Source organism: Gavia stellata, chromosome 37 (genome assembly GCF_030936135.1).
Source record: "Gavia stellata isolate bGavSte3 chromosome 37, bGavSte3.hap2, whole genome shotgun sequence".
NCBI classification, from domain to species: Eukaryota; Metazoa; Chordata; class Aves; order Gaviiformes; family Gaviidae; genus Gavia; species Gavia stellata.
Genome location: NC_082630.1, coordinates 301,406 through 370,758, shown reverse-complemented (window position 1 = coordinate 370,758; position 69,353 = coordinate 301,406). Strand labels below are relative to the sequence as shown.

The following is a 69,353-nucleotide window of genomic DNA, read 5'->3' as shown; positions in this document are numbered from 1 at the left end:
GAGAACAAATATTCCCCAGGAGACGTTTCTCAGATAAGAGTATTCCAGCAAGCCGCTCCCAAACAAAACCAGCAGCGAGGCACTGGCATTACTGGCAAATATCAAAAACACTGCTGAGAAGCATCACACACACCTTGCAACAATGCTCCAGCTGGGCAAGAAGCAGGAAGGAGAAATAAGCACTGAAGGCATCAGATCTGTCAGAAACCACTTCTCTCAGATCTACCACAGCTCATGGATTTGGACTCTGATGGTCAAACTCCCACACACTTTGGAGTTCGAGGAGAAGTTGAGAAAGCCTGTAAAGAAAAACCAATATTGGGATTTTTCACTCATTCTGCTACTGCATCTTGCTCCAGCAAGCACGCTGAGTGCTGCCAGTCCTGTTCTAGGGTCATACTTTCTCAAAGTCCTCGCTTAGGAATTTTAAGTAGCAGTTCAGCAATGAGTGTTTTGGGAAGTGGGTAACCAGTTACTCTGGAGACCAGCATTGCCACAGTATCTTCATAGACCTGGCCATGCCACCTCTAACTTTCTGTATCTCTCCCTGCCTGCTCAAGTGCTTCTAATCACTATACGCTATCTAGCAACTTCCTCTAAAATGTGCGTACGCACCACTTACTAAAGACTGGCAAACACAGGTAAGTCAGTCCATGTTACGAGGCATGACTTGATGTGTGGCTCAAAGGAATGCCTCTCCTTACTTTTCTCTCTCCCTAGCTTGTTTTTATTTATTTGAGCTGGGATAACAGCCTACCTTAGGGCCTGCGGCAGCCTCACTCGGTGGCAGGATGCAGGGGCTGTTACCAGATGCACTGGTTCTGTTACAGATTTCCTACGTGGTCTCTAGCAAGAGCCCTACAATATAATGCTGCTGAATTTATTATAGAGTAATATAGGTCGGAAGAGATTTCTGGAGGTCATTAAGACCAACTCCATGCTCAAAGCAGATCCAGCTCGATCAGGTTACTCAGGGTCTTGTCCAGTCTATGGCAGTTAAACCTTGGAGGCACCTCGCTTTGTTGGTTTAAAATGGGAGTAAAGCTACTCCTGCCCCTACCTTCTGGCAGCCTGTTGTATACATTGCTTAATGCATGGATCGGCCCTTGCCTTGCACCCAACGCATACGGGGCCATTTGAGGTTAATAATACTGGGAAAGGCCTGAATTGGATGGAATAGAAAAGCTCGACTGCTAATCATCCGCATGGCCTCGAAGTCCTGGGCAGCCATAGGTCTACTGCAGGATGACAGATACAAACACTTCAGCTCTAAAGGGAGCTAAAGAAATAAGCTCTGGCAAGCCTGTCTATGCTTAAGACATTCCTATCTCATATATATGATGCTCAGAGCTGCAGATCTTATTCTGTGGATTTCTAACATTAACAAAATAAGATATCTGGAAAAAAAAAATCACACCAGGGATAGTACTTCCTAAACACTAGATGGTCCAGGTTTAAAAACATCATTTCACCTAGGTGAAATTTCCCCAGGGGAGAAATGGTCCTAAATGCTGGGAGCCTGACTGCAGGAGAAGCTGAGAGATGGCAGTCAGCAAGGGTTGTTGCAGAGTTAAATACTGTGTGGAAGCACTAACGCCCACCCACAGTTTCTCCCCTGAATGCAGACACGTGGGAAGCAATCTGCCTCCCACAATACAGGAGAGAAACCATACCCCTTCCAGAACAGTCCAGGACAGGTTAGAGCAGGATGATGGTCTCTGGACAAGAGCCGGTAGCTGTACTGGCTCCAAAGATACCAGCTCCAAAGCTGTTCTGGCTCCAAAGATGCCAGCTCCAAAGCTGGGCTATGCAGAGATGTACTAACTTCCCACCATCATGCCTTTCATTCATGCACCCACAGCTCACACGTACCTCAGGATCCTCTTCAGATGGGCTGTCAGCCTTGGGCAGGCCTATGTGCTGCTTCCTCACCTTCCTTGGGCCAGGACTTTTCCTACACACACTCCTGCCATGAGCTTCCCATATAGGTCATACTCATCCCATTTCTGTTCTTTGGGACTCCAACAGCCAGGACTTTGCAGACCCTTTATTTATTTTTATATTCTGCAAATAAGGAATACAGTTCACCACATAAAAGCTGGAGTCAGTCAGGTGGGTCAGAAAAGGGACCTCTTCTTCAAGACAAAGGGCAAGGTTAAGTCCTGGGATACAAAAGGGTTTCTGTTCTTATTGCTGGCTGCTAAGGTGACTGTAGCTTGAGCTCTAAATATTCATGCTGGAAGGACTGAGCTGAGGCTAGCTGCTATGGATGGGGCTGTACCCAATCCAGCCAGCTCCTAAGAGCAAGATGTTAGGCCCACAGCAAGTGTGGAAGGTCTAAACAGACCTCCATCTTCCAACTTCCAGAAAGCACAACAGTTTGGGCCAAGCCAGCATCTGAGCTTGAATTCGCCTGTTAGCTCCACGAGTGGAGTGCAATAACAACCTGGTCTGGAGGCTGCAGTGTGTCTGAAGACACACGATCATCACTCCCATGTCACACAAGTGGGGGATAGGAGAGAGAAGGATCCCTTTGTTTTTCATCCTCCGACTTCTCTCACACCACCCAACAGCTTCAACAGCAGTACGGCCACAAAGTCCCCACTACGTACCCTGAGAGCCAGTTCTGCTTGGAGAACCGAGATTCCCTCTCCATAAATTCCTGCATTGTGCACGTCTTTCACCAAAAATTCCATCATCTCCTCTGGAAAAACAAAACAAGCCAACAACTTCCCCAGTCACGAGAAGATGAGCTCAAATATGACTTTGAGTTGCTGCACTGAGCCACTCGGAAACATGGTGCACTCAGCCGGTAAAAGGCAATATCCAGGTGCAACATCATCCACCACCCAAGGTGGAATTTTCCAGCACCAGCTCAAAAGAAAGCTGGAAAGCAAAGAACAGGATGAAGAAGCCAAAATGAGGAAAGGAAGAAAACACGAAATCCGAGGTCAAGATCAAAACCAAACCAAATGGAAATCTCCAGACAGAAACATTAAAGTCAAGAGGGAAAGAAGCATGAACCAAAAGAGATTCAGGAGGAAATTCTTAACTCAGAACAAAACAAAATTAGTTCAGAAACAAAACAAGAGACAAAATGAGACTCAAGCAGTGCTAAAGAATGTTTTGAAAAAGAGGTGTTGTCACCAGAGAAAGAGTCAAAAAATATTTTATTTTACAGAAATATTTATGTTTTATAAAAATTAGTATTGCCTAACCAAAAAGAGACTAAACTCTGATTCCAAAATTACATGTGGCCTCATGCCAGCAGTCAGGTCCCAGAAGTCAGATGGTGATAAATTTCCAAACTGCACAATTTCTAAGCCAATCTAAGGCTGTTTATTTGCTGTCTGGATTTTAAAGCTATGAACGAAGTTTTCCATTGTGTTTGGGTTTGATTACAACATCCTATCTGGAACATTCAGCTCATGTTTTCATGTTTTTCTAAGCAACCACGAGGGTTAGAAACTCACTTTTTTTAAAATGAGAAAATGGAGACTCTTATGCAATACCTTCCTTCCAGCAGCTGGAATTTTAAGGAAAAAAAAATATATACAACATCCTGACACTGCTGACAAAACCATAAGGCTTGGTAACCGCTGCAATATGCAGTAAAAAAAAACCCGCTGTCTATTTCCCCTCCACACATAACTCTTTTATCTGTATAATTCAGTCTCTCTTCCAAAGGTTTACTGCAGCGTTTGCTGAACCAGTGTACTAAAATGAACTATTTGTAACTTCTTTAAAGAATTTCCATTAAAGCATGACTTGGATGGTTCAACAAGCAAATATCACTGATGCTACACCTGTCACAGACAAACAAACAACATCTGTGCTTGGATGTGATCAAGACATTGTTTTACGGAGAAGCAGTGCTCCCAAGACCATCACAAACCCACATGGTGCCTGTAAGTGCCAGATTTTATGTTCACATCTCAAAGTAAACTCCAAGAAGTGAAAAATCACAAGTAGACACGGAGCCCCTTAATGATTTCATCAACAGCTTAGAAGAGTCCGGTGCTGTGTTTGCTCTGGCAAATACATGAACTATCTAAGCCTCATGAAAATGCAAGTGTTGGAGCATGTAAATAAATCATGAAGCAACTTCTCCCACTCTAGAAGAGCCCTGGCTCTTTTTTGCCTGTGGATATTCACACACAGATGTACGCTAGCACATTCTGATCTTTCGATATGTATGCCCCCAGACTCGCCCTAACTTTTGAAAGGTTTCCCCTGACCTGCACCAGGTTTACAGCTGCAGGGGTCCTGCTGCTTTGAAGCACCCTTGCAGATCAGATGGCCTTCCAGGATGCATATCTCCAGCCAGGGTTTTGGTGCTGTGATGCAGTTGCATTGCAGCTCTGTTACAAAAGCAGGATTCCTCGGGGCTAAGAAGCTGTTCTGATGATCACTGAAGATATACATTCTTTAGATATAAGTTTCTAGTGAAAATCTGGATAGCAAAAACGCTTCAGTCAAAACGCAACCTTTTTCAGGTAAAAGTGGAACTCACTTCGCAGCTGCTGCAGCATTGGAGCCAATTCTCATTCATGCTAAAGATCCTTTACGCTGCTCTGGAGAAAGACAGAACACTTCATATGATAGCAGCATTAATTCACACCCCATTTAAAATCCCTGCACGCTTCAGTGAGAATCAGGCTCTGCACCCAGAGCAGGGAGCTCAGCAGGAGGCAGAGAGTGTTTTGCCGATGAGATCTCCCGTCTTCAAGCCAGCTGTTCAGTTCTGCTGGTTTGCTTCTCAGCAAGACGGAGCTCACTGCGTATGTCAGAAGGCGCAAGCAGAGCTTCTGGCTTGCCTGGGCAATTCTGCCTAACCCAGCGCTCCCAAGAACAAAACCAACGCCCTGGGGGCCTCTTGCATGCTACCTCCAGCCGCGCAGTCTCTTGTTGCAAACAGGGACATACATAGCCAATCTGCACTTAGGACCGCTGCAAGTTTCTATTTCTAGCTTGGGGCGATCTTGCTTGATGTAATGCTGCTGCCCAGTGCAGCTGCTCGTGGCCACAGGAGGGATAATGGTGCAGAACAGGCTTGCATCCCCAGGCTAGGATAATGTTTCTGGACGGCTAACTCCAGCCAGGGTCAGGAGGAAGCCACATTGGACTGAAAAGTGCCAGAGATGTGTCCTGAGCTTCCTGGAGTAAAATTGTTCTCCTGGTAACCACCTGGATTTTGAAGGACTTCCTTCTCTTCCCTGGCACTACGTGACTCAGTTTCCAACAGACACTGCACACATCCTTTGTGGATCCATCACGGGAAAGATCCTAGGCCTAAGAAGAGGGGACTTGCCGGGCAGGTCTCTGGAGGTGTGCTTCCACTCTCCTCTCTCTAGGCCGCAGAAGCTTTTGCTGAGGAGGTCCTTCGCTCTGACAGACCAGCTGAGGACATGGATGGAAGTTACACCGCTCTTGATGCTGCTTCTTAAGAACCTCCATGAAAGGACATTCATTTCTTTCCCAAGTAACCTAGTCCACTGGTTTGCTATCCTCACCCTTGGAAACATTTTTTCTGATCCCAAACCCTGATGTCCCTTGCTGTGATCTAAGACTAATACAGCTTGTCTTCAGCCAGCATGAACACAAAGAACACATTACTCTTCCACAGCTGACCCCACATATGTTTGGAGATTGCTATAAGCTCTGAAGTCCTCTCTTCCTTAAACTAAGCAACCTTCCACTTCCCTCCGCCTTCCCTTGAAGATCATGCTTTCTAGACTAACATGAGCTTTTACTTTTACCTACAGCCCCCGTTTCCCCTATCCTGTGACTGCACATCAGGGTTCAGCATAATGAAACCCGCAGAGAACCTACCTCCCAAGACAACCTGCAGGACTCCAAGCAAGAAGCAAGACAAGCAGTGAAAAACAAGCCTAGGTCTCCACCAGACCCTTTTCAGAGCACAATAAATTGCAAGAACTCCCACAACACTAAGCTGTGGCACACCATGCCACTCCAGGAAGCAGGGAGCCTGCTGATTCTGCACCGTCTTCTCCGAGAGAGCACCCTGGCTTTGAACAGGATTGCCTTTTGGCCACAGCTACAGCCAAGCAGAGCCCTCACTCATCATCTCCAGACAACACAGTGAGGAGGGGAAGGAGCCAGTCTTTGGGGCACAGTCGCACAGCTAATGCTCACTGGTCTGAGGCTCTAGAGGTAAGGGCTTTGTTAAATATCAGGCTACTGCCGCTGTTTTTTCGGTACTGCTGGCTTTTAGGTCCCTTGTTGAAGTGGCTCTAAAGCAGGACAAGAGAGACTAGATCTGATGAGATGGGACTGTTATGACCTCTAATGCCTCATGCTCCCCAACCCTCAGTTCCTTTGGGATTTCTGTTTGGTATAGGGAACCGCACAAAAGGGGTGTCTAAACAAAACTGGAGGAGATTGAGCAAATTGAGAGCAGTTGCAAAGATGGGCCCTTCAGTCTCTGCTGGAGCAGGGAGCTGAGACTATTAGTTTGCAGATTCGTCTCTGCCAAGGTGCCACGGGGGTGGCCACAAAGGGAAGAACTGCTCCTTGGCTGATGTCTCACGGGCTCCAGGTGAACCAGGGCTTCCTCAGGCTCTCAGCACAGCTGAGGGGCAGGGAGGAGAGGCGCAGAAGGAAGGCAAGACATCACATCGGCCCCCCAAAAAGGGAGGCAGTCATTTTTCTAAACTCACTGTACATTCAGACTGCTCATCCAGGACTAATTTTTCAGTTATCAGTTTCACATATTCAATGAACTAAACCAATTACCCATCTTTTCCTCCAAGTGTGGAAGACTTGTCTCCTCAGCAAAGCAGAAACGTGGGAGGATGGAGTATGAGTTTGTGAAAGTGCCAGGTAAGAGCAGGGAAGGGAGCCAGGCATTGGAAGGGAGGAGAGTGGATGGAAAGTCCAGATTTACATTGTTCAGGGGAGTTAATGCTTCAACGCTGTAATTAAACAGGAAAAGTGATATCACTGGTGATTACAAACTCAAATTAGTACAAAACTAAACCTACTGCATGTGCCAACACTGTTCCTAAAACATAAGTCACAGGTACAAGCAGAAGTGCCACGTTCTTCTGTAGGACTACTAGCAGCGAGGCTAGTGCTTCAGGCAGACCCGCTCAAGCCCTGCTATTTCATCAGCAAGACTGTCCAAACCACCAGGGAGAGGACAACTGCATTGCTGCCACTGACTTTCCACCTGATCAGTGTGTTTTCTCTCATTAGCAAGCCTCAGTATTCCCAGCCTCAACATTCCCGCTTTCATAAGAAGGGGCAATGAAGGGGCAAAACTCATGCACACGCTAAAAGAATAGTATCTTTTTTAAAAGGCAGAGCAAGCACCACAGAGTCCGGCCCTTACTACGAGAGCTGGGATGCGGTGGAGACTGAGGGACTTCTTTGCCGGGTTGGCCACTATTTCCTCACCCTTGGACTGGTGTGAAGGATGAGAGCTCTCTGGTGGCAAAATGTGAATTTGCAAAGATGGACTTCAGTGGCCCCGCTGCTTTTCCCTGCTCACGTGGAAGGCAGAAGAGCATAACAGAAAAACAGTCCTGTGCTGCCCTCTCCTCGAGCACTGAGGGCAGTCGGGCCTAAACACTGTACAAGATGCTTTTTAGTGCAGGGGTGCCTGGTTCAGACCCTGGCACAACTCCTAGCTCGCAGCCTGCTCCTCACGATTCTGCATCCCTTTCTCCACCCCAGGCAGGCAAGCTGTGCTGGGACACACGTTCACTGCCCAGGAGGTACCTGCATTTGGCTACACGACAAAAGCAACGGCAACCAGCCAGATGAGTGTTTCCGAGGGGCTGCTGTGGCTCCAGTCCAAAGAAAACAGGGGACAGCAGTGCTCCGGGAATCCAAGATGCTAGTGAGAGAATACGAAAGCTGACGGGATGTCTCACGGGAAGCCAACAGCAAAATGAAAGGGAAGTGCATGAAATCGGTCTGCTTGGAGAAACACCAGCAGCTGTGTAACCTGCCAGCCGAGGGGAGGAACACCTCAGTCCTCACCATCTGGGTTTCACAAGACCCCACAAAGACCCAGCCAAAAAACAGGAGAATTTGGGTGAGAAAGAGCTTGGACTGCCACGATTTTCAGAAAACAACAGGCCTCCACATTTCTGTACCTGATTTTTGGCACTGCCTTCTCAGGGAACAGTTAAGCTCAAGTGTCCAGTAGCCCTCAAACAGTTGGGGTCTCAGGGGATCTGGAGGAGCCAAACCACCCCATCTCGTACGGACAGCTCACGTACAAGGCTCGCTCCTTAAGGCCCACCTTGACACCTGGGTCTCAGCTGTGTGCCACTGCTCCTCTCTGCTTGAAGATCGGCAGATCCACAGTCTGGACACATCTGGCATATCTGGTCCCTCCAAGGGACCTGGAAAAGAGAGACAGCAGTGACATGCCACCAATCCTCTCTGGCACATGCTCTGAGCCAGAGAGGAGCACACAGATGAACGATGCCCACGCAGCCTCGGACAGCTGTTCCCACCTCCTGGCCCAGGACAGAAACCTCCTGCCCAACTGCCCCTCCACAAGGTATAGTGAACGCGAGGAGCCTTCCAGGGTTCAAGTGGTGATGAGTCAAAATCAGGAAGGATGAAATCCACAGAAGGTTATTCAAAATAGGGGCACGATGTCAAACTCAAGACGTTCCTGTCTGCACATTGGAGGCTGGCAGATCATCTAGCTGATCTGCCAGCTCACTGCCTTTGTCCATCCTTCCCCAGGCATCTGCTGTCAGGAAGAGGATACTAGGCTAGACAGACCTCTGATCTGACCTAGGACCGCTCTAATGAGAGCGGAGCTGTCACATCTCAGACCCTAGCAGAGCCTGTCCTTGGGCAATTCCCTCTGTAACACTCCCGCCAGTCTGAAAAACAGTACCGTGCTCCAGGAATGACCTGGAGCTGACTGCGTTCGTCAGCTTAAGCCACTCTGCAAGAGGTGGTCACAGCAGCTGGGGAGAAACAGGCACATCAGGCAGGTAGGGAAAGCCACAGAGGGGCTTAAAGCCATGGAACGGGGCGGGGGGTGGGGGGGTGGAGAAAAAAAAAGAAAAATAGTTGGAAACTACAGTTGGTACCTGGCTGAGAAAGTCGGCACTGCTTCCTGCTCTGAGGCTGCCATCTGTATGTGACTGTAAGTTGCTCAAGAGTTGGCTGTAAGGAAAGAAACTGTAAAGTTTGGACACAAGGTAAAGGCAAATGTCAGCAAGGAACAGTTGATAATATTCGGCCTGCTTAATAAAGGTTATCCCAAGCAAAGGGGCGTTTGGGCTCTCATATCTAAGAATCCCAAGAGAAAATGGCTGCAGGTTCCGTCAGGGGAGGTTCAGGCTGGATATTGGGAAAAATGTCTTTCCGGAGAGAGGGGTGAAGCATTGGAAGGGGCTGCCCAGGGAGGTGGTGGAGTCACCATCCCTGGAGGTCTTTAAAAGACCTGTGGATGAGGCGCTTCGGGAGATGGATTAGTGGTGGACTTGGCGGGGTGAGGTTTACAGTTCGACTTGATGATCTTGAAAGTCTTTTCCATCCTAAATGATTCCGTGATGCCAAGACAGACGTGCGGACAAATTCCTCTCCTGCCAGCAGATGGCGCCCTGCCCGCAGCCAGGCAGGACAGCGGCCCTGCGCCCCCTGCTGCGCCCGCCTGCGCTGGGCACCGTCCTCAGCACTGCGGGGCGAGGGAAGCACCGGCCTCGCTTGGCCCCAGGCCTCCCCGGCAGGACGTCTCGGGGCTGCGGGGCCAGCGCCAGCCTGAACCGGGGCGAGGCTGACCTGGAGTCCGGGACTGAGAGACTGGGGAAGCGGGAGAGGAGGGAAAATCAGCCGCCTGCCCGCGGGCGCGGCCCCTGGAGCTGGAGCGAAGGTCCGAAGTACCGAGCACTGCGAGAGCAAAGCATCGTCTGTCGGGAGAAAGGCTTCTGGGACGGGGGAAGCACTGTCCAGGAGTTGTGTTTGGGTTACGTTCAAGTCTGTTTGAACCAGCAGAAGTGTCAGAGCCCTGGGGAAGGATTGCGGGGTCGCCTGCACAAGGAAGAAGTTGCTCTGCCAGGCCAGATTTAGCCCATACAGCACTGACTGACAACCAGTGCTTCCCGGCCTCCTTCAGAAACGCAGCTGCAGTCATGCTCCTCGCCAGCATCCGCGTACGGCTTGTTGGGCGACTACCCATCAAGAGATCTGAGCAGTGCTACTCAGGCAATGCAACGGCTCAGGAAGACACCAGTGGTTGCTGAAGAGTGGAAACGCTCGGGCTCACCAAGCTGGTTCATCCCGCCAAACCAGCTAGCCTTTCTCCAGCCAGCGTGCCAGAGGAGAGCCAGCACACCAAGCACAGGCCACCGTCACAGATCCAGGTGCAGAACAGATCGAACGAGGGCAGTGGGAAAGGGCTGCTCCGCTCACACCACCCTGTTTGCCAGCGGAGACTTCCCCACAGCCACCCCGTTGGACAAGACCGACCACAACAGCTCACCGTGGCCCGGCTATCAGCCACTCTTGATCCCGTTCTTGATCTGCACATAAAGACCACATCCTGCTGCGATTGCACCCACAACACAGATAGGAGAGAGGTCAGGGACACTGCCAGAGTTTCCCATCCATGGTTGTGTGCTGTCTGCCTGCACGGTTGCAGGAAACTCAGCGAGACCCTCCTCTTTTCCAGTTTGTCTCTGCAATATCCCCCTACTCCTCCACCTCATCTCGCACAGTCCAAGTGGCAGAAGCGGTTGGAGTGTTGTCTGTCTATGTGTAGGCAGGTTCACCAGGAAAGCAACACCCTTTTTTAGACTACCTGGTATATTGGAAGGCAAAAAAATAAGCGAGCGCAACCTGGTGTGCTTGCTCTCCCTAGCACCCACCCATAACGCCGCTGGCACAGCCAGCTCTCGTAGCTCTTAGACCCATCCAGTGCCAGGCCGTGGGCAGGAGATTTGTCCTGCTGCCTGCCCCAGTTGTGCTCCACAGGCACTGGCAGTGCTGTGGCTTCTCGCCAGTGTCACAGCGGCCAGGGCTGTGCTTTGGAAAGGAGTGCTTACCTCTCCATACCTGCCTCTGCAACTGAGGCCTCCAGTAACCACCCTAAATTCTCAGAGCACCCCCCTGGTACAACACTGCATTCCCAGAAATCACTTTCAGTGCTACTTCATTATCTTTGGAGAGTTTTGAAGAGGCTTTCTCAACCCTCTAGCAAATCCTTCCCAGCTACCAGGCTGCTGTTGATGAACACCCGTCATGCTGACTAATATGGTCTCATTGCTTCCTTTTTCACTACCCCATGCGTTTCTTATCTTATGGTTAGACAGTAAGCAGATTAGGGTGGGGATTTTCCAGTCTATGCCTGTACAACACCTTGCACAATTGGGGATACGTGTGGTAGGGCTAATTCACATGCCATCTCATCTTACCCTCAGAAGCCCTCCTGCTAACCAGCTCCCCAGTTTTAACCCCCCCAGTAACAAGAGCCAAGATCCCCCCATTCCTGAGAGCTAAACCTAGACAGGTTCAACAAGTGGTCACGGCCCCAACAAACAGACAGGCCTGCAGTTCCCAAGCTAGAAGAAAGAGCCATCCTGCAGAAGCACACACCACCAAGAGGTTTCTTCGTTATTCTGATGCAGCTAAGCACAAACCCTAGCATAAAAAAAACCTGCTACAACAACCTTCCATCTGTATGAGAGGAGTAGGGGTTAATTTAGTCAGGAAATAAAAAATTATTAATGGCATTGCAGATGGATCTCAGCAGCAACCACCTCCACACCTGGAACAAAGCCCACGTACGCCACAAGTGCTTATTCTCTAAGAAATTCACGCAGCCATGCCGCATTCGATGCAGCAGCATTATCATCTTACATGCGCAGAGAAGAGATGGCCTAAAGGTTAGGGCGTTTCCCTGTAAAGGCAGTGAAGGCTTCATCAGACTTACCACAGGTTTCCTGCCCCAGGCTGGGAGAGTCACGCAGCCTCTCTCTCGGCTCAGCCTTTCCCCTCTATGAAAGGGGCTGCGCACACAGTCCGGTCGCACAGCAAAAGCTCAGGAGCGTAACTACACCAAACGCTGCAAAGCGTTCGGCTAGTTCAGCCAGAGATGCTGCTTAAAGCTTTACCCGCTGGTTAAGAGGAGTTCAAGGCTTCAGTGTGCTCAACGTGAGCCCCCCTGCTCACACTGAGGGGGATTTAAGATCCGATTCATGTGCATGCAGAGCGGCCAACACATCGTTCTAAGTTTTGCTTGTTGCCTATTTTCAGGATTTAAGCCAGAGTTGAGGAGCGGCTGGGCCTTAAGCTGATTCTGGGGCAGGATGTGTTTAATTCACGTCACACAAAGTACTTCGGACAGGCGCTTTAGTGGCAACAAAAGCGAAAAAAAAAAGGAAAAAAAATTAAACAAGCCAGGTAGGAGAGTAGCTTGATGACATTCTTGCATATTTAAATTAACATGGGGCTGTTCCATTCCTGAGCTGCCTTCTTGTGTCCTAGTGGTGAAATGCCCCGGAGGTAATGAGTGAAATGCCCCAGAGGTAATGAAGCATCAGGCTACCTTCCCCATCACACTCAATCCGTAATGGTTCTGATGCGGCTGATAAAATTAGCCAGGTTTTACGGCAGTAAGCAGGGTCAGATTTTGGTCCAGTTGTTCACAGCCTGCAGAGGTTTTACTGTATGGAAATTAAAACAACCGCAACCTGCAGCAATTGTGGAAGTTGAGAGCAAATTAGTGGATGCACCAGAATCAAAATTTAAAGGGAAATTTGAGAGCAAATTAAAAAGAATACGAGTTCTGGCATTCATCCTCAGCAATTTAGGGCAGCCTTTTCATTACTGTAAAAATAGCACGTATTTATAAGCAACATCCAGCTCCGATCTCCGCTAAATCTCCAGTTGCGTTCTAGAAAAGGCAGTAACAACATTAACACTTCGCAAATGGGAAACTAAGGCAAAGGGGAAAACTGACTTGCCCAGCCTCACCCCACCGGCCAGGGCAGGGGTTCGGACCAGACTCCGGGCTCTTGGTTCCTTCACGCTACCGGCTGTGCCACACCGCCTCCTCGGAAAAGGAGTGGAGCATCACAGCAGTTTCTGGAAATCACCTTTAGGTTCTCCTCCTCCCCCAAAATTTCCCTTTAAATTTTGATTCTGGTGCATCTACTAAGCAGAATGTTTCAGCAATGCACAGCAACGGGCTTCTCAGTGCTTTGTTTCTGCCAGTGAAATAGCTATGACTGTAAGGTTTACAGAGACTTTCTGTTCCTGTCTAAAATTATCTTTGCTGAGCCTTGCGACGCCAAGAGCACAGAGCCAATATTCCATAAGCCCTGAGAAAAACGGACTACATTTGAGGCACAGTCAGCTAGTGTGGTCGCAGTGGCATCCATCAGCCACGACCAAAGCTCAGGGCCACCAGCACGTCAGGCCTCGCGCGAGGGGACACCGCCTGTCTCTCTGCCGCATGAGACAGCACATAAAGTCAGGGCCTGATCCTGCCGCCCGGGTGCTCTGCGGTTGCGGGGTGGTTGTCCAGCCAAAAAGGAGGTGAGATCAGGGCGAAAGAGTATGAAAAGACAGCAGGTGGATGCAGACAGATGGGGGAAGAGGGGGCTAACAGGGAGACAACAGCAATTAGCATAAGCAGCGGCAGTCTCAGCTCACCAGCTGCTTTGCTGATTGTCGGCCTCCCTGATTTCCCACAGCAAAGAAGCAATTTGCCTAAGAGCACAGTCAGCAGCTAAAACTGCCCCTCAGAACTGAAAGTATCGGGAAAAAAACCCCGATTTCCACGGTCCAAAAGCAAGGCTTGCAGGGCTGTCATGTAGGAGTTTGCCTTAGTAAGGCATGGAGCAGGCGGCTTAAAACAGCCACCAAATACTTCAGAGCGAAAGGCTAAAAAAGGAAGGTTTTAGAGGAGGAAATGAGTCAGTAGCTTGGAGGACGGGAGGGGGAGTTCAAATAGCTGAGGCATATAAAGTAAGCAAGTAGTCACCATCTCAAAGGCTAGAAAGTCAGTGAGGTGGATGTATTGATCTTTGGTTTCTGTTGATGCAGGGTCTCATTCACAAACGGGAGTCCACGGGCAACTTTTTGTATTGACCGTGCTGGGTTTTGAAGCGGTCCTTCACTGGACCAGATGCTTATCGGCTGCAGCTCATGCCTGTGTTTCAGGCTTGACGCAGGCTGGAGCCAAAGCAGTCACCGCCAGCTACAGGATTGCTGCAATTTCCTGGGCTCCCCCCCCACGGCTGGGGGCTGGATTTTCTGGAGGGAAGTTTCAGGTGAATTGCAAATGCCATTTGCCTTGAGAGGGAGGGGGGATTCACCTTTTGAGATGGTTCGTCCAAACATCCAGCTTGAGCTTTCAGCCTAGCTTATTTATAGCACTAACGCTAGGAAAAACGGACAAAGCTTATTCAGTGTCGAAAAGCAGCAAAGCTGGTAAAAAACCTCCATCTCCCCAATGCTGTAGCAATCCACAGCGTCCATTTCTTTCTTCGTATCAGCCTTGTATTGCACTGAAACCCTGGTCCCTGTCCCATCAAAAGGGCAGGACTGATGGAAAAGGAGCTCGTAAAAAGAAGCGCCAAAATTCCCTCCCACCCTCCATAAAACAGGGAGCTTCCCTTCGGTTCAGGCACCTAGACGCCAGCTACTTAGCTGCTGCATGAGGACCCTGCTGCAAGCCCTGTCTGAGGGAAACCGCAGCGCTGTGAACAGTTGGGGTGACGCTTAAGGTCACAGGCACGTGAGGAACGGGTGTCGAGTCGGGGAGCAGCAAAGGGCTGGAAAAACAGACTCCCTTTCCCCTACACAAGCAGCAGCACGGGATTTACATAGAGTAGGGGTTCCTACACTGTGACATACGTACTGCTGATCACCGGCAGGCAGCTCTCTGTGCAGAGCTGGAGCTCCCAGCGCCTGTGCTGAGCAGGCAGAGTCCGTGGAGCCCTACGCTGAGGCAGGCTGGTACCACCATAAGCCACATGCTTGTCAGTGCATCTTGGTGCACAGCTCCTGCCTCCAGCTTCCATAAAGCACCGCAGGCGCTGTGTTTGTACCTCACCGGGCTATGCTGGTTTGTCTTTTGGGGAATGAAACCTTTCAAAAAGCCATCGTGGTTCTCGGTCAGTGCCCTTCCCAGAGCAAGCACATCTTTCCCATGAGACAGAAACAAGTGAGAGAGATCGCCCTTATTCTGCTGGTGAAGGAGCTCCTGTCCTTGCTGAGGTTCCTTTAACTAGTTAGATACCTTCTGTGGTGAGTTGACCCTGGCTGGGTGCCAGGTGCCCACCAAAGCCGCTCTATCACTCTCCTTCCTCAGCTGGACAGGGGAGGGAAAAACAAAGGGCTCATGGGTCGAGATCAGGTCAGGGAGATCCCTCACCAATCACCTTCATGGGCAAAACAGACTCGACTTGGGGAAATTAGTTTAATTTATTACCAATCAAAATCAGAGGAGGATAATGAGAAATAAAACCAAATCTTAAAAACACCTTCCCCCCACCCCTCCCTTCTTCCTGGTCTCAACTTCACTCCCGATTTTCTCTACCTCCTCCCCCCGAGCGGCACAGGGGGACGGGGAATGGGGGTGCGGTCAGTTCATCACACGTCGTTTCTGCCGCTCCTTCCTCCTCTCACCCTTCCCCTGCTCCAGCGTGGGGTCCCTCCCATGGGAGACAGTCCTCCACAAACTGCTCCAGCGTGGGTCCTTCCCACGGGCTGCATCCTTCAGGAACAGACTGCTCCAATGTGGGCCCCCCACAGGGTCGCAAGTCCTGCCAGCAAACCTGCTCCAGCGTGGGCTCCTCTCTCCACGGGTCCTGCCAGGAGCCTGCTCCAGCGTGGGCTTCCCACAGGGTCACAGCCTCCTTTGGGCATCCACCTGCTCCAGCGTGGGGTCCTCCACGGGCTGCGGGTGGATATCTGCTCCACTGTGGACCTCCATGGGCTGCAGGAGCACAGCCTGCCTCACCATGGTCTGCACCACGGGCTGCCAGGGAATCTCTGCTCGGGCGCCTGGAGCACCTCCTCCCCTCCTTCTTCACTGACCTTGGTGTCTGCAGAGTTGTTTCTCTCACATATTCTCACTCCTCTCTTCTCCGGCTGCGGTTGCGCAGTTGTTTTTTCCCCTTCTTAAATCTGTTATCCCAGAGGCACTACCACCGTCGCTGATGGGCTCGGCCTTGGCCAGCGGCGGGTCCGTCTTGGCTGGCGTTGGCTCTGTCAGACATAGGGGAAGCTTCTAGCAGCTTCTCACAGAAGCCACCCCAGTAGTCCTCCTGCTACTAAAACCTTGCCACGCAAACCCAATACACCTTCTAAACCCACTGCAGTCTTTCCAAAAACGCAACAAGACCTCTTGAAACAGATGGAGCCACAGGCCAGTTCTAGCTTATTTTCCCTTATTAAGTATATGACATGAAACAGCCCCAGCCCTGTTCTCATGGCTTTACACCATCCCTTCCCCTCCTCCCCAGGATGTCTTACTTCTGTACCACTCTTTCATAGCGAAACCAATCTATGAAGAGCAAGCTTGGAACAATAACAGACAAATTACCCACATCAATTAAGACTAAAAAGCACAGCTGCCCCAGGTCTCCGTTAGGTGCTACCAGAGATGGAGGTCTGCTACGGCACTGTGCGGGGAGGCCCCCATCGCCAAACAGCGCTGGGTTTCTCTCCCAGCCACGCAGCGTGCACTGCCAGCAGGCTAACAGCCACGGCAGAAAGACAGGGCCAGAACAAGCTGTCCGGAGAAACGTATCTGTAGGACTGAAGCTCTGCTATTACATAGGCATTTTATCTGACTTGTTTTAGAACGATGTGTTTAAAAAAACAAAACCCAAACATGTCCCTACTCAATTTTTGTTACTACTTCCAAAGGCAGTTAAGGCTTGGGTCCAAATTTAAGCATTCCTTGATTAAATACATCCAAAAAGAGCCTAGGGAAGAACTACCCACCCACCCCAATTTGTGTAAGTCGTACTGGTAGGTCTTTTGCTGGTTTCACCACAAATCTGATGAAAATGTTCTTGCAAAAGGGACCCCTGGCCAGCATAAGCCACCCAACACAAGAGCCTAAAGCAATAGGACAGCTTTTTCGATCTATGCATCTTCAATACGGGGTCTTTCAGCACCTTCTATCCAATGTGAGCAGGCATAACAGCATCTGAAAAGGGCATCTACTGGGGTAGGGTTGTGGTGAATAGAGTAATATCCAGTTGGCGGCTGGTCACAAGTGGTGTTCCCCAGGGCTCGGAATTGGGGGTATTGTTTAGTATCTTTATCAATGATCTGGATGAGGGGAGCGAGTGCTCCCTCAGAAAGTTTGCGGATGACACCAAGTTGGGCGGGTGTGTTGATCTGCTGGAGGGTCGGAAGACTCTGCAGAGGGATCTGGACAGGCTGGATCGATGGGCCCAGGCCAATTGTATGAGGTTCAACAAGGCCAAGTGCCGGGTCCTGCACTTGGGTCACAACAACCCCATGCAACGCTACAGGCTTGGGGACGAGTGGCTGGAAAGCTGCCCCACAGAAAAGGACCTGGGGGTGTTGGTCAACAGCCGGCTGAATATGAGCCAGCAGTGTGCCCAGGTGGCCAAGAAGGCCAACGGCATCCTGGCCTGTATCAGAAATGGTGTGGCCAGCAGGAGCAGGGAGGTGATCGTGCCCCTGTACTCGGCACTGGTGAGGCCGCACCTCGAATTCTGTGTTTGGTTTTGGGCCCCTCACTACAAGAAGGACATGGAGGTGCTGGATCATGTCCAGAGAAGGGCGACGGAGCTGGTGAGGGGTCTGGAGCACAAGTCTGATGAGGAGCGGCTGAGGGAGCTGGGGTTGTTCAGTCTGGAGAAGAGGAGGCTGAGGGGAGACCTTATCGCTCTCTACAGCTACCTGAAAGGGGGTTGTGGTGAGGTGGGTGTTGGTCTCTTCTCCCATGTACCTAGCGATAGAATGAGAGGAAACAGCCTCAAATTGCGTCAGGGGAGGTTTAGACTGGGTATTACAAAAAACTGAATGGGTTGTCAGACACTGAAAGGGGCTGCTCAGGGAGGTGGTGGAGTCTCCATCCCTGGAGGTATTTAAAAGACGTGTGGATGAGGCACTTCAGGACATGGTTTAGTGGTGGACTTGGCAGTGCTAGGTTAACAGTTGGACTTGACAATCTTAAAGGTCTTTTCCAACCTAAATGATTCTGTGACTCTATGCTGCAAGGAGGGGAAAAAAAAATAAAAAATCAAAATCTAACACCCTCAATTAGAACAGCAATATGGATGAAAGCTATTAAGGTATGGCTCACACCTTTAGTATTGAAGCTTCATGCTAGCTGTAACCTGGTATGAAGTACTGCTGCCTCATGCCCCAGCCCTGAAAACACGCCATCGAGCCTTGGTTTTGTTTTCTGCTTACAAGCAGGCACAGAGACTCAATATATTAGCTTGATGCTGAGGGCTTTTTGCTCATCAATTCAAGCCGGGAACATCACTGCAGTAACGAAACCTAATTGTCTATACGTTTTTTAACATCAGCATGTGTTTCTGTAACCTGATCACAAAAAGCCCGAGCTTCACTGCCCAGAAACATTAAGGAAGTAGTATTTTCGTAGCATTTCGGAGTGAGCAGCACCGCAATAAACAGGGAACAACAGCTTCTCCGAGCCCCCCGCTCTCAGCGGCAGCGTTTTCTCCGCGGCCAGCTTTGTCCCGAGGACAAACCGTGCATTGTTTCAGCCACCTGAAATAGATGCCGCTCTGATTCACGGCGGGACGCTGCTGCTGGTGGTGCTGGGAAGAAATGCACAGGGTTTCCTGCAGCACCCCGCGAGCGCGGCCGGCGGGAGCCAATCAGGAGTGCCTGACTGAGATCGCACCAAAGTAGGTATTAAAAAAAAACCCTCAAAAAAAAAAAAAGAGAAAGAAAGAAAAGCCCCACACTTCCTCCTCGCCAGCTCCCCTGACCCCCCCCCCCCGCTCTCCTTCAGGCCGCCTCCCCCCTCCGCGGGCTGCCCTCCTGCTCGCCTCAGGGCCGTGACCGCCCCACAGCCCCCGTGGATCCCCCCCCAAACGGCTGCCTCTGCCCCCCCATGACCGCCGTCCCCCCGCCGCCCCCCTGCCCCCTCACGACTGCCTCGGTCCCTCTCGCCCCCCCAACCCTCCTCTCGCGGCCCCGGCAGCCGCCCTTTCCCTCACGGCTCCCTCGGCCGCCCCCTCCCCGCGCACACCTTGGGGCAGGTAATCCCGCCCCGCCTCGCAGAGGGGCCGCCACCATTGGCCGGCCGGCGCGTGACCGCCGTTCAATCACCCGGCGGCTCCCCCCGTGATTGGACAGCCCACCCCCTCGGCCGGGCGGGAGGGGGGGGGGCGCTGTGGGGGCGGGGGTTCCCCTCCCCCCAGGGGCGGGCGGGCACGCGCGTGCGCGCGGAGCCGTGGGGTGGGGGGGAGGAGGAGGCGGGGTCCGGGGCGTTGCCACGCAGGGCTCCCACCATAGCAACCGCTTCCTCCTCCGGGCACGGCGCCGTGACGTCGGCAGCGTTTCCGCCCGGCTCGCGCCCTCGCCGCTTCCCTTCCTGCTGCCGGAGCCCGCGCCGCGCCCAGCATCCGAGGGGAGCAGCTGCTGCCGCACCGCGCTCCGCCGCCCGCCGCGCCCCGCCGACGCCATGGTAGGGAGCCGGGCGCCGCCGGGGCAGCGGGGCGCGGGCCGTTACGCTTCTCCCCCTCCCCCCCCTCCTTCGCCTTCGTCGCCGGGGAAAGAGGGGAGGGGGGCGGTCGGTGCCGCCCGCCCCGCCGCATCCCGGCCTGCGCCGCCGCTCTGCCCGGCGGCGCGACGGTATCGCGCCCCGCTTTCCTTCTCCTTCCCGCCCCCCGGTCCTTTCCCTTCGCCTTTGAACTGGAGGCGGCGGGTCCGTCTTCCTCTCCGCTTCCCCCTCCACCCCGCCATGAGGCGGCGGAAGGTTACTCCCCCCCCCCCCCCCTTGAGGCGATGGAAGTGTCCTCTCCCCTTCGTCCTCCCCCCGTGAGGCGATGGTACGTTCCGCGCCGCACACAGGCGCTAGGGGCGGGCGCGTCCATTTCCCCCGGGTTGGGGGGGGGGGGGCGGTGAGGAGAGCGAGCGAGGCGGGAAGCGCCGGGGGGGGTGGGGGGGATGCGCAGCCCCTCCCCGTGCCGCAGGGCGCGGCTCTGGAGGGGGGAGGGGAGGGGAGGGGAGGGGCGTGGCGGCGGCTGCCCCCACGCGAGGGGCTGCGCGGGGAGTGGGTCGCGGGCGGGGGGGGGACGGGTGTACCCCGCCCCGGGGGGCTGCCCCGCTCGGGAGGAAGCGCGGCCTCAGCCGCATCCGCCCCGACGGGCGGCCCCGGGCGGGAGCCATCTTCCCCAAAGGCGAGGGGTTGCGGGCCTGGCCTAGAAAACGGCGGCGGCGGCTCCTCGGCGGAGCGGGGCGGCCGAGACCAGCACCCGTCCTGCCGGCGGCCGGGGCCCCGCTCCGCCGGCCCCGGGGCCCAGCCTCTCGGGGCACGGCCGGCCTTCATCGGGCCCGGCTGGAGTCAGCAGTCCTGGCAGCAGACAAAAGGCGGGGGGAGCAACAGCGGCGGAAGGAAACCGCGGGCCGTGACAGGCGCGTTTGTGCAGCGACCGCTCGAAGAAGCTGAAATTTTAAGGTGCTTGCCGCAAGGCCTTGGGAGGTTTTTGTCTTGCTTCTCCGCACGGAGAAGATGCCATGCTGGAAACGTTCTATCTAAGATACAGTGCTGGGAACCGAGGAAACGCAGAAATGTATTAAACGTACGCTCTGGCTTGCACAAAAAACGCCATAAACGGGGCGGAATAGACCAAACAGCTATTCTGCTTCATGGTGGTGCGTTTTCCGTTGGCCTGCCTGCGCTAAAACTCTGCGTCCCCGTTTAACTCGAGCTACTGAGACTAACAAATTCACTTGAATTCCTCGCCCGTGCAGTTTTAACTGCTGTCCCATTTTTGCTTGAGTCATGCACGAACACTTGTCCAGCAACAGCGTGTTTTGATGCACTTGCCTAGGTTATTTGCCTTTAGTAGAGGGGTTACATATTGAGGCTTTCCCATGGTATTTACCATTAGTTTCTTGAACGTGTGGTATATCCAGGAAATAAACTTCTAGTCTGTATAGACCTGGCAGGCAGGATGTGCTACTAATCTCCCTGCTTCCTATAACACCCGAGTTGAAGCATCTATGGCTGGTCCTCGGCGTGGAGCAGCGCTAATGGGAGTTGCAGATGAAGCTGCTAAAAGTCTGGCGAGACTTGCAGCTCTGGTTTAAAATAGGCTTGTCTGAACAAGCTAGCTACCACCTCTGCAGTACGCAAACCTAGTTTAGAGTGACTACTCAGTGTGTCAGGCTTCATCTTGCTTCAGAACCAGAGAATTCCCCAGTCAGTCAAAACTACTATTTCTCATAGTCATCTCCTTTTTGGAACAGGGTCTGCGTTGTGGTTTTTTTTTTTTTTTTCCAAGATGCTTTCCAATTGCTGCAAATGAACTTGCTTTTGGGCAAAGAGTGTAGGCCTTCTGGCAAAGTACAGTAATGCCAGCAGGAGGGCATCATTTGTTATCAAAAGAGCACTGGGTTTTCTGCTTTTGTGTCTTTGCCACAAGGTTCAGCTTCTTTGCTACTGGATTAAATGAGTCCATGGTCTTTGGAGGACCGTGCAAATTATTTTTCGTGGTTGTTAGTCAAGAATATTCCCAAATCTGTGTAATTACAAGGTACATATGCCTCATATACAAGATGACGGCCTCCTGACAATTGATAGTGTGGGTGTCTGGCGTGTTCCTACTCGCCTTGTCAGAATATCACTATCAAGAGGCTCCTGCTGGGAGCAAGGGCTGACCTAAGCGATCTCATGCGGGAGAGCCTGCAGACAGCCAGAACTTGCGTGTAAAGCTGTTTCAGAGCCTTTCGCTCGCCTGACTGTTCAGTATTCACAGCAATCTCCAGGAGGGGTGCCTCAGTAATGAGTACTGGGATGCCCAGAGCAGGCCTTCAAAGCCTGTTTTTAAGGGTGAGGCTTAAGCTTTAGGTTGCTGTACGTGCCTGGAGGGCCACAAGAAAATTCTTAGAGACGCTTGGGCTCATAATAGCTGATTTCTGTGCTGAATGTGTTTCTAAGAAGCTTTGCTTTCCTGCAAGAGTCCTGTTGCATACTAGCTTACACCCGCATTACCTTAAAAACATGCGTTTCGACACAGGGATGGGTACTGCTCAGAACTTCTGCCCTGCGACTGCCTGCCACGGTTCCTCTTTTTCAGCAGTGTTGCTGGGATTGCCTTTTGTGGGCATTGCTTGTTCTACCTACCTTGGTAGTGATATCAGGAGTGAACTTCATGGTAGCTCAGAGAAGGTGATGATTTCCTGTTTGGCTGAAAGCTGAGGAAATGACCTCCAGCAATTCAGGATTTTTTTTCTGCTTTTTTTTTTGATTGCTTTCTTACTCATCTCTCCTCATCTAGTTGATAACCTTTCTCATTGCCAGGGGAAAAAAAGCTGAATAGTTTTGATTCGCCCTTCCCCCCCCCAAAAAAAAAGAGACCAAATAATGCAAAATAAAAAACTTCAGCCTAGCTGGCAAGATCTGCCTACAAGCGATATGCAAATAACTCTATACTTCTTGCTGGTTTATGGTGTGCAAATAATGGCCTCTTACACAACAGCTGTAAAAAGGCAGTTAGTTACGTTTCCTATCATGCTTCAGATCTGAATTGAAGCTTTGGGCTTTCAGATGCACGGGCTGCCTGGCGTAAACGGAGGTGTCTGTCTGTCCAGCTGTAGGTAGAAGAGGACATAGGCCTGTCGGGACCTGAAGCCACTGGTGTTCCCACACTGCTGATGGTCTTGGGGTGAAGTGAAACTAGTCGCTCCATGCATTGCCTCCTTTCCCACTCAGTAAAGTGGGGGTGGTAATATCAGATGGGTTTTCTTGAGTGCTCAAATAACAGATTAAAAGCAAGCAGTATTTAAGATCTGTGTATTTTTAACCACCCGCATTTTCAGTCGGCTTGTCGGCCCTAGCTGACACCTTTTCAGAGGCCTGATTTGGCAGAATCTTCTCCCAGTCTGTTGGCTGCAGCCAGGCTATGCGACCCTCCTTTTCTGCTAGGTGCTTTCACGACGAACGTGGCTTAGTTTTTCCCTTCAAGGTCTCGGTGCTGATGATGTCCCAGGGTATTGCGTGGCAATGTAAGGGACAGCTTTGTGAAGGCTGCTGTCCTGGAACAGTCAGGTGGTAATAGGTTTAATTGAAAAAAATATTTGTCACAGAGATGTACTATGACACATTACTGAGTCAGATGGAAATGCCACATGGTTACACAGGCAGTTCTGGCAGTGGCAGGGGATTTTGAAGGTAGATAGGAGGGATGGTATGCCAAGCATAGGCAAACAAGGTGTTTGCTGAAGAAACTGAGAACCAAATATATGGCGGTAACATGACTAGTAAACATGGGAGCACAGTGTTCTCGAGTCTGGCTTTGCAATTAAACAAGGCATACCTTAATAAGCTGTTGGTGTCAAATTCTGGAAAAATTGATGATGCTTTTCCAAGAAGCAGAAGTTTCCACTTGAGTAGCTGTGGATAGTCCATGCTGGTGTATACAATGTGTGTGCACGGTTCCCAAACAAAACAAGTCAGGAACTGGTTCTTGAAATGTCCCTGTAGATAACACGTAATACAGGCACCGCTATGGAGGGCTCTTAGGTTCTGAATGCAGGAAAGAAAACCCACACTGTAAAATTGTCAATGCTTAAAAACAGATTTAGTCCTTCAAACTTGTCTTGAGGCAAACTAAGTCATTAGTTTAAAGTCTTCTTGGCTGTCTTACAGTTGAGGAGGGAACAAAGACTTTTCTTAGGTAAAATATTTTAAGTATTCAAGGAAAATACTGGCGTTCACAGCGCTTCCTAACAAAAGAGAAAGCAAATTTCATTGTGGTGAAGTTGCGTTTCAATGCAGGCTTGCTACAAGTCCAGTTTATCAGGCGTCTGGCATGTGTCTCGCTCCTGAAACGGCTTTCTGTATATGAGGATTTTCTTGAGAAAGCTTTGGATTATTCTTCAGTCTTCCCTCATTTAGATTAAATTTCAGTTGTAGAGTACTTGGCGATGGAGGCAAAATGTTGGAAGGTATTAGTGGAGGCAGCTGGGGACGGCCCTAGCAGTTGGAAGCCTGCTAGACAGAAGGCTCTCTCTTTGGGCTGCCCTGTGTAGGGACGGCATTCTGCTCTCGCAAGACTTCTGCAGCGCTTTGCACTTAAGGGAGGAACGATGGCTTTGTGTAGGGAATAAGAGCCACTGTGTTACTGCAGCGCATGCTGACAAGGCATTTAATGCAAGCATTACCTCATGTGCCTACAGCAGTCTATATGAAAATACAATGGGGATACTGGTGTGAGTCTCCACAACGCATGAGACAACGCTGCCCGCAAGAGATGCCGCCTTTGCAGTAGTTGCACGGAGGTACTGGGGGAGAATTCATTTTTGCCGATCCCCTCTGAGAAACTTACTCTGTCCATTTTTCCCTGAATGTCTCCCCAAATATGCTATACTGGCATCGTTTTCCCATCTGATAATTAGGTGGCTTGCCTCCTTGCTGCTGCCTTGTTTGGGTGAGGTTAACAGGCCCTGCAGTTAAGGTCCTCGACGCCTATAGAAACAGGCTGGCTGCTCGAACGTAGTCTTCTCTCGGCAGTTGTGTCCCGAGAATGGTTTTAAGTTGGTGTTGCATGTGTTACAGGGTCGATCTGTCCCCTGCAACAAAATGTCACCAGCTGATGGTCGTGTATCCCTGTAATGTGTACTGCTCAATGAACAGCCACCCATGTACCAGTCCAGAGTTGGGTAACTGCCTTCATACTGAAAAAGGAACAGAACCAGGCTAGCTGTTGTAGTCCTGCAGCGTTCAAGCCAGAATGCACAAAATAATAATGAATGTGCTGTATTGAATCCTCTGAGCAGAGCGATATTGGGCCAAAGAGAGAAAATCCAGACTAACAAATAAACGTTTATTCTGTCATTACTGGCGGGGTGGAGGCTTCTCACCAGCTATTCTCATGGACAAATCAGCAGAGCCACGGTTAAAATGTCGTTTGAGGACGTGTATTTACGAGTGTGGCATTTCTCCTTGTTCCAGTGCCCTTAACAGTCATCCTGTTGCTGCCCTACACAGAATGGTTGCAACCCCCTTACAAAAAAGCTGCCTAGGGTTTGGGTTTTTTCCTTTTTAAGTATGTTTACGAAGCCAGTCGCGGCTGTTACAAGCCCAGGGTTGAAGAGGGACTCCTACAGTTACAGAAGTAGATCCTCTTTTTGGAAGCAATTAGTTGCACCGGGAGTTTATGGGTTCATTTCAACCCATACTGTGACACAGCTATAGGGTTTTCTCAGATGGAACAAATCTGCATTGTCCCTAGCAATAGAATGGCTGCTAATGTCAGCCTGCATGATGAATCCAGGGGTTGTACAACAGCTGTGAAAAGGAGTAGTGCCAGCTACTAACAGCCTTTTGCTTTGGAAAGTTAAAAAATCCAGTTACTGCTGTTGTCCCTTCAGCTTCTGGTCAGTCCCAGTTACCAGCTGCAGATTAACAGTGAATTTTGAGTTTCCAGGCTGAATACTCTCAACATTTTTGGAATCTGAACTGACTTGCCAGCAGTGCTCCACTTCTTTATAAGGAAACAACTGGTCTCCCAACTTGGAGACATGTTTCTGGCTGTGCAGTAGGACAAGCATATGCTCTGGACTGCACAGTTTGCATCAAGCTGCAGTGCTGCTGCTGCTGCTTGCTCCTGGCTCTCTGCTGAGCATTAACCTCTTCTGCCAAAGTGAACTTCCTGGCAACAGGAATTGGTGCAAAGGAATTAGTTCTTGTAGTCTTGGAGCAAAGATCAAGAACTGACAAAGGTAGAGCTAGGTGACGTGAACCGCATTTATGCTATTACGAGACTCATTCCCATGCTAGTTCAGGCTTTCTAAGCATTTTCTACTTAGAATCTTGAGGTTTTTGTGACTAAAAACTGATTCTTAACACCTGTTGTCAGCTACTGCAGTGCCATTAGTTAGAAGACAAACCTGGGGGGGGGTGTGTATTATCTTGAGTTTACTGTGGATTTGCCCTTTGTGAATGATGCAGTAGTTCTAGTCGCTGCATTGTTTGCTTTATTAGGGCAACCTTGTATTTTTTAGTCTTCCCAGAGGGCTCTTGCCTACACCAGCCACAGGGATGGGAGGAGAAAGACCTTTATTCCTCATTAGTTCTCAATCACGCTCTGACAAAGTGCAGTCTCTCCATATGGAGGAGGTGACATACAAATGAGTCACTTTGAGTCGATGTTTGCACTTTTGCTCAGATTTATCCTGGAATAGGCTTTCTCCGCTTACTTTCCTTGCCTTATTGAAGATATGCAGAAGGGTGGCTGCCTGCCAGGCACCTGAGGCATGGTGACTCCCTGTTCTCCTATCCCAAAGTAAGTGCAAGGGATTCTGGATAGATTACCCCTAATAGACAAGCCGTGCATTGTAAATCTCGAGGCAAGTCCCCTTGTATTTCAGTAAACCCCTAAAGAGCACTGCTGTCCACGCTGGAGAAAAGCTGCTGTCTCAGAGTCACTGCTGTATGAGATTGCCCTGATTCTGCATCAGCGCTTGGGAGGTCTAGATGCCATACTCCATGGTAATAGATTCTGCCAGCTGTGCCACCTCTCTTCACTGGGTTAGCAAAGCTATGCCAGCCACTAGAAGTTACAGAAGGAGAGATGTTGGTAGAGAAAGGAGAATTTGGGCTCATCTGAGGTCCTGCGTGGTAGGCGTTGGTCACGGCTTTAAAAAAATACACGTTAAGTAGTTGTCCAACCAATAACCATGTCTCAAGGACAGCTTGTTTGAAAGATAGCGCTAAGCAGTTCCTCTTCACCACCGATTTCCCTGGTTTTACAGCTGAACTCTGCTGTTTCTTTAGAACATTTCCACTCTGACAAGGTATGATGTCCCCCACAAAACGAATCCATCAAGCGTGTGTTTTGGGGCTGAGCTTAAGAAAAAACAAAAAGAACAACCTTTGGTCGTCTTTTCAGTTGGTATATCTCACATGATGCTTTACCTGACTGTTTAGTACTGCTGACTGTGCTTGTAGCAGTGACGTGTGGCAGTTTACACAGAGGGAGGAGGGCAATTTTCCTTCTGAGATACGAATTGCCGTATCTGAGGATAATGACATTTGCATTTGGAAAACCAAAAACCAGCAGGGGAAGAAGCAATAGAAAGGAATCTCACTGTTTACACTTCATGCAGCACTTTGAACAGATAGATGAGTGTTGGACAGGCTTCACTTTGGTCTTTACTGCTCTGGCCATGATGTCCTTCTAGCAGCGTCCGCTGGCTAGTATGGCTGCCCGTATTTGCAGTATTTGCTACTGCACAGCTGCTTTTAAGCTCTCCAACTTCACTGCACTCTGAGAACAAAGCTCAGATACAAATGCTTCTACCCTGCCACCTCACTTTTTTTTTTGTCTCGTTCCCAAAAAAGCAGCAGACTGAAAATGCAGTTCAGCCTCATGTCGTTCTTGCTAGGTCTTGTCCTCGTTATTCTGTGCAGCTGCCTTTAACATTAGATTGGTAATGCTGCATCTGCACCTCCTATTACAGCTAGCGCAGGGGGATAACACTAAGTAACTAGAATTTCCCATCAGACTTCGAGGAAAAAAAAAGTTGAAAAAGCAGCTTGCTTTAAAAGCTGATGGAGGAACTGCTGGGAAGTAGACACTTTAACTGTTCGACTTGCAAGTTCTCCCTTTAAAACACTGAATTCAGAGCAGCTTTTGAAAGTTGGCTTGTTCAGCTAAAAACTGTACCACTACAGTCCCAGTACCCCGCTACCTCTCTTGATCTCTAAACCAAATCCATGTGACAAGCATGGAATTTGGACATGTTTTACCTCTGTTCCTAACGCTGCTAGCAAGCATGCTAGAAATGGCTAGGAAACTTTGAACAGAAGATCCTCGTGGACTTGATTGTCTCGCCAGCCTGAATGGGTAACAAAATTAAGCTGCTCTAAGGCTGAAGGATCTGCCACAACTGAATCTCAGAGGACAAGGGGTGGACACGCGTGTAAAACTACCCCAAAACAATGTTCTAATATAAGTAGTATTGTGCCTTCTTTGGAATAGTTTTGGTTTGGCAGCTGGCTGTGGGCAGCATCGAGACTCCAGATTCTTTACTTGGCTTGGAAAAAGAGGGCCTGCAGCCTTTTCTGACAAGACTCGCAGGCCACTAGTGACTATTGCCAGTATCGGTTGTCTTCTAGCCTCCGATTTAAGGCAGCGTGGTAACGTAGTTCTGAAAATTTGCAGTGGTAGCCCTAAAGGTCTTTGCTCTTGTCTTTGCAGGCATCTGGAGTACAAGTTGCCGATGAGGTATGCCGTATCTTCTATGACATGAAAGTGCGGAAGTGCTCTACGCCTGAGGAAATTAAGAAGAGGAAGAAGGCTGTCATCTTCTGCCTCAGTCCAGACAAAAAGTGCATTATTGTGGAAGAAGGCAAAGAGATTCTGGTGGGAGACGTCGGTGTGACGGTTACCGACCCTTTCAAGCACTTTGTGCAGATGCTTCCTGAGAAGGATTGCCGTTATGCCTTGTACGATGCAAGCTTCGAGACCAAGGAATCCAAAAAAGAAGAGCTGATGTTTTTCTTGTGGTAAGCCGTCTTCCCAACTCATTCCTAACATGCGGTCCGAGCACTGTGGGTGAGGTCTCTGAGCATTTGTATTGCCCGGGCTGGCAAGGTGGCAGGCTGAAAGTGAGCCGGGCAACCTGATGCCTGTATGCTGAGCCATGAGATGTTTCACTTGTTCATAATCGGTAGGACACTGTTTCTTTCTATGCTGGATAAGAAATGTCACTAATCACACTTTTTTTTTGGTGTGTCCCACTAGGGCACCAGAACAAGCACCTCTTAAAAGTAAGATGATCTACGCAAGCTCCAAGGATGCAATCAAAAAGAAGTTTCAAGGTACGTAATACAGCTAACGCTCCTAGCTGTGCCATGCCCTTAGAATGCTTACACAGCAAGGCTTAACCAGTGGCTAATTGGCTTATTTTTTGAGATACTAGTGAGAGATGAGAACTTCATGGGTAGAATACCCTGTGACAGAGCTAAACTGAGCTCTGGCTAAAACTTACACTGTCTGACTCTGAATTTGAGAGGCACTAGAACTGTGCTCAGGACAAGAGCAGGCTTTGCAGCTTGTGATGCTGTAGTGTACAGAGCAGCGCATCTGCACCGTACAAGCTAGAAACCATTAGATTCATAACACTGAGCTGGATTTTGTGCAGAACTGCCTCTGTGGCAGAGGACTTTCAGCCCTGTATCTGTTGAAATACACAATCTCGTAAACTTACTGTGCTGTGGTAGTAGTAATTAACAATTCACTTGATTTAGAGATGCGGTTGTGATTACTCATCGCAAAAGGCACTGCATCTCCAAGCAGAGAAGCGAAGTTCTGTTCAGCCTGTCAGGCACCACTGACCGAGGAGTAAACACCTCACCGCAGCACGCAGAAATTTCATGCTAAGTCGGTCATTACGATGGCTGGTAGCCAGATAGCACTGCCCCCCCGCCCCCCTTTCAGCTCCTCGTGCTGCGCTGGGCCACAGTCCTGCAGTGTGTGAGACTGACAGGACCATTGTGCAGCAGTACCAGCCTTCACGGGACAACTCGCCAGCGGATTGGAACTAGCTGGCGAGACTGTTGTGTGCTGCACATGTGGAAGTTGAAAAAAGAATAAAAGAAATCTTGTGATTTTTCTGCTTTTCTCCACATAAGACAGGCTTGGGTTGGGCTCCCCGCCCTCCGAAAAAAAGAAACCACTGTTAATTCCTTAGACCAGCAAAGTCTTTCTAGTCTCTGCATCTCAAATTACCACTGATTCTTTCAGCCACCTCTCCAGAGCCGGCGAGAGCCGAGTCAGCCATCTTAGTGTGCTTGCGTGTAGCATCCTCAGCTGCCATACCAGGGTAGCACTAGAAATGAGAGCTTCGCTCGTGCGATAGCCTGCAGTGGAAAGGCTAACAGTCCGAGCACTGATCTAGTGAAAACGTTCTCCCTGATATTTCTGCGTTGGTATCTGGTGTGTAGCCAGATGTCTCCTGCGACGTATCAGGCGAGAACCACCCGAATGCCAAAGCTAAGGCAGGACTTCCCTGCTTGAGTGACTGGATTGCCTCTTCTAATATTACTGCTGGGTGTGTTTCTTAGATTGATTGCTAGCATGTTGAAATACTGCATTATTGAGTGTTTTGCCTCTTTTTTTAGGCATAAAGCATGAATGCCAAGCAAATGGGCCAGAGGACCTCAACCGAGCTTGCATTGCTGAGAAGCTAGGAGGCTCCCTAGTCGTAGCTTTTGAAGGAAGTCCCGTGTAGATGTCATACAGTGCCACAACTCTACAAGCATTCCATGTTTTAATATATCAGTTATGTAAACAACCATTCTAGGCAAGGGTTTCACTAACTGTAGGGAAGCTGTCTTGTAGAATAAAGTAGATTTTGGAGATGTAGCTCGTATGTACAAATGACCCTAAATAAATAAAATCTAAGGATTTATCTTGGTGTATTAATACTTGCATTGGTTTTCCAGCCCAATACTGTCCCCGATGGATTAACACTAAAGGTCTCCAAAAGTTTTGGTCCAATGCAGCAGTGTATCATGGGATGAAAGGGTTGGGGGGGCGGCAAGAACAATCTGGTTCCTGTTCTTACTTTTCTAAATTGTCACAAGCAAAATTCAGCCAGTCTTTTTGAGGCTACTGGCCAAATTGCCAAACTCCAAAACTTTTCCCCTGTAACATTTTAAAACAAAACTTAAAACCTGTAGTTAAAGTTAGGCTAAAGCAACCTGTTGGCACTGAAACTGGGTTAAATTCTTAGTGCTTGCAGGTGTAAAGCAGTACTAATAAAGGCTAATTCTGAGGTTAAATAGAGAGGAAAATAGACACACCTTTCCAGAGAAATAGACCTAATCCACTCTCTTGTAAACTCACTGTGCAGTAATAATATTTAAAGGTTCACTTGTTCTGCAGGTTCAATTTTCTTGTTACGAAGTGTCTTGAGGTCTCTTCCAGCCTGAGTGATTCTATAAAAATTGCTTTTCTCTTGACATAGTTTAATTTAGAACTACCTTAGTTTCACTAATACACACTTACTAGCGGATCGGATGCTTTCGAGGCTTTTACAAATGCGGATTCTTGTATCGGAGCTCTCCAGTTATGGACAGTACAATGAGAAGGAACCACATCTTAAAAAGTGGTATTCTCAGCCCCAGTCTTTGGTCACTTGGTCCATTTGTCCATAATTACTATTGATTTAACTTAGAACCAATCAGCCTGACTAATACGGCTTGATCTGGGCTTTTTGTCTGTTAGCTTCTTTAATTCTGTAGAAATGCATGGAAATATCACCTACTAGAAAGTTTGACCTGAAATGCCTTTTGTATGGGGGGGTAGAGAACATTCCTGTGCCAGCTACAGAGATCTTAAAAGCTTCCATGTTTCACCAGTGGTTGATTAAAGCTGTTTCCTTTGTGTAATGTGTACATGGGAGTTGCATAGAGTTTTCCTGTATGTCTGTAGAGAAAAAGGAAAAAAAAAAAAAACCAAACCAACAAACCCTTAGCCTCCAGTGCGTTACTGTGATATGTTCTGTGCGTGCCAAAATCGAATAGCCTAAATAAATGGGGTTTCCCTCCCCTGGGTCAGTGCCTGATTCCTCTCCAGCCTCCGCATTAGTTCTCCAGCAGCGGGGCCGGCGCTGCCGGCTGAGCTCGCTGGTGCCCCGCAGAAGCCGGGCGCTCAGGGAGCTGGTACACCTTCCGCAGCTACGGACCTGTGCCGCTCGCAGGGGAGAAAGGATGAGTGAAACAGGCTGCTGGAAGAGCTGGTGGGGGTGGAAAGCAGGTTCATCTGTCTGCGAAGCGTGCTGCCCTCCTCGGCCCTGCGCCCCTCTCGCAGCTGAGCAGCTGCTGCCCTGCTGCAGGCTCTAGCTCCCTAACAGCACCTGCTCTCTTCCTTTTAGGCTTCGGACCCTGATTTCCACAGGTTGGGGAGCTTCCTGGGAAACATCTGGTATTTGCAGTCTGAGCAGGAGAAACCCAGCGCGCGGCAGTTATTTTGTGCGGTGTTCCCTGTAAGAACTGAGGGAGCTTTCTTTGGCCAGCCCGATGAAGCCCGGGCAGTTACGGGCTGCCCCTTCCTCGGCAAGCTCTTTGCCAGATGTGCAGGGACAGAGAGCTGTACTGTCCCTGCAGCTCCTCGGCAGAGCGGCACGCTGCCCTGGTTTATCCGCGGGGCCAGGGAAATAATGGTCCATTACCTAACTCGGCACGTGCCCTCTCTGCCCACGCTGTGTGGTTAAAATCTTTAATTAAGGCAGGCATTGACTGCTTGCTCTGACTTGGCGCCCACGAGGGTCACAGGGTTGGGAGCGCAAGGTTTTCCGATAGAAAGAGATGCACCGGAGCGAAGCTTTCTGATTTGGAGAAAAGCGTACCGTCCTGGTTTCTGTGGGTGCTTTTAGCCTGCGTTTCAGTTGACTCTGAGCTCGTCCCAGTGGGTAATCACCCCAGAAACAGCTCCTCCTCACCTGGGTGTCTGCAGTACGGGTCTCTGTCCAAAGTCCAGGTTGACATAAGGAAACCGGAGTGACACAGCGGGAGTGGTGCTGCCTGACAAACAAAGGGAACTCCCAGCCAAGATCCAGCTGATAACGAGCACCTCCAAACTGCAGGCATCTTCAAAGAGCCCTCCAGCCCAGGTGACGCCGCGGTGGATTTTTGCCTGGGATTTCCTTCTTTGCTTAGGAAGCAGTGGGTTTCTGCCTGGGATTTCCTTCTCTGGTGAGGAAATGGAGCAGGAGACCCTGCAAAGGGAGAAGGATGTCAGCCCCGGAAGGTAGAAGGGCACTTCCCACAACGTGAAAGCCCTTGGATCAGGGATGTGGATACGAAGTGCCTTAGCACCAGGACTTTGTGGGATTGGAGGTCTGAGGTGGCACTTTGGGCCTCGGTTAGGTGTGGTCTCGCAGCTTCAGCTGATCTAAGGGGCTTTGGCTGATTTTGGGAGCCTCGCAGCCAGCCCTGAGGTATCACACTGGCCTCTCCGGAGGCGCGTTCCTGCGCTCCAGCGCTGGCAGTAATTTAACCTTCAGAGCTGTGACACTTCAGGCTGTCCGTGTCGTGGAGTTAGTGAGCCAAACTTCACCACCTCCCAAGATTGTTTGCCCTTCTGCAGTGGGAGGGGATGAAAAGCAAAGATGTTTCCTCTTGTGACTGTTCCAAATCCTTTCAGTTAAGGTTTCTCCCAAATCACCTAGACCTTCCGAAAAGGCAAGGCAAGCAGGGAGAGACAACATGAGGAATGCTTCCTGTGGCTTGGCCGGTTGCTGGGGAGAGAGATTACTTTCTAATGGGACTACACGAAGAAGAAAAAGGTGAAGGGGTTCCGATGATGGACACGGCTCGGAGCTGTGCAAGCTCAGCGGGACTGCAGCCCCGGTAGCGCAGCTGAGGTGCGGCAGGAGCAGAGCTGCTAGAAACCTTTTCACGTCCACGTGCAGGCAAGGGCTACCCCAAACCCGTTTTGGTCCATTAGATTGGGGAGGAGATGGAGGTGGGAGATGGAAACTGGTAATTCAGGCCTGAGCGTGAGCAGCGCGTGGTGTAAACACAATTTAGCTGCTCCAGCAAAGGGGAACTCGAGTGTCTAAGCTATGGCTTGATCACAGGTTGACAGGTAAGAAGCCGACAGCGTGGCTCGCCTGGAGGAAAGGCAAAAACCCTCGGCAAAGCCCCTGCCGCTGGGCAGGCGTCTTGCCAACCCCCACCAGCTCCTGGGAGAGCAGGGGCTGGCCGGTCCTCAGCCCTGCGTGCTGGTGGGCAAGGCTCGGGCTTCTCCGAGCCCCTTGGGATGTCCTTCTTCCACCACGGTGCCGAGGGAAGAAAAAAATCCCAGCGGTACCACACCAGGTATCAAAAATTAAGCTAAACATCTTTCCCTAGAGACGTGGGTCTTTTCAGCCTTGCTTAACAAGATCAGCCCCTCTTCCTAAAACAGCCAGCTCGGCGACGTGTCCTGGAAGGGCACCACATCCTCCCCCCGCCACCCCACGCTGGGGACATCGAATCTGCTCTTGTGTGGCTTTTGGACCCCCATCCGAGCCCACCTGCCCTGTAACACGCTCAAGCCGCCCTCCTTGCGTTGGCTGGGGGCTCGTTACTGCTCTTGTGTTAACGCCTGGGTATCCGCTCTGTTTTGCACAAACGCTCACAATAAAGGAAATTGTTGCAAAAGCAAAAAAAAAACAAAAAAAAACCTGAAAAAAAAAACCCCCGAAGGATTGCATCACTTCGCTGCGCCTCCTGCTATGGGGCCCTTCCTGCCGATGGCTCGCTGGGGGTGACGGCCACCCCGATGTGCTCAACAGCTTAGTCCAGCCTATGCGTTGTGGGGTTTTTTTTTTTTTGCAATCCTGGTAAAATCCAGGCGTTGCCTCGCTTTCGGGGATCTTAAAAGCCAACAGGCATCAGGCAGGGCTGCTGCCTGGCGGCGAGAGGCGATGCTGACAGCGTTGAGGCCACCCGGGGGGTTCTTGGCTCCTGAGGTCCTCCCCGCGCGTCACAAAGTCCGGCAAGAGAAACCAAAGGCTCGTCGCGGCGGCGGGGCAAAGGTCTGCTTTGCTGCGCTTGTCCCTCCGGCGTGGGGAGACGGACCTGCCGCAGCACGAGGCGTTTGCAGGAGCTGCCGCCTACACGCATGCAACAGCCCTCATAGAATGAGGGGGGGGCTTGTAATGAGTGTGTGGGGTCTCAGCTGCCCCGCCGGGACACCCAGCCCTCCAGCCGGGTGCTCCATCACCTCCCGTCCTGCGAGGAAATGCAGGCAGGGGCAGGCGGTGGGTGACAGAGGGGTGTCACTGAGCCACCCACCAAATCTGGAGGGCTCTCAGCTTGCCTCTGCCTCAGCCAGAATTCAACAGGAACACCCCCCCCGCCCTTGCCTGATCAAAGATGGGTCACACACCACATAGACACCCCCCCACACCCCCAGAATGACTTGCACACCCCTTCTCCATCACAGCCCCAGAGCCAGCCTCAAAACTGCGTGGAGTCTCTGGTGTCTAATATAGAGGTTGAGTGCACACTGCCTTCCCTGGGAACAAAATGGAGGCAGGTCTGTCCCTCATCCCCCTTCCCGGCCTTGGCTCTTTGCACATCCCGGAGGGACCGAGCGCTTCAGGGTGTCCTCCCCGCCTCTCAAATCCCGCTGATGTCAGTGCCGGGCTCAGCAGCTTTATTGTGGGGAGACAGGCACCGAGCCGTCACGTGGCCTCTGCCATTTCCTAAGGAACCAGCTTAAAAAAAAAAAAAAAAAAGAGAAAAAAACAAAGAAGGGGGGAAAAAAAAAGAGAAAAACGATAAAAAAGGAAAGCCACAAGATGAGACGAGCAGAGGGCTGGAGAGCCCGGCAATGACTGAGGCCCACCGCCATGCCGCACCCGCAGGGATGAAATTACAGGGGAGCGCTGAGGTTGAAGCAAGCGGGAGGGACGGGCCCCCCGGGACTGGCCTTATCGGCGTGGCTCACCCCACTGCGCCCTGTCCCCATGTTCGGCGTGACCCCACAGCAGTGGGTCAGCAACACCCTGCCCCGGCTGCCACTGTGTCCCCCGCTGCCACGCGCGAGCAGCGCTCCCTCCGCCGGGCCCTGCCCGGGCAGCTTGAAGAACACATGCCACTGGAAGGAAAAGTTTCTCTCCTTTGCTTATATTGGAGAAAAAAAACCCGGAGGGAATGGCTTTTGCACACAGCAAGGAGCGGGGAGAATAAAGGATCAGCTCCTGGCCAAAGCAGGGTCCTCCTTCAGTGACCCCAGAGACCTGCCTGGTCCGCAAATGAAAAAAAAAAATTCAATAATAACCAGAAAAATAAAGCAAGGACAAGTTCTTTTCACTACGTCATCATTTTAATTGCATCGACACCCAGAAATACACAAAAGGATACGTGCCAAGAGCCACCCATCACAGAGAGGCTTCCTTCCATGGTGGGTCTTACTTTCACACTTCTTTCACTCCAAAAAAAAGAAAAAAAAAATATATAATAATAATTGCACCGGCTGATGTACAAACACAGTCTTCCCTTTTCACACATTCGTGGGTTCTGCCGCAACAGGAGGGTGAAGCCCCGGAGCAGCTTCCTGGGGAACGAACGGTTGTACAAAACAGTATGAAGATTTTTCTTAAAAACACACAGCTGCAGTGTTTACTGGTTGGGGTTTTTTTGGGGGTTTTGGTTTTTTCCTTTTTTTAAAGTTTCAAAACTAGGTTTTGGGTCACTAATGGCTTGTATCTTTTATCTACAGTAAATTCAGCATATACTTTTATTTTTAGGAATGTGTAAGGCATTTTGGTAAGTTGAATGGTAAGGTCTAGGTCACAGACTCGTCAAACTGAAGTCCCTTCCTTCGAACTGTCCTCTTCCCCCTGGAGAAGGAAAGCAGAGGTGGGTTACTCAACTGGATCTCCACCTTATGCTCACGGTGGTTCAAGCACCGAAGCATTTCCCAGATGGGCCAGGGAGAACTCTGGGCAGGGAGAACTGTGACCACCATCCCATGTTGGCCCAAGGCTTCCCAAAAGCTACCCAGATGGCTTCTGGCAGCGGGTGCCACCTTGCCTCCCGTTTTAAAACGCCGCCTGATGCGCGCTTCCCCCCGACCTCCGACAGCGTTGAGGGGAGGGGATGGCTGTGGCCACCAAAGTACCGTTTCCTGAAGCTGTTCTTTCAACTTCTTCACCGTTTCTCTCTCTTTGGCCAGTTGGTCCTGGGTAACCTTCAGTAGCTCCTGCAGTTTGGTTGCTGCCTGGCCCAGGTCCTTTGTTAATTTTTTTTCTTTTTCAAGTCTTTCCTAGACGGGAGTCAAAAGAAGGCATCTGCCTGAGCCTCCTTTTGCTGTCTGGTGATGTCCCCCCCTCCAAAACACCTCTGGTCACCTCGGGTCTGCACTGAGCCACCTCGATGGCCACAAGCTGGAGGAGCACCCAGCTCCCTCTTTGCTGGAGACGCCAGGCGTCACCCCACCACCTATAGCTCGCTCTGGCTCCCCGTCAAACCCAGGAGATGCCGTGGGCTGAGACAACCTCACAGGCTTCCCAGTATGTGAAAAGCCCAGCCTGCGAGAGCATTTGCTCAGAGCACCATCCTTATCTGGATGAAGGGGCTGTGACTTGTACCCTGCTGTCCTTCAGCCATGTCAGAGCTCACAGCCACAGAATCATTAAGGTTGGAAAAGACCTGTAAGGTCATCAAGTCCAACTGTCAACCCCACACCACCATGCCCACTAAACCATGTCCCACAGTGCCACGTCCACACGTCCCTTGAACACCTCCAGGGATGGTGACTCCACCACCTCCCTGGGCAGCCTCTTCCAATGCTTCACTGGTCTCTCAGTAAAGACATTTTTCCTAATATCCAGCCTAAACCTCCCCTGGCGCAACTTGAGGCCATTTCCTCTTGTCCTATCCCTTGTCACTTGGGAGAAGAGACCAACACCCACCTCCCCACAACCCCCTTTCAGGTAGCTGTAGAGAGCGATGAGGTCTCCCCTCAGCCTCCTCTTCTCCAGGCTAAACAACCCCAGCTCCCTCAGCCGCTCCTCATCAGACTTGTGCTCCAGACCCCTCACCAGCTCCGTCGCCCTTCTCTGGGCACGCTCCAGCACCTCAATGTCCTTCTTGTAGCGAGGGGCTCAGCCCCAGGGCAAGGAGCTACCTGCAAGGGGAACCATCTACCTTGCCCCACCATCCCCAAGAATGATAAACCACGCCTGCAGTCCCACTGGGACGTGGCTTTTACTGTCCTGGCTCAACACCAAGCACAGGAGAGCAGGGCAGCCAAATCACCTTGAGATGCTGGGCCTCCTCCGTGTCTGAAGCTGCTGTATTTTCAGCCAGTCTCAGCTTTTCCAGCTCCGCTTGCAAACTGCACGCCGAGCTCTGGGCCTGGAAGGGGGACACGTACTCAATTAGCGCATGAGCTAACGGCAGCAGGCATCGCCGGCATCCTGCCCCGTACAGCCCCGGCGGGTCTGCTGCTGGTGAAGAGTTGGGTTATACAGCCGCTGTCGGACAGTTGGATGCGAAATGCAATGCAAGGCTTTTGCTGATCCAGCTTCCTTTGGGAAGATGGCATTTCTCGCCAGAAGCAGCAGAAAACCCAGCTAAAGCCCTTTACCCTCAAGGGAAAGAGCTGGCAAAAAAATGGGGGGACTCAGTGGGGGGGCAGTTTGAGGGGCCAGCAATGCCACGTGGCATTAGGACAGCTGCCACTAGAAGTTCTTCAGATGTGTGAGGGGATGCAGCGATGTCCAGGATGCGGACAGGGATGGGGGGAAAAAACCTTCAAATTAATTCTTGAAATTAATTCTTGGGCTTCATTAGCAGCCAAGAACCCATAAAGGCTTTACGAACCCTTGTACCCTCCTCACCCACGCCTACCTCCTCCAGCTCCAGCACCAGCTTTTGCCGCAGCACTTGCTCCTTCTCCACCAGAGCTTCGTTCTGCTCCAGCTGAGTTTTCAACTGTGTTGAGAAAAGGGGAAAACATCCAGAAATAAAATTAAAAAAATAAGACCCAAGAGAGGAGCTAGCGGGGACGTCACCAAGAAAGCTGGGCTAGACAGAAGAAATAAAAACTGAAGCTTTCCCCAGGGGACCAAAGGGCAATAGGTACTGGCAACCCTTCCTCTCCGCACAAAAGCCGGGAGGATGCCGATGGAGAGCCCGGGGCTCGGTTTTGCATTGCCAAATTTTGCCTGCTCCTCAGGCGGCGCCAGCTGGGACTTGGGACGAGAGGGACCCCATAGCGGAGGGCGTGCCTGGCAGGTCCCCGCGCCCGGGAGAAGGCTCCACGCTTAATGGGATTAAAGGAGAGAGACAGCACCGGACTCGTGGCAGCACCGCCACCGGTGAGAGGCGTTACCCCGAAAGGTGACAGCCGCTGCTAATGCCTCCAGCCCGGCTCCAGCAAGAGTTACGGAGCCTCTGCATTCCTAATCCCCACCGGCTGGGAAGGGATCCCGGTGCAGCTCGGTCGGGGTGTCCCCTTCCTCCAGAGACCCAAGCCTCGAGCCCAACAGGGCATCGTCGCGTGGCGATGTTGGCCCAAGGGCTTGCAGCATCCCCTGCCTGCCTCCCCCAAAATCCTGCCAGCCCGATGCCATGACGGAGGGCTCCCAAGGGGTACAGGCTGGCGAAAGCCGGCCGGCGACGTGTTCCCAGCGGGAATAAGACGCATGGTTGAAGGGGCAGGAGGCTGGCTTCCCCCCAACATGCAGGACAGGAGACGAAAGAGCCGCACAGCCCTGAGCAAAGCCATGCGCGGTTCTCCATGCAGTTAGACACGGTGAGACAGGACAAGGGACATGGTTAACAGTCAGCGCCTCCACGGGCAGTGGTCTCACCACCCTAACCTCGAGGGGCGCAGCCTCGCTTGGGTCAGCTTGTAACCCTACTTCTCCATCCTGTACGTGGCTCTTCATCTCACTCAACTGCTGCCTGACCTGGAAGGAGGACCAGCAAGCCTGGCTCAGTTACACGTCCCCGCACCGCAGCCGTTACAAGACCCACAAGGACCTACAGATAAATTTTGCCGGCTATTTTGCTTGCAGGAGAGCTGAAATGTTTGGAAAACCATCTCAGGTTCTGCTAGATGCAGGGTGGTGGTACCTGACCTGGGCAGCTTGAGGCACAACAGCTCCCGGGGGTGCAGAGCACAAGCTTACCCCTCGTCTGCGCTGGTTTAAATCACTCGGCACCTCGGTTTAAAGCCGTTGCTGAGGGTTTGTACTAACATAGTTGGGGTGTTAAAGCAACTGAGGCAGGGTGGCTGGTCCCATTTTGATCACAGCACAGGCAGTCACTTGAAATCCCCCCCCCAGCAATTAAAACTCGCCCCACTCCATCTACCAGAGCCCCCCATCCTAATCGCAGCCGCATCGGCAGCCAAGCTGCCAGCTAACAGCGCGCCTTGGCCAGAAGAAAGGGAAGGTCGCTGGATGAACACAAATGTGTTCAACACTCACAACCACCTGCTCATCTAATGAGGTTAAGGCTAATGATGACCCAGCGGCACGTTCCCTCCAGAGCAACAGGCTGCATCGGCTCGCTGAGCGAGCCGGACGGTCGCGGCTGGAGGGCTGGGAAGAGTCACAGCACCGAAGGAAAACTGTATTCCCAGCTCGCTCCGCTCTGAGCGGCTCTGCAAGCCAGTGGTACTGCCAAGGATTTTAAAAACAATCTCTTGAGCCTCTCATGATCAAAGTATGGATTTAAAAACAAAAGCCCTCATGGTTTTGGCAGGTCTCTTAGCTCTCCTGGCCCTATTTCCCAGTCCTCTTCCCTGCTTACCTGCAGAAACCTAGCCCCATCCTTCAACTCCCACAGACACGGGCTGCACAGCCTCAGTCCTGTCCGGAGGTGGATGGACGGATGCTCTAAGGCACCCAAATCCCTGCCCCGGGGTGGTGTTGCGGTAACCAGTGTCCAGCGGTGGGGCGGCTGGGGTTTTCTGCCACACGCCAGCTTGCGCAAGCCTTGCTGCTCTCCCTTCCTTCCCACCCCCATCATGGGAGGAAAGGCAGGCAAATACAAATCTCTTCCTGGGTCACGAATATCTGCTCTGAAAGCTGGATCAGTCTGGTACCCGGGAGCACCGAGTCTGCCTGTGTGCTGGCTGTGCCTTCCTCCTCGAATCCGCAGGGAGGATGCCGGCCCCACAGCCGGGTTTGCAAACCGGCCCCCGGCAGAGCAGCCGGGTCCCAGCAGGGCAACTCCGGGGGTCCCCCCTTACCAGGGCCAGCTCCTTGCTCTGCTTCTGCGTTTCCGTCTTCGCTGCCTCCAGCTGCTCCTGGGACTCTGACAAGAGCTGCCTCAGCTGCCGAGGAGGAAGAGAAAGAAAAAGAAGTTCATTTACGCCCTCGGTTTTGGAGCTCTGTGGCTCAGGGAAGCATTTTTATGATGCAACATCTTATCAAAGAGGCCTTGATGGCATCACTCGCTAACCTGCCTGCTGATGCCTGCTCAGAGAGCGAGCAAGGTGTGAAACAGCTCCGTCTCACCTGAGCCACAGAAATCCCACAGGCCACCGCAGAGCAGTGGACAGCATCTCCATACAGACCTCCCCGTCCTATCACCCCGCCCATACATCTCCTGACTTTAGATGTCTACAACCCAGACCGGAGCAAACACCTCCATCTGTTTTCTCCCGCTTTGCAAAGCTGCAGATCCCTGGGGCGCTCCTCAAATCCCCAAAACGCGGATGGGTGGCAAGTCAGGCTTAGAAGAAAGACGCGTCGAAGAAGGTAACGGCTGCCACACTTACGACTTCAACTTCTTTTGTGTAGTTTTGGCGTTCGGAGCTGGCTGTCTCCAAGTGATTTTCCAGTTGTGTTTCCAGAAGAGACGTGTATTCCTTTAGCTGGATTAAAAGCAGGAGGGGGTTGGTTGGTTGAGGTCCAACACATCCCAAACATCCCGTGGTCCAAGCCTGCCTTCCCCAGGGCAAGTCGGGAGAAGGGTCCCAACTCAGCCCAAGCACAGCATGCATCCGTCCGGCCGGGAGACCCGGCAGCACCCACACCTCCTCCCGCACCCAAAAAACCTTACCTGATCTGTGCTCTGCAGATCCGCTTTCAACTTCTCCACCACGTCTTCAAGGGATTTCAGCTGGAGTTGTGACTAAGCCAGAAAGGATCAGAGAAGGTCAGTGAACGGCATCTCACGTGGACACTGAGCATCTTTCATTCAACCAAAAACCAGCCCGTGTTTCGCTCCCACCTCTCCCACATCATCCCATACCCAAGTGCGGAAGAGACCCGACGCCAATGCAGAGCTCCACAGCCTGCAGGGCAGGAGCTCCTCTCCCCAGGGAGGACGAGTCCGACAAGCCCAGGCCGTAAATCGTGGAGCAAGGTAACAGCTTTTGCCTGCAGGACTTCAGCTGGCTGCAGTCGGCTTTCAACACCCGAGAAACTGGCACCAGACGCGGTGCAAGTTTCCTACTGAAAGCGCCTTTGGTTTGGACGCAGCAAGGTCGACTTTCCAACGAGGTGTCACGGGCCTTGCTATTAAGAGAAGCCAAGCTATCAGAAAAAAGCACGGCGTGTGCATTTAAACCCGGACTGATTTTTGAAGAGGACTCCATGGCTGCTGAATTTTTTGGAAAGGAGGAATTCACCTCTTCTCCACAGAGAGGCAGGACTGCTCTGGGACCTGCCCTAGCCACCAGACGTTCATCCCATCACGCACACCCTGCTGCCAGCACACACCAGCGGCCACGTCGTCCCCATGCAATCCTACACCAGTCCTCAGCAGCGCTGGCGCTGCAGGAGCCAGCCACCGGCGAAGAAATCAAAGATCTCTTGTACAAGAGCTCCCCCACCTCCTTGCAGCCCCAGTTAACTTCAAAACCCCACGTGATGGATGGGGAGCAGCCAGACTGTGGAAAGAAGCTTCATCTCATTTCTGCATTCAAGAGGGAGGAGATAACTTAAGTCCGCTTTGCAGAAAAGGCACGGCCGGCCAAGTTCTCCTCGACTCCAGCAAAGTCACAAGAGCTCACGAAACATGTTCCCCCCACAACTCCTGGGCAACAACAGTTCTCTGGCAGCTGCCGGCTGGCTTTTTAACTAGTAAGAGCGGTACCCAGAGCCAGACAGACAGCTGGACCAAAAGCTACGCACAGTACGTGGCTTGGACCTCAGCTCCTTTCTGAAGGCTCAACCAACACCAAGGTCAACCCGGGTTTTGAGAGCAAGCCAAGTTCTCCTGAAAATGGGAGTCCAGGAGCCCTGCACACGCTCTCCTCCCATCAAGCCAGCGCCCACCAGGAGGGCTCAGCCCGATTTCCAAGCATCGGAGCTTGGATTACTGAAGCGGTGATGTGGTTTCCCAACATGCCTGAAACGGGGAGCTGCAACCGTTCCTCCAGGGTCTAGGCACAGACCAGGTGGGATCCAGGAGGAAGAGAGGCTTAGCTCCTACATGAGGTGGGCTTCTTGTCTGCTGGTTTGGTGACAGGAGTGGTGGATTTGGGGAGAAGAGAAAGTCCCCGTGTCTCAGAGTTCAAGGTTGGCAGGAACGGTTAGGGTCACCATCCGATTTATAGCCAACAGTCCCTCTGCTCCTGTACGTCCAGCTCCAGGAGCGACAAACCCAGGTGTGCCCCAAACACGCACCTTTTGGAGTTCCTCTTCAGACGCCGTGAGCTTTGCTTTCCACACCTGCTCCTCCTCCTCCACGCTCTTCTGCAAGTCTCGCAGCATCCCTTCCTGTTGGCAAAGCCTCCGCTGAGCCCAAACCTCCTCCAGCCCTCCCAAGCCGAGCAGTGTCAGGGCTGGAAGCCCTCGCATACCCAATGCCTCTCCAAGGATTTGGGCCAAAGCACAGGTAAGAGAATTAGGTGCCACAGGTGGGTCCTAGGCTGGCTCAACCACCCCGCTCATCAGAGCCCCTGCTGTGCCACGTCCCACCACCACCAGGAAGGCTTCCAACATGGTTAGGCTGAAGAAGAGCTCTAGAAATTCAGCTTTTTCCTCTTCCTCTGTCCCACTGGCAAATAATCTTCTACACGGCAGCCCCCCAACATACTGAGGGATGCCCACCACGAGGCCACAGGCAGCCTGGGCTGCCAGAAGACCTCGAGACATATTTCTAGTGGAAGACCAACACAGCACGAAGGGCTGCAACTTACCGTCTCTGCAAGGATAGTTCTGTACTGCTCACATTCTGCTTGTAAAGTGCTTTGCGCTTCCTCTGCCTCTTTTAATTTAAGGGTTGAATCCTGAAAGGAGAGGGAAGGGATGGAGAGAGAAGTGAGGAAAACAAACGAGTGACCCTCAGGCACTCCCTCACCCCTCCGCTTTCCAGCCCCTTCACTTACCGGGGCCTCTGTTGCAATTGTGTGCTGCCTTAGCACATCCGCGGTCTTCTCCTTGAACTCTTGTAGCCACGTGTCATAATCCTGAGTTTGAAAAAAAGAGGACAAGGAAGAAAAAGGACATTTAGTGGCCTGTCCCTCCCGCGCGGCAGAGGCTCTGCGGGGGCCTGAGAAAGCCCGTGCCCACCTGCTGCGAGGACACGGCGACTCCGGGGAGGGCGGAGAGCAACGTCTGCTTGGTTCGCGTCTGGAGCGTGTCCAGCTGTTGGGCCAGCTCTTCCTGTAAGAGGGACACACTGGCATGGGATGGAGGTCTCGGGCGCCTGCCGGCCAGGCTGCCGATACCGGTCCTGCTTTTCTGTGCCTACAGGGGTGAGCCGGCAAGGGGAAAGCAGCCGACAGAGAAAAGCGCTGCCGCTGAGAACCACCAAAACATCCCTCCCGGTTCCCCCACCCTGCCGGTTCCCCAACCATGACCTGTACTGTGGATACACCGCCCTCAAGACAAAATTTGGAGAACCTGGCAGGAGGGTTGGGTCAGCGCTGCTCCTAAAAGGAGGCGAACAACCCAGGGCAAGGATCTGGTGGTTTGGTGAGGCTGAATGTTTCCCCTACGACACCGGCATCACTGCTACAGTGAAACACTGGGCTCACCTTTGCTTTTGTGGCAGCAAGTAGTTTTTCCTCACACGCCTTCTCCACCGTGGTCAACGCTTCCATTGCTTTCCAGTTCTTCTCGCGAAGGTCCTGCCGAGACCACACACAGAGGGCAATAAGCCACACATCACGCTGAAGGCCACCAAGTCACTTGTTGGCACCGCGGAGAAGTTCAAAGCCTCCGCTCAGGAAAAGGGGCAGCAGCCCGTCGCTTTTGTCAAAGATCTTTCATCCCACTGCCCACGTGCGTCCCTTTACCCTCCAAGCCCGCAGCGGCGCAACAGACCGCATCGCTCAGGTGGTGGCCTTGGGGGAGCAGAGCAGGGCTGGATGGAGGCAGGAGCTCCAGAAGCAGCCCTCAGGATGCCGACAGCTGCCTGGAGAGGACACAAGCCAAGCGGAGGGCTGCAAGGTTGCCTCCAGACAGCTGATACCGCCTTGTAGTAGAGTGATAAGGAGCAGAGAAGCAATGAGGTGTGAGGGACCCCCACTCAGGGATTGCCTTGACCCTCCTAAGGTCCTAAACCTCCCAGGAGGACAGGGGACAGACCCCTCCACGCAGGCTGCAGCCCATCAGCTCGAGCTGCACAGCCTGCCGGGGGGATTCCTGCTCTCCGGCAGACGAGGCAATGCCCCCAGCACTCCGTGGGGCTGGAAGAGCCTCTGGCTGCAACCACAGAGCCATCGGTAGCCGACTACAATGGGTTGTCATTCAAACCCCAGAGATCTGGGGTTTGGAGGAAAAAAATTGTGAGCAGGAAAAGCTGAGCCCGGTTCACTCACGTACGTTGTTTTTCATCTTCTGTTGCTCCACCGCCTCTCGCAGCTCTGTGGCTTCCCTTTCCAAGGACGAGAGCTGGTCCGTCTTCTCCTGGAGCCTGGAAGGGCAGGATGCAGGAGTGAGTCTCCGCGTCCACCTCCCTCCCGGGTAGCAAGCTCCCGAGATGGGGACCGCAGCCCTTCCTATCCCGGTCTGCTCCGGGATCTACACACAGCAGAAGGAAGAGGAAGCAGGACTAAAAACCATGGCCATGGCAATGCTGGAGTGGGATTTACTTTTCTACCAGCTTATCAGCGATAACAAGCGAGTAGCTGGCTGGCTGTACACCCAGGACAAGAGGAAGAAGTAACCTGATCCAAATTCCAGCTTACCCAACTGGAATTGCTCCCAACACGCTCCTGTCCATGGCTCGTTAGGCTGAGATAGCCCACAGCTCTGCATTTTGAAAGCATCATCCTACTACCTCGAGTAACCATACATCAGGGCTGCCAACCAGACACCTGCAGCTTCCCTCCACACCCTCAGATCCAGCATCTGCCCTGAAGGAAGCCTCAGCTTGAGCAGACCAAGGAAGGTTCAGGTCCTTGACAAGAACCACCCAAGTCTCTTGGGGTCCCAGGACAACTGAAGAGCTGCCCTCCTTTAGAGGAATGCTGGATGCTCGCTGGCAGTGGGGGCATCTGAGAAATCCTCCCCCTGTGCAGAGCCTGAGCCTTCTTGGAGGCGCCCAGCACGTGGACAAGGGGCAACAGGCACGAGTCGTGACGTGGGAAACTCCAGTTAGATGCCAGGAAACCCTTCTGCATGGTGGGGGGAGAGGTTGTCAAACCCTGGAACGGGGACCCAGAGAGGTGGTGAACTTCCATCCTTGGAGATACCCGGAAATGACTCCAAAAAGCCTGCTCTGGTTGGTCCAGCTTTGAGCAGGGCCTTGGATCAGAGACATCCCACCCCCAGCACCACCACCACCACCAGAACCTCCTGTTCTGCAGGAGCAGTTGGCCTCCATGTGCCTGCCAGCGATTAAAGAATCACTTCAGAATGGACTGGCTGTTATTTGGGGCCAGTACTGGAGCCAATTAATATTTTCAACAGCTGTGCTGGCCAGGATTGACCTTGTCCTCCCAGCTTCGCAGTCCCCAAGCCTGCCTAACAGAGAGAGCGGGAAGCCCTCGCCCATAGGGCTCAGCGCCTGGGAAGCCCGGGACACATGGACAGCAAGCTGGAGGTGCTGTAGCAGCTCCATGTGCACCTAGACCCACCTTGACCGCAGCTGCTTCATTTCTGCTTCATTGGCTGCCTGGAAGAGAGAAAGCACTTTTGTTACCTGTCCTAGGCAAGGGATGCGCTTTCTGCAGCATCCCAGAGGGGATCCCAGAGCAAAGATAACACAGGTACTGTGTTAACACAGTGCAAAAACACCTGCTTGAGGGGTTTAACCCCCCCTCCTCCTCCCACCCCAATTAAACGGGCACGCGACCTGCAAGTCTCTGTCTTTTTCTGCCTCCCTCATTTGGCCTGCCTCCAGCAGAGCTTCGATGGATTTGATCCTCTCCAGGAGTTTCGTATTCTCTGAGCTGGCATCCTGCAGTTTCCCTTTCACATTGTCCAGCTCCAGCAACTTGCTTTGAACCTCCGCTTCGGAGCTCAGCAGCTTGGCCTGCAGTTCTGTCAGAGGAAGGGATGAGAAACACAGTAAGGTTAAGCGCAAACGAATTTGGAGACTCCCCGCTCTGCCCTGCCCTGCCCAAGCAGGACCCTCAGCCAAAGAAGCCTTGGCTGGGGATGCTTTCAGGAGACACAGAAAGGGCAGGCAGGGATGCGGGACAGCACAGAGGAGAGGCACTGGAGCGGCATCCTAGGATAGGACCATGGACCAGTCCTGCGTCTTGCTCACACCAACACCAGGCAGCCCAACTCATCCCCGGGTCTACTTGTCCCGCCTCGACCAGCCCCACCAAGCACCCGGCCCTGAAAGCTCCAAAGTCTGCCCCACAGCTCGCCCTGTGCCTATCCAAGGTCCTCACCAGCAATGCTCTGCTGCTGTCCCTTGGCCTTTTCCGCATCTGCTAACAGGTTTTTGTAGCTGGTCTGGCATTTGCGGAGCTCGTCGCCTACTTCGTCCAGCCTCTTCTGCAGCGTCGCCTCCACCTCCCTTTGGGAAGCCTGCACGGCAGGAAGAGAAGGCTTTCCGTAGCGTGCCAGGCACCCCGGCCAATTTGAAGCAAAGCTCCGCGTGTCGCATAATGTTATTTTTAAGCTGTGCTTTGGGGGGTTTAGGTCATCCTTTCCCCCCGCTCCCCCTGCGCATGAAGCATCTTGCCTCGCGCTCGCGTTTTATCATTTGCCAGCCCTCAAGCGGGAAGCAGACAACACCCGAATGTCTCGGTTCTGGGCCAAGCCCACGGCCATCCTCCTCTCCGGAGAGCTAAGCTCTGAAAAACCTCTTTACAGCCCTGGTGCAGTAAATGCACAGCCCCAGCCCAGCAGCGAGAGGTACTGCCGTGGGCTGGAGACACCCAGCCACGTGTTTCCACACGCGGAGGAATTTTCTGTGTGGTTTGGGCCAGGGAAGACTCTTTTTTTTTTTTTTTTTTCCATCTTAGAAAGCAGCGGTGAAGAGGCCTGGCCAAGGCAGGCGCTTCGAGGGGGAAGGCAGAGGAGGAGGATGAGGAGCGTGCTGCAAACCAGCAGCTCTACAGGTATGAGTCGCACCATTGCTTTGCACGGAAGGGATGGAAGAAGGTAAACCAACAGCCTGGAATCCGTCTGAGCGATGCTTCTAGAACCACCCAAAAAAGCAGGACTTTTTTGAGGATTTGACCCCATATCCTCAGCTCAGAGCTCCAGGTGTTACTATGGAGCACATTCTCCCTAGCACCACAGGCACCTTAAATACGTCGCTGGATTTAAAGTCTTCCAGCTAGTATGATTTATTTAATTAGTATTAAGGCGTGCAGCAAGCTGACAGCCCTGGAGTTCTCCTAAAAGCATGCCTAGAAGCTGCTGTTCTGAGCCAGGAAGACGGACTTCACGCCAGCTGCGTGCCCATATCACCCGCCTTGCTCCTCGCCTGCAAAAGCAGCAGGGGCCAAAACCAGCCCACCAAAAGGAGATCTGCACCCTCAGGCACCTGAAAAATTAAGAGCAGGGATACTGAATGCTCCTTGCACTAGGAGCACCTCTACAAAACAACTTTGACGTGCGCAGATAAAGATCTCCGCCACCACAGCCCCTTCGTAAAGAGGCCAGAGCACATGCAGGAGGGACACGTCGCATCCCTCGCCCCGTCTGCCAGCCCTGGGAGAAAGCAGTGTGAGTTCCCAGGTCACGGGCACGGCCAGGATCAGTGCTCCCAGTGGGACCGCTGCCACCCCTCCAGAAGATGCTCTTCCCTGGGTGGGTACAGCCTGCCTGCCGGCAACGCGCCGCCGCTCCTCCGCCGACAGCGTGCTCAGAGCCTCGACTTGGGAGGTGTCCTTTAAACACCCCTAAAAACCCCAAACCCAGCCACACCCTGGTGACAACAAAGAAGCCACAAGCTCTGCCTCCTGTGCCAAGGAGGGAGCGCAAAGGTCTTAAAAACAGCGGAGTCGAGAGAGCGCACCCACATCTGCACATGAGCACAGGCTGAGGGGGGCCAGTGGGTTTCCTCTCTCGCCTCAGGGTACCACTCAGCAGCATGCACCATCTTTCCCCCGCCACACCTTCACGCCAGGCTCGTGAGCGTCACAGGTGAGCAAGAAGAACGGCTTCGACCAGGGGATCGTGCTCCCCGGGCTTTGGCAGGGATGCTGCACAAAGAGCGCCTTGCGTGTGACAAACTAACAGGGCCGGGGGGGAGGCAATTAAGAGGTCCGCAAGGCAGCTTGCTTTCCTACCGTGGATGCTCATCTCCCTCCAAGCTCTTCCCATGGCCAAGTCTGCAGACCCCATGCAATTTAGCCACCCGCCCCATCTCTGCAAAGGGAGTGGGTTTGCGGGCACCTGCCTGACCTGCAGCTGCTCGATCTGCTTCTCCGAGGCCACCGCTTTAATCTCCCAGCTCTTCTTCTGCTGCTCCTCTTGCTGCAGCACCTCCGATTTCTCAGACAGCTCTTTCATCAGCTTGTTGCATTCTTGCCGTAACTTGGCCAGCTCGGCGTTTTGCCTGCACCAACAGAAGCAGGGTTATTTTAGCCCGCAGGCCAGTCAAGCATCTCTGGTCTTCCCTAGGAAGGAACACATCCTCTTGTGGGCCTGATACAGGACTTGAAACATCTTAATGGATGTGTTTGCCTGTTTCTAGGACACGCCTGGTCCTTCAGGGAGGGGGTGGGAAGAGTTGACAAATCACTTTTCAAAAGCCGCGTTTCAATCACAGGAGACATTCCTTTCTCATGAAGTAGAGGACGCGAGGATCTATGTTCCCAGACACAAGAGGAAGCGCTCTAAGCAGCTGGAGTCCGCTCTGTAATTATTTGACCGCTGTTAATCACCAGCCATTTCATACTTTCTATAACAAGGAGTGTGCAATTCTTCTACCCAGCTCCTATTTGTTCTGCCTGCACCAGGCACGTCTCGGTTCTCTGCAGCATCACTCCCATCAAAGAGCCAGCTCATTTCTTCTAAGTTTGAGAGTACGAGCTCCCCGAAGTGGGGAAGTGCCACGGCACCTTCAGGACATTGAGGTGCTGGAGCGTGCCCAGAGAAGGGCGACGGAGCTGGTGAGGGGTCTGGAGCACAAGTCTGATGAGGAGCGGCTGAGGGAGCTGGGGTTGTTCAGTCTGGAGAAGAGGAGGCTGAGGGGAGACCTCATCGCTCTCTACAACTACCTGAAAGGGGGTTGTGGTGAGGTGGGTGTTGGTCTCTTCTCCCAAGTGACAAGTGACAGGACAAGAGGAAATGGCCTCAAGTTGCGCCAGGGGAGGATATTAGGAAAAACGTCTTTCCTGAGAGAGTGGTGAAGCACTGGAAGAGGCTGCCCAGGGAGGTGGTGGAGTCACCGTCACTGGAGATGTTCAAGGAACGTGTGGACGTGACACTGCGGGACATGGTTTAGTGGGCATGGTGGTGTTGGGTTGATGGTTGGACTTGATGACCTTACAGGTCTTTTCCAACCTTAGTGATTCTGTGGTCCCCTCTCCCTGCCTCTGTTGCCTGTTGGCTCAAGCATCGGCATAGGTGACCCCAAAGCAGAGAGGGTTTCCCCTGCCCTTCCACTTGGGAAGAACATCCTTGTTTCCCCTGCCAGCCCCCCAAAGCCATTTGGCCAGCTCCTCCTCACTCCCTCCTCTACCTCCAGCTAACTGGGGTGTCTGTAGAAGCACCTTCAAGAAAGGGGGGGGCCAAACCCGATGGATAGTCAACCCCCAGGGTTTGCCAGAGGGCAGCCCCAGGCTCTGCCCCCCGCCCCGGCCTTACTTGCTCTCGGTCTGGCTGGTGGCCTGGTTGAGGGCATCCCTCAGGATGGAGTTCTCCTGCTGCAGGCGGGCCAGCTGCGTGTTGGGGCCGTTCTCCAGCTGCTCCTGCAGGGTCCGGATCTAGAGGAGCCCAACAGGGGTCAATGCCGTCGCCCGGCCCCTTTGCTCTCGCCGTGAAGCCCACGCAATGAGCAAGAGGGACGGGCAACACGAGAGGGTGTCTACGGATGCTGACAGCCCCCGGGGATGTGACTTCCCATGAGGATGCTCCCACACGCGCCTCCTCTCCCTCGAGCACCACGGTCCAGGAGCATCGTGGCGTCTCTCCCCTCCCCAAGGCTCCGGTCCCCTCGCACATCTCACTCTTCTCCAAAAGACCAGGCGTCTGCCACCGAAAGCCACCCAGCAGCCAGAGGAGGAAGCTGCAGAGCGCAGCACGGGGCTCACCTTGCCCTGGAGCTGCTGCGTTTCGCTGACGTGGTCCTGGTAGCTGGCCTGCATGCGTGCCTGCACCGCTGCGATCTCCCGCTCGCGGACAAGCAGCTGCTCCTTCAGCTTGCCCTCCACGGCCGCTGCCTTGGCCCGCTCAGCTGCAAGTTCCTTCAAGGAGAGAAGCCACCCGCTTAGTCCTCGGCGTGCGAGTTTCCCCGCTTTAGGGGGACGCGAAACCGGTGGCCTCCTAGCTCAGAAGACTTAAAAGTTCAGCCCTTTCAGAGCTGCCCCCGTGCCCAGCTACGCCATTTAGCACTTACATTTCCTCCTGTATTTTGTTTTGGGCTCTGTGGCCACTGGATGCCACTGTTGTTCCACATTGGGCCAGCTAAGAGAAAGGAGGAAGACAGCCTCGAATTTTATTCCCCCCCCCCCTCTAGAATCAATAACATCACATAAACTTTGGGGCAAAGCAGGAAAAATTTTTTAAAAATATAAAATAAGCACCCTCCGCCCCCCCCTGCCAAGGCAGGGATGATCTGTTGGCCGGCTGGGCGCAGGCAGGGGTTTAGCGCAGCGCCCGAGGGCATGGGATGGCTTTGCCCTCCCCTCTCCTGCCAGCTGCAAGGCAGGAGATGCCAACCCCAGCGTGGCGGGGGTCTGTTCCAACTTCAACACCCAAAAATAGGTGGAGGCGGGGGGCTGAGTTGGGGATAGAGGGTGTAAATAGGATCAGGCTCCTTAAAAAGGGATGGATCGGCTCCTTCTCAGCTCAGGGGATCTGGACAGAGACGAGAAGGGATTTATTTTCCTCCCTAAAGCTGCAGAAAGTGGCCATCTCTTAGGGGAAGGGCTTTCCCCTGCTTCTCCTGCGGCTGCCAACAGGCGCGACCCTGCAGCTCTCTGGGCTGGATCAGGCCCAGGAGAGGAGGTCAGGCAGGGATCTTCTCCCCTTTTTGGGGAGAAAACAGCAAGCGGTTGAAGGACCCAGAGAGCTTCACCCGGGCTTCACCTCCAAGAGGGATGAGATGGGGGGAGCGGGAGGCACACCAGTGTGACCACGATGAGCAGAGCCCATGCCGGGGATGCCGGGAGGGCCGCGCGGTGCTTACCTTGCTCAGCTCCCGCAGCTTGTTTCTGGCAGCAGCCGCATCCTCCTGCTCAGCGGTGAGCTGCTTCTCCTTCTCTTCCAGCTGGCGTTTCAGGACGGCGACCGGGTCTCCCTTCTGCGTGGCCTGCCAGCGGGGCGGCACATCAGTGGGGACCACCACCTCCAGACCCATCTCCATCACCCCACCCACGCGGGATCCTGCCCTCTGCTCCAGGGGAAAATTCAGCTCCGTTCTCTGGGACTGACCCTCAGGTCCAGCCTGCCTGAAAACATGCCACCTTCCCCCCGCTCCGCACCTCCCCAGGCTCGGCAGAGCCCCAGCGGCGGGCGGCCACGACGGCGCTGGCAGCCCTACCGTGTGCCATGTGTCCTGGATGATGCCCGCTTTCTCCGTCAGGATCTCGATGAGCCGCTGGGCCTCCCCCTCGCTGAACACCATGCTGCTGACGGTGGACACGAGTGTCTTGTAGGGCAGGTAGAGGGGCCCGTCCGAGTCTGCGGGTGCTAGGGAGGAGAGAGGAGGGATTGGGACCGCTTGAGCCGACGGCAAGAACTGAGTAGCATCATCTCAGTTGGCTTCAACCCCACAATTGCCACTTCAAACCAGCATCCACCCAGATTTCCATAGTCAAGTTTGAGACCTCCCTAACTGAAAGCAATACGAGAAGTGCAGGGGACGACACTGACCACACACGTGTGCTTCTTGAGCCAGCCATCACCTCTGCCGGGCTCTACTGCTGGTCCCGCCACCCTGCCACCATTCTCCATCCAACTGCGTGATTCCCAGCAGGAGCTGGGCCTGCTTTGCCAATGCCAGGAGCAGAGATGGGTTGGGCATCAGAAGCTGGACCACGCCGCGATACAACCTTGCCGGGGGACATCACCCCGTGCAGCGGTGCCAGCGATGCAGAGCACAGCAAGGTCATCTCCTGCCTTTCGCCAGGCAGGTTTGTTCCAGCCCTTTGCTAAGGGAACGACACGACTCCCACCCTTCCCCTACCCCTCTGCTAACCCGGGAAAGCCAAGTAGCATCAGGAACCACGGTGCTGTTGTAGGAGCACAGCGCACGTGGTCACGATGGATAGAGGGTGGCGGGCAGTGGTTTAGGAGTTCCTGAACAGTATCTATGGCCCAGTGAGCTTATTTTCCTAAAAAATCCCAGAAGAAGCAGCAGTTTGGACTCCAGTAGCTCCAGATCCTCTAAAGCCATTAACACCAGGGTCTCTTGAACGCAGAGTTCGGACCCCCCAAGCAGCAAGGTCAGAGAAGAAGGAGGAGGAGGTGCTGCAGGTGTCGGAGCAGAGATTCCCCTGCAGCCCCTGGAGAGGAGCCCACGCTGGAGCAGGTTCATCCTGAAGGACTGCAGCCCGTGGAAGGCCCCACGCTGGAGCAGGGGAAAGGAGCGAGAAGGAAGGAGCGGCAGAGAGGAGCTGTTATGGACTGACCACAGCCCCCATCTCCCTGCGCCGCTCAGGGAAGGGAGGTAGAGGAGTTTGGAGGGAAGGAGATAAGTTAAGTTGAGCCTGGGAAGAAGGGCAGGGTGGGAAGGTGCCGTTTTAATTTTGTCTCTGTTTCTCACCTATTTTCATTGGCAATAAATTAAACCAGTTTTCCCCAAATCGAGTCTGTTTTTGCTTGAGATAATAATTGCTAAGTGATCGCCCTCGACCCATGAGCTTCCCCATCTTATTTTCTCCTCCATCCTGTTGAGGAGGAGGAGTGAGAGAGCGGCTGGGTGGGTGTCTGGCAGCCAGCCACAGTCAACTCACCCCAGCAACAGAGCGGCAAAGCCCGGGAACGCCTAGCAGCTCCAGCACGCACTGTTTGCTCCTGGCTTCTGGTAGATCCATTTGGGATGGCAGCGCTAAGCCCTGGCAGCAGCCGTCTGTCTCACCAGCAGCAGCCACCTCCCAGCAGCGCGGCTGGGGCAGCTCCGCCGCCTTGTGCAACCGGGGCCCAAGAGCTTGGCTCACACTTCGCTCACGCTGGCAACAGTGCAGATGCAGGACAACACATCACATCCCCTGGCCCGGTCCTGCTGGGCGGAGGGACCCACCAAGCGAAATTTTGCCCGTCTCCCGGCGGCGTTGCGCAAGCGAGCCTTGCAGAAGGTGGGCACGACGCTAACCCCACCTTGCAGCTGGCAAAGGGAGCAGGGGCAGCCTGCCAAACCGCGGCAAAAGGAAGCCTACGCTGCCGCTGAGCCCATTTGCAGAGTCGGAAATCTCGCACCTTGCCGAAGGAAACTACGAAACGAGAAGCAGCCGTGCGGCAAAGCTGCCACGGGAAAGCACAGCAGGGACGAGGGGTCTGAACAGCCGCTTCTCAAACCCAAGGGAACACAGGAGATGCGGACGGTCCTCGCGTGGAGCCCCGCGCTCGGGAGGCTGCAGCCCAGATCGGGTACCCACGCGTGTTTCATGGGAAAGCGTGGCTCCTGCAGGTAATGACCTGGGATCCGAGTAGACGCTAACCACTTCCAAGCAAGTTTTTGGGTGATGCAGGAGGCTAAAAACAAACCACACAAGAGAAAAATACCCCAAGCCGCTCTTGTTCAGGTTTGCCATCTGTTTCAGTGCCGAGCACGTGTCTTTGAACACCTTGAACACCCATTTTTATCTGCCACGGGATAATTTGTTGCTTCTGCCTTTGAGGAGGAGAGACCACAGCTGCTGAAAGGCTGCCCACACTACCTTGGTCAAACTGCAGCCAGCTTCATGGCGCAAATACTGCCGAGAGCTTTCCTTTGAAAAATCCCACAGGAGCAGCTAAGACATCACTCTTGGCTTTTAAGGCATGCGGGCCCGGCACTTCATACCCAAAGGAGTGGATGTTCGGAGCAGCCGAAAAAACTCCCAACTTAACAAGTGCTAAAAGTTCATCTCTCAGCCACATTCCCGTGGCTGTTACAGCTTGGATTTAGGGCCGTGTTTTTCAGTGTTAGAGAAGGGCATCCCTGCGTGCACATGCCAGACCAGCCACCTCCAGCGTCCCCAACACCATCCCTGCGATACCCTCCAGCAGCGGCTGCTCAAACCCTTTCAAACCTCATCACTACGTGGAGATGGCCTTTAGTAAAATCCTGTCCTCGGGGGAGCAGCTACAAGGGTTTTAACCCAACCTGGGCGACCAGCGGCTGCAAAACATCCCGCTGAGCAGCAGGCCCTCTTCCAAAATGTGGGTCTGGAAACTGCCAGGTTACAAAGCAGCCTAGGTTTGGATGTGCTGGAAAAGGCTAGCAGGCAGGGGTGTCTTTTTCTTTGGTTGGTCTTTTTTGTCACTAAAGAAAGAAATGAAACCTATGTGCACCACATCACATCCTCGAGAACACCTGAGAGGTATCTCCCACGTGTCCATATGGGAACACTTCTACAGGTCCGAAAGCACTCACGTTTTTAGCGCCTGTAATTGTCACTTAACCAAAAATAAACCCCAAACTGTTCACGTTGGTGCAACGAGAGGCAAGAATGCAGCTACACAGCCGTTTGTCCCCTCCCTACACCTGTTTACGCCCTGGAGAGTTCAGGACCACCTTCTTTAACCTCTTCCATCTCCGAGTCCATCAAAGTGAGGCATGAACAATGACGGGCAAGTCTTCCCTTCCCTGTGACATATTGAAAGTTACCTCCTTCTAACTATCCTATGATCAAACCCCCGCAGTATAAAATACCTTCAAACCTCTCTCCTCCAATCGGCTGTTTTTCAGCTCCACTGAAGAAGGAGGAAACTAGCAGGGACCCACCTCCCCATAGAAGAATAATAGAGCTCCTGTGTGCTTTTAATAGTTGGGGCTGGAGAGGGAAAACACCTCGTCTTGGCTTTCCACCCAGATGGCCAGCACCTTGGCAGCTGCCCCCCCTCCCAGGACAGGTACGCACACCTCCCATTCATTCTCACTGTGCAGATCTGCTCAGAGATCCCCAACGCAACAGCAAATCCGAGAGGAACCTGTAACTCTCCAACATCTGTGTGCTGGACCAAGGAGCTAAGCACCATGCAGGGGTACCCGATGCAGGAGGCAACACACTACAGAGTGAAAACAAGTCAATAAACTCTTGACTTTAACTCTACTTCCGCTCAGAGAGTACTACAGTCCAGCACAGGCTTTTTCAACCCACCTTCCCCTTGGCACACATGGTCCATCTCACCAGAGACAGCCTTTCTACAGCTGCCCTGTTTCCAACAGAAGAAGAAGAAGAAGAAGAAGAGGAAGAGATCTCAGAATGGGATAACTCCATTTTAACAGCACCAAGATGCCCTGCTGGCTTACTCAAGGGGGTATATGTAGAGGAATTTGGCCTTACCTGGCTCGCTCTTCTTCTTGGATGCAGCCTTCTTCTTGACAGGTCCATCATGCTTCTGCTCCTCATGGATCGGAAGAGCATCGGTTTTCTTGATGGCGACGGAGCTGATGACCGGAGCACTTTGCTGCGTGCCAACCGGTGGCACGGCCACAACAGGCACCTCCTTAGGGGTCACCTCCAAGACGGGAGAACTTTTGGGGACGCTGACAGGAGGCGAAGCCAACACCGGGCTAGGAGCAGGCTCTACCTTTGCCACCTTCTTCTCCTTCTTCCTCTTCTCCTTAGGTGACGGAGCAGGTTTCTCCTTTTCCTGGGGGGCCACTGACACCGCTGCGATCGGAGACTCAACAGTTACAGGCTCAGGCACCACAGCAGGCTCAAGAACCACATCCTTGGGAGAGTCCGTCACTTCCTGAGTCAGCTGCTGCTGCTCTGGGATCTTTCCATTAGGTTTCTCTTCCTTTTTCTTTGCTTTTCCTTTTTTCTCAACAGGTTTCTCTTTCTTCTTTTTCTCTATTTTCTGCTGCTGCGTCTTCTCAAGCTCTTTGCGTTGCTTGGCCAAGGCTTCCTCGTAAGACGTCTCCTTCATGGAGAAGGTGGACACCAGGAAGATCCCGATGGCTGAAATCACCATAAAACCTCCAAAGACCATAACACCCAGCGTCTGAGGGTCGTACACATCCATCCTGCCTTATTCTTCTGTGCCTGCAAGACACCAGAAAAACAGTTAGTGGGGGAAAAAAAAGAGGTGCAACGGTCTCTCTGAGCAGGGAGTTTCATACGGACATCTGTGTCTCCAAACGGCACCGTGCACTGAAAAGACAAACGCTCAAGATTGACACAACTCTGGTGAGGGCGACCTGCCTAGACACCCTGAAGTTTGTGCACCTCCGCTACGTCGCCTACGCACAGTGGTCCGGTCATACTGCAGTGACTAATTTCACCGGCTGCAGCAATCTCCAGATGAACCAAAGAGGTGGAAGAAAAAAACCCGGGGATGCAATCAGGGACAGCCATGAGCAACTACCCATTACATGTCCAATGGGATGGTTTCGCATGACTCGAGGCAATACCTGCAGCCCTGCGGCAGTAAGAGAGTCTGTTTTCAGACTCTTTGCTGCAGGTTGGCCAAGAGCTGGGCTCTCCCTGGAGCACCTCGCCTTTTCATTGCACCCAGATGCGCATCCAAGTCTCAACTTTGGAATAAAACATCCCCCTGGAAGGAGAAAGCATGCACAGGAGAGCTTTCCCCAGCTTTGCAGCAGCCCTGGCCTTCTCCCTTTGCCACCTGCACCCCGTGACACTGCCGGCTTCTGCCCGGCCCGGCGGGGAGGACACGCAGTGACCGCATCCCAGCGGGTAGCTGCTCCCAGCGACGAGAACCACCCCAGCAACCATGCTGTGTGCACAGACGCCACACCAAGTCACAACCACTTCCTTGATATGCAAATGCCAATAAAAGCCATCAGTTCAAGCTAAGGGGAAAAAAAAAAAAAGCACGGTCATTAATTATCTCATCTCCCCAACAGATGCCCGCGCCGGGCACAGGGTCGTTCCCACCCTCCTCTCCAGCCTCAGTTTCTCCACCCGTAACGCACGGAGCAGCAACGGAGACCGTACTGCCTGGTCTGAGATCTGGCAGGCGGGATGCAGCCACAGAGGGAGAAAGATGCTGCTATCCCCACTCCTCCTAATTGCTAATTGAACCATGTCCCGAGTTTCGAAGCCAATCTCTTCTCTGCTGTCCCACTCACGTGTTTCTCCCATCGGGGCATCACCTCCACGTGGCTCCGAGGTGGCTCGTGAACCCCCAGACGCTGGAGTCGGGCAGTTAATCTGCGAAGGGGCACTTTCCCGGAGGTGACAGCCTGCGGTTTCTCGTCATCGTGCCTCAACACATAATCAGGAAAATGCAGAAAGTCCTTGGCTATCAGAGGTCCCCATCCCCACACTTAACTGTAAACATTATCAAATTTCCTCTTTAAGAGGCTGTGGGTTGAGGAGGGAGGGGCGGGCTGCAAGGGGAGGAGGCAAAAATAAGAATAAAACTAAGGAGATCAGCATCTTTTCAAAGCCTCACTGCTCACAGGGAGAGACCTCGGAGCCTTTTCCTTTCGAACAGCCGGAGCAGCGAGCTCGCAGCCGAATCTGCAGCTCAAAGCTGCTCGTGCAGCGAGGGGCTGGCAGTGCCGTGAAAAACTCTCCTCCAACACCCGAGCAGGGGGTGCAGAGCTGGCAGGAGCCGCAAAGCGGCCGTCTCCCACCAGAGACACCCACCTGCCTGGGGAAGGGTGTTTTAACCAGCGGCCCAGCTCTCCCTGCCCGCCTCTCCGAGCATCCCAGGCGAAGAAGGAGAGAGCTGGCAGGCAGGAGGGCTGCCAACGCCAGCTGGAACCAGCCTCCCCTGGCAGGGCCAACTTTCTGCCCCGGGGCACCGCTCCGGATCCCAGCTGATACTACAGGCATCGCTATTCCACCTCCGGATCCCAGCTGATACTACAGGCATCGCTATTCCACCTCCGCCCCTGCCCTTTCCGATTTAAACAGCCTCGGTCCGCTCTACCCCAGCACATCTGGTGCCAAATCGCTCCCTTCTGACTAGGTAGCATCGCTCCGGGACAGTCCCCACCGGGACAGACAGATTATTCCAAACCTGCAGGGTGAAAAGGGCTGGATTTTCTCTCCCGGGCAGTAAATAAAACGTCGGGCTGGAGAACATAGACCCACGACCTTCTGCTGGTTTTAGGGCTACACCAAAGCACCCAGGAGCTGTTTTAGGGGCAGAACAAGGCGACCTGCGTTCCTCACCCAGCAACCCTGACACATCGGTAAAAATAAACCTTTCCTGACCTCACACTGCCACGGCTTTGTATTTAGATAAAAATGTGCTGCTCCAGCTTAGGGCAAGGGCAACACTGAGCACCGGGAAACGCACTCCAACCCCACCAGCTGCTACTGCCTTCTCCAAAAGCAGCTGGATGGAGCCCAGGGAGGATGGGAACGGAGGAAAATACCCAAACCTCTGCTACCGAGGCATCCAGCACGCAGAGTACGGATGAGAGAGGACGGCGTTATTAGGCAGAGACCGGGGCGGTGAGGTGGGTGAGACGGCCGTGCCGGCTGCGGCACTGCGTTGCCGGAAGTCTTTGCCTGACCCGAATCTCACCCCACACTGCTGTCCCCCCCCAAGCCCTGTAAGGGCAGGGTGTTTGAACCCCACACTCCCTCTCTCCCGCAGGCAGCCTCACCCAGCCCTGCTGCTGTAAAAGCTGCCTGTACCTTGCCTCCTTGCAGGCTTTACAGCCAGGGTGAGATAACGGTGCAGATTAGCGTTAAAGTCCTTCCTAGCTAAACAACAAAAAAAAAAACCAACAAGCCCCTCCAAAACAAAACCAAGAGAAGAAAAAAGCAGCCCAGAGCACTAACCTAGAGGAGCTGTGGACCTGCTGGAAGAGCCGTCGCAGCAGCCGGAGCTCATGAAAGCAGCCGAGATGCTCGCACAGGCCATTCGCACGCTCCCGCCGCTGAACCGGAGAAAACCCCGCGCTGTTCCCAAGGACAGGCATGCCGGGAGAAAATCCAAAATGAAGAGTGGGAGATACCAACCAGGCAAAGGGAAGCTTTGGTCCTGTCTCAACACTCATGCCCCGCAGCCCACGGTGCGGGGCTGGTGCTGGCAGACCCGGTGCTGACTCCAAGGAGCAAGTTCTACCAGTAGAATTCCTCCTGCGGTCGAGACTTGGCACGGAGCAGCCCAACAACTCGTTCAGGGAAGAGGCTATCGCTCCGACGGCGCAAAGACGGTGTCAGGCTGTACGCTACCACGCACGCTTAAATCAAACCAGGCTGGCTTTGGCATTTGGGGGATAAGGGAAAGCCTTCCTCAGGGAACTTCCTGACGCATAAATGCAAGAAGCAACGCGCTGCAGCGTTAGCATCAGGAGTGAACCTCTGCTTTGGCATTTCCTGACCTCGCCGCCTTCTCCCTTCGGAGCGCTGAAAGTTTCCTCCTGGATTTGCACAGTAAGATGTGGTCCCCCTCGCAAGCGCAGTGGTAGGAGCGTGCGTGCCTTGCCATTCAGCGGGAAAGCCCTCCAGTGCTTCCCACCTGCGCAAAGCCTTAGCTAGGACATGGAAAAATAGGACACTGAAGGTACCACTGCTTCCCTGATCACGGATGCCTATGGGATGGTTCTGCATGTATGGGTTCGGCTTGACAGCCAGGCTTTGAAGAGGCTTGAAGACTTCAGCATCCTCCCCTCTGTACCTTCTCCTGGTCCTTAGAGGCAAGCTGGAGGATTGGGGCATGGGATTTTCTCCCTACGATGGTGTTTTTCTATCTGATGCCCAGGCTGCTTTGGGAGCGGGATGTGTGCTTAAGGGGTGCAGGGACACCGCCAGCTATCAGAATCACAGAATCGTTAAGGTTGGAAAAGGCCTGTAAGGTCATCAAGTCCAACCATCACCCCAACCCCACCATGCCCATTAAACCATGTCCAAAAGTGCCATGTCCACACATCCCTTGAACACTTCCAGTGATGGTGACTCCATCACCTCCCTGGGCAGCCTGTGCCAGTGCTTCACCACTCTCTCAGGAAAGAAACTTTTCCTAATATCCAGCCTGAACCTCCCCTGGCGCAACTTGAGACCATTTCCTCTAGTCCTATCACTTGTCACTTGGGAGAAGAGACCAACACCCACCTCACCACAACCCCCTTTCAGGTAGTTGTAGAGAGCGATAAGGTCTCCCCTCAGCCTCCTCTTCTCCAGACTGAACAACCCCAGCTCCCTCAGCCGCTCCTCATCAGACTTGTGCTCCAGACCCCTCACCAGCTCCGTCGCCCTTCTCGGGACACGCTCCAGCACCTCAATGTCCTTCTTGGAGTGAGGGGCCCAAAACCGAACACAGCATTCGAGGTGCCGCCTCACCAGTGCCAACAATAAAGGCACAATCACTGCCCTACTCCCGCTGGCCACACTGTTTCTGATACAGGCCAGGATGCCGTTGGCCTTCTTGGCCACCTGGGCACACTGCTGGCTCATATTCAGTGGCTGTCAATCAACACCCCCAGGTCTTTTTCTGCGGGGCAGCTTTCCAGCCACTCGTCCCCAAGCCTGTAGTATTGCATGGGGTTGTTGTGACCCAAGTGCAGGACCCGGCACTTGGCCTTGTTGAACCTCACCAGAGTCTGCATTTGAAAAAATCAAGTTCATGTCTGACACTGAGCACGTTTATCGGCAAGAAGTTCCTTGAGCGGGATCATCCGTTACTCATCACCCAGCCAAAACAGCGGAAATCATCCAACATATCTCCATACGCAAACTCCTTCCCCAAAATACCTTGTTCAGATAAGGCTTTTCACCACCACCAGAACAGGAACGAGCCAGACAACCGGTATTTCACTTGGCCTTCTCATGCAAAGGAGCCAGCTGAAACACTCTGCTCCGACTCTTCCGTTCCTGCAGCTTTTTCTCGTTATCCATCAAACTTCCCAACATCCCGGATAACGGCCCAGGAGACCTGACCCCCCTCGCCACCCTGCACGTGCAGGCACCTCTGTTTGCCCTGAGCAGAAGTCCAACTCGCCCTAAGGAAGCCAAAGCAGCAAAGCACTCAACCTCGCCGGGTTTTCAGCACCCGGCAATTTCCCAGAGTAACCAACCCACAGACAAGCAGCGCCGCGGCACCGGGGCCACCCTCGGCGTCTCGCGGTCCCGTTTGCCAGAGGCAGCTAAGAGCCAAAAACCAGGCTAGAGCCTTCCCACCCGTCCAGGCTTTCCTCCCCTCCGCAACTGCTTCCACAAAACCCACGGGAATTGGCTATCTTTGCGACTCAGCCCTGCGCCAACCCTGGTTTAAACCAGCCAGGTCAAGCGTCAGGTGGGCAGGAGCAAAGGAAGAGACAGGTTGTGCAAGAGTTACAGAAACCTTATTTCTTCACACAGCCAAAGGAAAATATATCCGCTACCTCCCCCTGGTCTAGATAGGTGCCGCAGGTGGGAAAAGATGCTCTTTGCAACCGTCCCCCCTGCAATTCAAGGCTTGCACTTTGCCGTGGTGGCATCTCAGGTTAGAGCAATGCAGAAGAAGAGGTGACGGGGTGTTGGAGGGCAGAGAAAGAGAGAACGGGGTTGGTGTAGCCGGGCTCTGCACAGCCTTTCCCTTTCTGCAGCTCCCTTTCCCCTGCAGCACCTCCCAGCAGGTTAAAAAAAAAAACAAATAAAAAGCTCTCCCCTCCCTAAACGCGCACACACAAGTCGGTCGAAGCTCGCCGACCCAACACCCAAGTTTCCAGGCCGAGATTTTGGCTTCCTCCAAAGCGCAAAATTATCTCTTGGGCCATCAGGGCGAGAACCAGGCTGCACCTTCGGGACCGGCCGCTCTTTCGGGAGGGCACTGTCTGGCCTCTGGTTCAAAGAAATAAGGTCTCGTCTCCTTCCCTGCGGCTTCCCCCGCCAAAAGGTGGCACGAGGGCAGAGGCACGGCCGGGGACGGTGTCCCTCCGGCACAAGGGAGCGAGAGGGCGAGAGAGCTGGGAGGCCTGATCCTGCCGACAGCAGGGCAGCCCGGCAGCGGGAGAAGGCAGCAGCACCGCTAGCAGACAGAAGACGAGCACCAGATCCTTTTCCTGGAGTTTCTCTCTCTCCCCCCTGTTGCGATAGAGACAAAAATTAAGAACAAACGAGAAAATCCTGCGTGCCGCGAGCGGGTCCTGCCTGCATCCCCGGCAGCCTCTGTTTGAACACGTTTTCTGCGTAAGTGACCGTGCGTGTCCAGCCTCCCGGCAGCACGGGTTACTCCACACAGCAACTCCAGAACAGCCGCCGCCGCGCCGCTCGTCAACAGTTATGGCTTGACTTAATTGAACGTGGCTTCGCGCTCCATCAGCTCTTGCGGTGCGGCGGCAGCAGCCGCGGCCCTCGGCAGAGCCGCCAGCTCCCTTCCTCGGCCTTGGAGTTAAAAAAAAAAGGGCAGGGGAAAAAAAGTATATATATACACCCAAGAAGAGTGTAACAGCAGCGTAACGCAGCTGCAGCTCGACTAATCTCTGCGGCGGCTATTACAAATCTTCTCTCCCCTCCCCGGCCCCGAAGCGGCGTTTCACCGCCGGCCCTCGCCGGCTTCTGCTTGGGGTTGGGGTCCCGGGTAGCACCCGCCTCGCCCAACTCCTGCCGGCCACGTCCCGGTGATGGGGGCGAGGGGAGGCCGCTGCCGTGCGTCCGGGGAGAGGAAAGCTGGGATTTCGGGCGAGGGGGTTCCTCCGTGGCGGCCGGCCAGGGGTGCTCTCCCGGCGGGGCGCGAAGCGGGGTGTCCTGCGGCAAACCTGCGGGAGAGCGGGCGACGTCCCCTTCGGAGAGACCCCGGGGTGGCGGGGCTGGGGGCTGGGGGGTGGCTCTGCTTATGGGGTCGCAGCCTCTCCCCAACCGCGGGGGCTCTGCCGCACGCCGGGGGGGGTGTGTTGGGGGGGTGAGCTGAGGGGGGGAACCCGAGTACGGCAGAGCCGCCCGCGAGCTGTGACCTTTTGTAACGGCGCTTAATGAGATTAATGAATTTGCGCAGGCCGGCGCGGGGGCAGGGGATGGCTCCGAGCGCGGCGGGGCCCGGGGGGGGGGGCCGGGGGCGACGCGGGGCCCCTCCCTCCCTCCCGCCCTCCCTCCGCCCGCACACGCCGCCATTCCGCACCGCCCCGGCCGCGCCGCGGGCCATTCATCCGCCCGACCCCCCCCGCCCCGCAAACGTGGCCGGACCCCAAACCCGGGATCCGCCCCGGCCCCCCCTCTCCCCCGTTCCACGCGGGACACTCTCCCGCACGTGGGAGCGGCGGGTGGCGCGGGTGCGTCCCCACCCCGCTCCACGGCTGCTGACAGCCGGGGGGGGGGGGGGGTCCCCCCTCGCAGCGGGGCGCGGGGGGGTCCCGCGGGGCGACGCGGCCGCGGGGAAGGGGGGAGGGAGGGCGGCCGCCGCCGCCTACCCACCCGTGCCGGGTCGCGGTCCCTCCTCGCCGCCGCGGCCGTGTGGAGTCGTGGCACTTTCCGCCGCTGTCTCGCCGGCCCCGGCCCGCCCCGCCCCGCCCCGCCGCTCCGCGCCGCGCCGCCGGGGCCCACTCAGCGCGGCGGGGCGGGCCGGGGCCGCGCCGCCCCGGCCCTGAGGGGCGTGCGGGCCCCGCCTCGCCCCCGCCGGCGGGTGGAAGTCCGCCGGCCCTCCCCAGCGCCGCCGCGCCTCGGCCGGGGCCCGAGCGGGCGCTGGGCCGGCGGGGCGGGAGGTCGCCCAGCTGCCGGCCGGGGAGGGCGGGGGGGGGGGGCAGCCCCGGGCTGGGGCAGCCCCGCGGCCCCCGGTGCTGGCGGGTCGGGTGGGCAGGGCCGGGGCTGCCCGCCGGGCTTGCTGAGGGCCGCAGGCCGGTGCCTGGGGGCTCCCCGCCGGGGAGGGGGGTGCCGGGTGCGCCCCGAGGGCTGGGCGCGGGCGGCACGGAGCAGGCCGAGCCCTAAAGGCGCCTGACCCCGGCGGGGGCCCTTCTTCGGGGTTTGCGGGCGCCGTGTGCGTCAACAGCGCTGGGTCTCCTCCGTCACCCACCAGCTTGTGGGGCTCGGGACGGGGACGGAGCCGTGCCCAGAGCTGCCCCACCGCGGGCAGTGCCGCCCAGCATGGTGGCTGCCCTCCGCGCGGCTCCTGGCCTGGCCGTCACCTTCGGCGGTGGGACAGAAGACGTCGGAGGTGTGTTACGCGGGTGCCCGTTTGCACCGGAGGGAGTTAGCCATCTGGAAGTGCTCTGGACGCGGCAGTGCCTTGGGAGCGAAAAGGGAAGGGTTGGAAGGGACTCCCTTCACGTTGGAAGGGACTGTTCAGCTGAAGCGTTGGAGAAGAGCCAGGGCACCCTTCGGGGGATGCTGTACCCTGCTGGTCTGTGCCCTAAAAACACAAGAGCCGTCTCTGACCAAAGGCCCATCTCCCCAGGAACGCGCCTCCAAAACCAAGCAGCCACCCAGACACCCAACCAAGCAGGAGCCACGCGCCCGCAGAGCAGAGGTTTGCCGCCTGCTCTGTAACAGGCAGGTTGCACGGGCTACGCTTCTCACCCACAATCGCACAAAAGGTCTGGACTCGGGTGGGAATACGTCTCCCATGCCTCCACATCTTCAGCCAAGCTCAAAGCCATCTCTCTCTCTCTCCCTTTCCTGTGCCTCCCTGGCCGCGTTGCGGTGCCCACCCTGGCTCCTGCACTGGCTAGGCACTGACTGCGGAGCAAGAAATTAATTTGCTATAAAAGTGGCTGGGAGGGAGCGGCAATTCGACATCACAGGGCAGGCTCTTGGCATCCTCTAGCCTCCTGCCATCTCTCTCCTGTTGCAGATGCTTGGGGCACCAATGATGTTGTTGTAATTCAGTGGCCAGCCTTTCTCAGGGGGTGGCAATCGGGGCTGCTCGCAGCATCATCCCTGGGATTTACAGCAGCTGCCGCCGCATCGTTGCCCCTGACGCAGAGAACAAGCCCTGCTATTGAGGCCGGGCTGGGGATGGGCAGCAGGTCCTGCCCGCAGCCTGGTACATCTCGACACAACAGCAAGGAGAATAAGTGGCTGTTTCATGCGGGCTCGATGTGATGGAAGAAGAGAAAAAATATGCTAATGGCGAAACGTTTTGGCTAATTATGATAATATGGCTTCTGCAGAGGGACCTGAAATAGGCATGAACACTTCTATTCCCAGCACTCATGAGAGCTTGCAGACTTTTTGGGGGGTTCTACACGCTGCAGGCAAACTGGGCAGGGCAGGGCAGGGCTCCCCACCGCAGGCAGGACCCGGACTAGCAAGACCCACAAACACAAAGGATGTGGGGTCTGAACAGCACCGATGTCCCAAGCCCCACGGGTTCCTGTTTCCCCAGCTGCAGCCACGGTGGAGCATGCAGACAGGCAGCCTGCCCTCACCCTGCCCAGCCGCCCACCTTGCTGCGAGCATCCCGGGGAGGCCGGGGCAGTTATCTCATGCTAGCCACACGTGGGAGACGTGGGAGCTGGGCTCTCTCGAGTGCTTTTAGCGAAGCACTGAGTACTTCATTATTCGCTGGGGCAGGGACTGGCACGCACTGCCCCAGCCAAGTACCCAGGGCACGGGGAGATGGGCTCACTCTTACCGTCTCCAGCCAAATGAATAATTCAGTGTCTGCCACAGCGTGGAACAAGGAGGGCAGCGTGACGCATGTGTGTGTGGGGAAGTGCATGGCGTGGGGTGAAACCCTGGTCAGACGGAGCTGGGATGTGAACCTGGGTGCCCTCTGCCACCGTGGCACACATGTACTCAGAGGACGGCTCCCTCCCCGGCTGTGTTTCGGGTCTGCAGACAGATGTCCGAAACCCTCACTCGCCCTCTGCTCACCGTTACCTACGTGGCTCAAAGCTGGTTCACCTCGCAGCACTCCTCCCAGTATCCACGGTCGCCGGTGGGTCTATTCTTGGGTCTTTCTCCCCGCTTTTTGAGATATGAAGCCTATACCTCCCACCACAGTGTCTTCCTTTGATTCTTGCAGCATGCTGCTGACGCACGCCACTGGGTCCTATATTATCAGTATAATTTGCTTTCACCCCTTATCAGAGGAGTTCTCCCTAACTACTAGTTCTCCCAGCTCCTGCCCAGAGGCAGCATCCAGCCCAGATCCAGAGGTCTGTGTACCCTGCTGTTAAAACAACCAAAGTGCTGGCGATTATCCACAGTCATCCTCACTGCTGGAAAGTTTTTCTTGGGTTCAATTTGAAAATCCCTTGCTCCAGCTCAAGTTTTTCAGTTCCTAGTTATTTTTGCATCCACAAGTCTTTGGCTGTTGGTGAAGAAGCTGTTGTTTAGCCCTGGAACGGCTCCAGATCTTTCCACTGGATGTATTAGTTATCCTAAATTCATAACCATCACCGGGGTATTTTTAGCTTCGCGCAACAGTCATCAAACAAACCCTGCCGCAAGGCAGGAGGACGGTCTGCAGAACTCCCCGAGGTCCCTCGCAGTCCTGCTCCTCTGCAAGTCCAGGCACAATTGTGCAGAGACAGCCATGAAATCCTACCTGGGGAGCCAGCCGGGACTGCGACCAAGCACCTCATCCCGTCCCCATGAGATCCGCATCCAGACTGCGGCCGAACACGCAGACTGGCATGGCCTGTGTTTTCTTACAGGAGAGCGGTCAGCTCTGCCCGGGCTCTGTTGTGCGTTTCGATCCTGAGCCCTTGGGGAGGTGGGGAGGTGCCTGCCACCCTCGCTCCCACCATGGGACACTTACTGCTACAGAAATATGCCAAAAAGCTGGTAGGAATGAGAGCACAAGAGTCCTTTGCTCCAGATTTGGCTGCTGCCTGCACTAGGGACACAGTGCTGCATTGGCAACCAGCTGGGCTGATCCTCCAAGCAGCCCCACAACCACACGCGATCTCTTCGGAGACTCTGGAAGCAGCCGCCCCTTTTTTATAAAAGCAGGGATCGGTACGTCTGGCCTCCCCTCGGCTCCCTGGAGGTCCCTCCCGGTCCGCACGCCTTGCCAAGCCCTCGCTGGTCTGGGTTTAATAAGCAGCGGCTCTGCTCCAGCGATGGAAACTGGAGGTGGATGCTGCAGCGGAGCACGGCGCGAGGCCACGGTGCGACCACAGGGAGGTGGTGGCAATAGCTTCTGGATCATTCCTCTCCCTCCTCGCCCATGTTTCTGCGGTGGCGGGGCTGCGGTTTGGATTAGAAAATGCACCATGCCACAGCTGTGCCTGCTTCTGGAGCAGGGTACAACCTGGCCTCCCCCTTTTTCAACCCAACTCCACGTGGGGTTGGAAAATACCACCTGAATATGAAATATGAACAAGGACCTGCAGGACACCCCCACTTCGTTGGGCTGGCAGCCAGAGACCAGCGGGACAGCCCAGTTCCCGAAGGACACTAAACTCCCATGTCTCAGCAGCTGGGCTTTGCCCTTGCTGTTTGCAAAATAACACTTTTCCAGGAACACTCACGGTGTTTACCCCTTAGATCCCTATTCCACTGTTTCCACGTCCCCACAGCTCTGCTCCGTGAGATGCCCCAAATGGGGGTGGGAGGCGGGAGCGCCCCTCGGGAGGTCCGCAGAGCTCCCGAAAGCCTCTGTCATTCCCAGCGAGGCATTCGCCACTGTGCTACCAATCTCCGAGAAGCTGGTGGCCACTTGGCCAAGGAGGTGCACCCACCCAGCCCACCTTTCTGGTGGAAAAAATGCAGCTGCACTGCTGCCAAAGACAGGCATCGTGTTCCTCTAGGACAGAGCTACCGGAGTCAAGGATGGGTTTTGGTGGAAGCCACGTTCCTCAGGTGGCTCCCAGTTTGGGGATCTCTTGTGAGCTGGATGAAAGTGCTGATATGGCGCACGTGAACTTTGGAGTGGTGGGCAGTAACATCCTGCGACTTGCAAATCAACTTTGCGACTAGACATGAATCCCAAGCCCTTTCCATCCGAGATAGGAGTGACAGCTATATAGGAGGAGAATTGCTCCCGGTAGGCTGGGGTGTCAGGCGGGACCTGGGGGTGGCCATCTTTCTCCTAAGTCAGTGAAGGGGTGGATATCTCATGAGCAGAGCCGGCAGACCCTGAGGACAAGAAGAAATTCAGTAGTCCCAAGGGCAAGATCATGTACCTGGAGACAGGATGAAGCCCAGGGGAATCCCTGCACAGGAAGG

At 53.9% G+C, this 69,353-nt stretch overlaps 2 protein-coding genes across 2 annotated transcripts; one reads left to right on the top strand and one right to left on the bottom strand.

Moving 5' to 3' along the window:
- The first annotated feature begins 19,593 nt into the window (after window positions 1-19,593).
- On the top strand, window positions 19,594-30,609 carry DSTN (destrin, actin depolymerizing factor). The gene is made up of 4 exons (XM_059832954.1): window positions 19,594-19,651; window positions 28,395-28,702; window positions 28,941-29,017; window positions 30,320-30,609. The coding sequence occupies exons 1-4, from the start codon at window positions 19,649-19,651 to the stop codon at window positions 30,427-30,429; spliced, it is 498 nt and encodes a 165-aa protein (XP_059688937.1). The 5' UTR covers window positions 19,594-19,648; the 3' UTR covers window positions 30,430-30,609.
- A 5,415-nt stretch (window positions 30,610-36,024) lies between these two features.
- RRBP1 (ribosome binding protein 1) lies at window positions 36,025-64,681 on the bottom strand. The gene is made up of 24 exons (XM_059832946.1): window positions 64,656-64,681; window positions 56,679-57,383; window positions 52,730-52,878; window positions 52,376-52,498; window positions 51,279-51,431; window positions 50,833-50,951; window positions 49,426-49,579; window positions 47,457-47,595; window positions 46,903-47,097; window positions 46,698-46,725; window positions 45,436-45,526; window positions 44,646-44,738; window positions 44,179-44,271; window positions 43,967-44,075; window positions 43,806-43,873; window positions 43,291-43,383; window positions 41,720-41,791; window positions 41,436-41,531; window positions 40,905-40,988; window positions 39,520-39,615; window positions 38,552-38,635; window positions 37,958-38,056; window positions 36,819-36,962; window positions 36,025-36,537 (listed from the first exon to the last, which is right to left on the bottom strand). Exons 2-24 carry the CDS (start codon window positions 57,361-57,363, stop codon window positions 36,499-36,501), a joined length of 3,006 nt encoding a protein of 1,001 aa, XP_059688929.1. The 5' UTR covers window positions 57,364-57,383; window positions 64,656-64,681; the 3' UTR covers window positions 36,025-36,498.
- Between the last annotated feature and the right edge of the window lie 4,672 nt (window positions 64,682-69,353).

Excerpts from the sequence above, each read along its gene's own strand:
- DSTN (XM_059832954.1), top strand. Across the intron at positions 28,703-28,940 it reads GAGCTGATGTTTTTCTTGTG|GGCACCAGAACAAGCACCTC; the intron begins GTAAGCCGTCTT and ends GTGTCCCACTAG. Across the intron at positions 29,018-30,319 it reads AATCAAAAAGAAGTTTCAAG|GCATAAAGCATGAATGCCAA; the intron begins GTACGTAATACA and ends CTCTTTTTTTAG.
- RRBP1 (XM_059832946.1), bottom strand. The coding sequence starts at position 57,363 with ATGGATGTGTACGACCCTCAGACGCTGGGTGTTATGGTCTTTGGAGGT. Across the intron at positions 41,792-43,290 it reads CTGAAGAGGAACTCCAAAAG|TCACAACTCCAGCTGAAATC; the intron begins GTGCGTGTTTGG and ends TTTCTGGCTTAG. Across the intron at positions 38,057-38,551 it reads TGGTGCTGGAGCTGGAGGAG|GCCCAGAGCTCGGCGTGCAG; the intron begins GTAGGCGTGGGT and ends TCCCCCTTCCAG.